At 46.6% G+C, this 71,083-nt stretch overlaps 4 protein-coding genes and 1 pseudogene across 5 annotated transcripts; 3 read left to right on the top strand and 2 right to left on the bottom strand.

Annotated features, from left to right (window-relative positions):
- The first annotated feature begins 16,171 nt into the window (after positions 1 to 16,171).
- On the top strand, positions 16,172 to 20,041 carry LOC123400203 (aspartyl protease family protein 1-like). The gene is made up of 10 exons (XM_045094627.1): positions 16,172 to 16,568; positions 16,792 to 16,924; positions 17,544 to 17,779; positions 17,877 to 18,101; positions 18,190 to 18,325; positions 18,418 to 18,491; positions 18,587 to 18,689; positions 18,776 to 18,833; positions 19,323 to 19,394; positions 19,502 to 20,041. Exons 1-10 carry the CDS (start codon positions 16,285 to 16,287, stop codon positions 19,735 to 19,737), a joined length of 1,557 nt encoding a protein of 518 aa, XP_044950562.1. The 5' UTR covers positions 16,172 to 16,284; the 3' UTR covers positions 19,738 to 20,041.
- Positions 20,042 to 22,766: 2,725 nt separating this feature from the next.
- Positions 22,767 to 25,675, top strand: LOC123400204 (protein argonaute 18-like). Of its 2 annotated transcripts, none has more exons than XM_045094629.1 (9): positions 22,767 to 22,877; positions 22,975 to 23,118; positions 23,815 to 23,895; positions 23,976 to 24,064; positions 24,177 to 24,251; positions 24,534 to 24,595; positions 24,673 to 24,747; positions 24,827 to 25,192; positions 25,282 to 25,675. In XM_045094629.1, the coding sequence occupies exons 2-9, from the start codon at positions 22,996 to 22,998 to the stop codon at positions 25,386 to 25,388; spliced, it is 978 nt and encodes a 325-aa protein (XP_044950564.1). In that variant the 5' UTR covers positions 22,767 to 22,877; positions 22,975 to 22,995; the 3' UTR covers positions 25,389 to 25,675. The 2 variants fall into 2 exon arrangements, with proteins under 2 accessions (XP_044950564.1, XP_044950563.1); XM_045094628.1 differs by having other exon boundaries at positions 22,769 to 22,877; positions 22,972 to 23,118.
- Positions 25,676 to 35,559: 9,884 nt separating this feature from the next.
- Positions 35,560 to 37,442, bottom strand: LOC123397670 (putative UDP-rhamnose:rhamnosyltransferase 1). Its single transcript, XM_045092205.1, has 2 exons — positions 36,803 to 37,442; positions 35,560 to 36,719 (listed from the first exon to the last, which is right to left on the bottom strand). The coding sequence occupies exons 1-2, from the start codon at positions 37,271 to 37,273 to the stop codon at positions 35,715 to 35,717; spliced, it is 1,476 nt and encodes a 491-aa protein (XP_044948140.1). The 5' UTR covers positions 37,274 to 37,442; the 3' UTR covers positions 35,560 to 35,714.
- A 4,047-nt stretch (positions 37,443 to 41,489) lies between these two features.
- On the top strand, positions 41,490 to 44,770 carry LOC123400202 (probable 26S proteasome non-ATPase regulatory subunit 3). Its single transcript, XM_045094626.1, has 8 exons — positions 41,490 to 41,720; positions 41,841 to 42,031; positions 42,709 to 42,846; positions 42,914 to 43,050; positions 43,194 to 43,248; positions 43,337 to 43,447; positions 43,648 to 43,887; positions 43,968 to 44,770. Exons 1-8 carry the CDS (start codon positions 41,615 to 41,617, stop codon positions 44,478 to 44,480), a joined length of 1,491 nt encoding a protein of 496 aa, XP_044950561.1. The 5' UTR covers positions 41,490 to 41,614; the 3' UTR covers positions 44,481 to 44,770.
- Positions 44,614 to 48,656, bottom strand: LOC123400201 (annotated as a pseudogene).
- Between the last annotated feature and the right edge of the window lie 22,427 nt (positions 48,657 to 71,083).

The following is a 71,083-nucleotide window of genomic DNA, read 5'->3' as shown; positions in this document are numbered from 1 at the left end:
CTGATCACCCTCTTGAGAAGAATGAAATACTTGATATCTTCTATAATAGACTAACCGATGTTGGTTGTGTTTTTAGGGAACGAACTGTAGAACAAGCTCAGATCCTATTGAATAATATCTTGTGCAATGAGAATGCTTGGACTATTCCCGAACCACCTCCGAAGCCAACTCCTAAGAAAAGAGGTATTCTATTCCTCAGTCCTGAAGATATGCATGAAGCTAAGAAATCTATGAAAGAGAAAGGCATTAAATCTGAAGATGTCAAAAATCTACCACCTATCGAAGAGATCCATGGTCTTGGTAACCCGATAGAGGTAGTAGAAGTAAATTCTCTTCGTAGATTCAACGAGAGTGATATTACTTTTGATAAACCTGCTAGCTTATGCCTGGATGAATTTGATAACTTTGTTGCCAAACAACAAAGTTTCAATGATTATGTTAGCAGACAATTGGAACAGAATGCTCGTATGCTTAGTCATTTAAGTGCTTGTGTGGACAGAAATGTCAATGATCTTAAGCTTCTGAGTAAACATGCCTCTATGGTTACTACTCAGGTAGAACAAGTACTTAAGGCTCAAAATGACTTGCTCAATGAGTTGAATGACAATTCTGTTAGATTCGTCACTAGAGGCGGTAGAATGACCCACGAACCTTTGTATCCTGAGGGTCATCCCAAGAGAATTGAACAAGATTCTCAAGGGAGTTAGCACTGATGCTCCTAGTCATCCTAGGAAGAAGAAGAAAGATGATAGGAATTTGCACGCTAGCAACCCTGTTGTTGTTACACCTGAGAGTCCAAACGATGTCTTTGTTTTTGATGCTGAAACACAATCTGGTGATGAACATGAGCCTAATGATAATATCGATAGTTATGTTCATGTTGATGCTCAACCTAGCAATGATAAGGATGTGGAGATTGAACCTGTTGATCTTGATAACCCACAACCTAAGACTAAGAGATACGATAAGAATGACTTCTCTGCTAGGAAGCATGGTAAAGAAAGGGAACCATGGGTTCAGAAACCCATGCCCTTTCCTCCCAAACCATCCAAGAAAAAGGATGATGAGGATTTTGAGCGATTTGTTGAAATGATTAGACCTATCTTTCTGCAAATGCGTTTGACAGATATGCTCAAAATGTCTCTGTATGCTAAGTACATGAAGGATATTGTGACTAATAAGAGGAGGATACCTGAAGTTGAGATTTCCACCATGCTTGCCAATTACACCTTCAAGGGTGGAGCTCCTAAGAGACTAGGTGATCCCGGAGTGCCCACTATACCTTGCTCCATTAAAGGAAACTACGTTAGAACTGCTTTATGCGACCTTGGAGCCGGTGTTAGTGTTATGCCTCTCTCTCTCTCTCTCTTTATCGTAGACTTGAATTGGACAAGTTGACACCCACTGAAATCTCTCTGCAAATGGCCGACAAATCAACTGCTTTCCCTATCGGCATTTGCGAGGATGTGCCTGTTGTGGTTGCTAACGTTACTATCTTAACAGACTTTGTTATTCTGGATATTCCCAAGGATGATGCCATGGCGGTCATCCTTGGAATACCCTTTTTAAACACTGCAGGGGCTGTTATTGATTGCAACAAAGGCAATGTCACTTTCCATGTCAACAGTAATGAGCATACGGTGCACTTTCCGAAGAAACAATATCGAGTACATTGCATCAATGCTATTAAAAAAACTTCATCGATTCTTATTGGGAGCTTTGAATGCCCTATACCTACTGATAGGATGAAGTATGATTTGCTTGTTGGGGTTATGCACATCCCCATTGAGGTAACCTAGTGACTATTCGAAAATTCTACGTTCCTTTTTATGCGATTCGAAAAAGTTTGTCAAGGAGACTTGATCAACCTCATTGACGGATTTCTTTCGATGACCATGGGATGGATGAATCGAGGAGTCACAAACCTCTGTTCCAAGCTTTCACCTTCAGTTTCTTAGAAGAAAGATGATAGATTTAGCTTTAGTTTTTCCTGTTTTCTGTTTTTTGCATCCCGTAGAAAAGTACCCCGAAAATAAAAGTTCTCCGAATGCCGTGAAAATCAAGTATGATTTTTTCTGGAATTTTTGAAAAATTCTGAGAGGGAGAGCTAGTCAGGGGGCTGCACCGGTGGGCCACAAGCCCTGGAGGCGTGGGCACCCCCCTGGTCGCGCCTACCAGGCTTGTGGGGCCCACGTGTACCCCCTCCACTTATTCTAGCTCCCATCTGCTTCTCTACCTTCAGAAAAAAATCAATTCGCAGCTCAAACCCGTGTTCTTGCTCTTCTTGCTGCGATTTCTGATCTCCTTGTGCAAAGCCCCATTCACCAAACTGTTTTGGGGAAATTGCTCCTTGGTATGTGACTCCTGCATTAGTCCAATTAGTTTTTGCTCTCGTGCCTTATACATCGCGTATTTTTGCTACCTTGGTGACCTTGTTCTTGAGCTTTGCATGCTAATTTTAGCTGGTCCCAAGTAGTTTTGATGCGTGATATGGCCTCTAGGCACTTGAAGGAGTAGTTGCTATGAGTTTCATTGGGCCTTGTTCACTTTTCCTTAGAATCACTAAAAATTTCAGAAAAGGAAGATGTTCAGGAGAAACTATTATGGTGGTTCCTCAAGCAAGAGGGGTCCCCGTCTCGCGATTCGGGAACCCGATCCTTACCAACCAAGGAACGCACAGGTACAACCATGTGAATGACCTTCTGATGAATTCATGATTGAGACAGGTTTCAAAGACGAGTTTGATACACTTGTTCACAACGTCGGACTCGAAGAATTCATCTCCGATAAATGTGAACAGTATGTAACTCTCACTGCCTCTTTTGTTCGTAGATTCAAATTTTCAGCTGGCCGTGATACATCTGTACTGTTTGGTCTCTATGACAAATCGTATACCATGAATTTAGAGGATTTCAATAGAATTTGCAAGATACATGGTTGGGGTAGTCTCAATGATCCTCCTAAATCTTCGGTTAGAGATTTTTTTTCTCTAGCATAACTGTTGGAGAAACTAGATATATTACACAGGCTACCATGGGGAGCATTCATTTTCCTGCCTTGCATTACTTTGCCCTCTTAATAGGTAGATGCATTAACGGCAAGATTGAGCATTGTCACCTCTGCGCACCCGGCCTTAGTATTCTTAAGAGCGCAGTAACGGGTGATAGAAGTTTCAACATGGGAGCTATAATAGCAAGGAGGTTGAATAATAATGCTAATGAAGGGGATTTCTTTGGCGGGATCTATGCCACTCGCATAGCAAATTTTCTTGGAGTACCCATCCGCAAAGGAGATCCCCCGCTCCATACAGCTTTCCTTGATCGCGCGCTATGACACGCTATCAGTTCCTTGAGAGGGATAATGAATCCCTCCTATACCGGTTGATATTTAACCGACAGCGTGTTTTCCATATTACCCTTCCTGCTCCTGCCTTCTTTGACTTTCAGGTAAAACGGAGATATTACATAACCAGAGGAGAGGCAGAGGAGTATGAGAGGGAGGCAAAGGCTGCTCGCCTCCACGAGGCAGCTATTCAGGCAGTGGTTGTCGCGCTCCCGTACAACCCCCATCATGATTTCGGATATCGCCCGGACCATCCATGGGAGTAAACCAACTTAGGCCAAAGGCCTAAGCTTGGGGGAGTACGTGTTTCTCACCGACTTTATATTCTTGCTTACACTTTCACTTTGTTAGTTGGTGTTCACACTTTGCCACTGTATTATCCATGCTAGTTTATTTCTTTTTCTCGTTTTCTTCTCGTGTGTTTGTCTAGTTTGAGAAAATCCAGAAAGATTTTCCGTTCTTCTTTTGTTTGTTGGGAGCTTTCCCGTGCAAATAGTTTCTTTTTCTTTGGGTCAAGGTAGAAGACCATGGTTACAATGTTTAGTGGCTCTCGTATGCATATATGTTTATCTGTCAAAGAGCCATATTACTTTGTCTTCTCCTTTGTGTTTGCTTGCAGATTCCAGCTTAGTCCAATGCACGAGCACTCTTATTATTGTTCACATCGTTCGGTCGTGCAAGTGAAAGGCAATAATGACGATATATGATGAAGTGACTGAGCCTGGAAAAGCTGGTATGAACTCGATCTATTTTGTTTTTGTAAATATGACTAGCTCATCGTTCCAGATTCAGCTTTGTTGTGAGAGAAACATGTTTGCAATGACAACTTAGAGATCATAGTTTCTGATGCCATGCTTAATTAGCTAGGAGCTTATAATGGTTTGTCTTGGATGCCAACATGAATCTTGAGATGATTATGATGTAGTATGATAGGATGGTATCCTCCTTTGAATGATTCAAGTGGCTTGACTTGGCGCATGTTTACGCATGTAGTTGAAACAAAATCAACATAGCCTCTATGGTATTCACGTTCATGGTGATTTATGTCCTACTCATGCTTGCACTCAATGTTGGTTAATCTCAATGCATTTTGATGACTGTTGTCGCTCTCTAGTTGGTCGCTTTCCATTCTTTTGCTAGCCTTCACTTGTACTAAGCGGGAATACTGCTTGTGCATCCACTTTCATAAACCCAAAGTTGTTCCATATGAGTCCACCATACCTAACTATATGCGGTATCTACCTGCCATTCCAAGTAAATTTGCATGTGCCACTCTCTAAATCTTCAAGAAATAATCTGTTTTGCATGCCCGAACCGCTCATGTGGTGACAAGGGGCGATCAGTATCTTCCATGCTAGGCGTGTTATCCTCGATACGTGTTTATTCACTATCATTCACGAGAAAGGGGCCGGTAATTGGAATGCACAGTTCCATGCTCAAATCGAAAAGATAATTGCTAACAAAACTCCCCCTCGATTGATGTTGGTATGGACGGCACCCGAGTATTCGGCTAGTCGTGGAGTGTGATTGATCGGTGGTGGGGGAGTCAAAACTTTACTTTTCTGTTTGGGAACCATCTATAGCATGTGTAGCGTGGAAGATGGTGAAAACTCTTAGTCATTGCGTTGACAATGAAAGCATGACACCCAAAATTATTATCTCTATTTCAAAGCTTGAGCTCTAGCACCTCTGCAAATCAATGCTTCCCTCTGCGAAGGGCCTGTCTATTTATGTTTCTATTGAGTCATCCTCTTCTTATAAAAGCACCAATTAGAGAGCACCTCTGTCATTTTTATGCTTTGCTTTTAACTGTTATTGAGTATGACTGTGACTGGATCTTCTTTGCCATGAATCACAATGTTTAGTCAGCCCTTGGTCTTTGAAGGTGCTCTGCACTTATGTTTTGCGGTCTCAAAAAGAGCTAGTGAGATACCATCTGTTCACACTGCTTCATGATTGTTTTGATTGAAGTGTTGACGTTTGAAACTTATTATTATTGCTCGCTAGTTGATTATGTCATTGATATGAGTTTACCATGAGACCTAGATGTCATTTTCTTATGTGGTTTGCTTGTGATCTTGCTGAAATTCTGGATATGAGTTAGACATAGTTGCAACAACAAGATCAAACAGAGTTCGTAAAAGTTTTTCTTTTGTCTCTTTCAGTTTGTCAACTGAATTGCTTGAGGACAAGCAAGGTTTTAAGCTTGGGGGAGTTGATACGTCTTCGTCGTATCTACTTTTCCAAACTCTTTTGCCCTTGTTTTGGACTCTAATTTGCATGATTTGAATGGAACTAACCCGGACTAACGCTGTTTTCAGCAGAATTGCCATGGTGTTGTTTTTGCGCAGAAAAAAAGTTCTCGGAATGACCTCGAAATTTATGAGGATTTTTTGTGGAATATATAAAAAATACTGGCGCAAGAATCAACCGAAGAAGTGGAGCATGGAGCCCACAAGCCCACCAGGCGCGGGCCCCCCTGGCCGCGCCTGGCAGGCTTGTGGGGCCCACGTTGCTCCATCGCCTCCAATTCCAGCTCTATTTAGTCCCTTTCGTCCGGAAAAAAATCAAGGAGAAGAGTTCATCGCGTTTTACGATACGGAGGCGCCGCCACCTCCTGTTCTTCCTCTAGAGGGCAGATCTGGAGTCCGTTTTGGGCTCCGGAGAGGGGAGATCATCGCCATCGTCATCACCAACCTTCCTTCATCTCCAATTCCATGATGCTCTTCACCGTTCGTGAGTAATCTCATCGTAGGCTTGCTGGACGGTGATGGGTTGAATGAGATCTATCTTGTAATCGAGTTGGTTTTGACGGGGATTGATCCCTAGTATCCCCTATGTTCTGAGATTAATGTTGATACTACTTTGTCATGCTTAATGCTTGTCACTACGGCCCAAGTGCCATGATTTCATATCTGAACCTATTATGTTGTCGCCAATATATGTGTGTTCTTGATCATATCTTGCAAGTTGTAGTCACCTACTATGTGTTATGACCCGGCAACCCCGGAGTGACAATAGCCGGAACCACTCCCGGAGATGACCATAGTATGAGGAGTTCCTGTATTCACTAAGTGTTAATGCGTTGGTCCGGTTCTTTATTAAAAGGAGAACCTTAATATCCCGTAGTTTCCATTAGGACCCCGCTGCCACGGGAGGGATGGACAATAGATGTCATGCAAGTTCTTTTACCTAAGCACGTATGACTACATACGGAATACATGCCTGCATTACATTGACGAACTGGAGCTAGTTACATATCTCTCCGTGTTATAACTGTTGCATGATGAATAACATCCGGCATAATCATCCATCACCGATCCAATGCCTACGAGTTTTTCCTACTGGTCCTTGCTACGTTACTTTGCCGCTACTGCTGTCACTGCTGCTGTTACTCTATCGCTACTGCTGTCACTTTGTTGCTACTGGTTACTGTTGCTACTGTTGCTATCACACTACTTTGCTACTAATACTTTTCTGCAGATACTAAGTCTTTGAGGTGTGGTTGAATTGATAACTCAATTGCTAATACTTGAGAATATTCTTTGGCTTCCCCTTGCATCGAATCAACAAATTTGGGTTGAATACTCTACCCTCAAAAACTGTTGCGACCCCCTATACTTGTGGGTTATCACAGCTCACTGAAGCCGCCCCCGTCGCTCTCCCTCGCTGCCCACGGGGCCCCGTCGCCGCTCCCGCGGAGACCGAGCGGCCACCGAGTCTCATCGATCATTCTTCTCGTCTCCAACAACATTATAGATTGATTTGATTAAATAGCGACGCCTCGGCCGAGCACCACCAACGCATACAACTATTTTTCCCTTCCTTTCCTTCCCTCGCTCCCCGCAATGAAGGCGCGAGCTTTTCAAGCCTTGGGGGGTGGAGTCTACAGCTTGCCTTCTCTGTTGCCCGCATGGGCGCGACAACGCGGGCTCTGCTTCTCCTGGCCCTCGTGATGGTGGGGCTGGAGGCGCTCAGCCTCGACGTCCACCACCGCTACTCGGCGACGGTGCGGAGGTGGGCAGGGCTACGCCGACCGAGCTTCATTACAAGGTAATTAATGCTAATAAATAGGGAAGTTACTAAAAACGACAACTTAATTCTCGGCGTTACTCGTTACGTGAGTCTTCACTGCACTTCATGTGATGGATTAAGTCCTTAGCCGTTGCAGCCTCTTCGATACCTTCTTCTTGCTGTAGTCCGAGTGCCAAGATGCATCTGACTGGCACAAGGTGATCCAAGTGACTCCAGGCAGGCCGAGTGACAGTTGCTGAACAGAGCGAGGTTGAGGCTACCCGAGTGACTTTAAGGACATTGATGTTCGTAAGGGGTCTTAGGTAGGCCTAGGGAAGTAGGTCCATTGGCTTACCCCTAATGTACAACCCCATCAAGGTCCTTAGTCTTACATACAACCGACCTCGAGCTAGGGAGAGATACGCCGACCTAGCCTAATAAACTTGGATGACACGCCAGTCTTCGGAGCTTTTCTTCCTGAATACGAAGTCGTCATGCAATCCGGTCTTCAATGATACGACCCATATGACCGACCTCTAAAAGATGGACCGGCCGTCCGAGGATCCCTTAATCCAGGACTCCCTCAACTACTTCAAAGGCTGGTCTGAATTCCAGGTATCCCATATATTCATTTCGGGACTCCGCGGCCAAAATCCAAACCAAGGCAAGTCACATTAAGGATAGGCGTGGGGCTTTGTATCATGGTTAACGTGGCTTCACTCTAAGTTCATCATATGACCCCAAAGCCATCGTCAGCTATCGAGGCCGAACGCCAGAGCTAGAACCGCCATCCACTCTCGCCCATCGATGACGTCGTCAGGGACGACAACCATTGGTCGATGACCTAAAGATGCTGACCTGAAGGGTGGATGAAATACAGAGCCCTCGGCTCCTAACCGCAGTCATGAACGCCGTCGAGACGAGACCAAAGTCTAGCCATTATTTTTGGATGTGTTGACCAGCAGGGTCACAGTCAGAGGTCGGGAGCAGAGGCTCGTCTCTATCATGTATCGTGATCTCTAGATCGAGCTAGGGTCATCACTAAGAGACTTGACCTCCCTGCCCGTTGGTTCGCCGTGCTCATAATCATCTACCTGACCTGACCTGAATAAACTAGGAGACGACACACGTCGGCAAAATTGACAAAAATGACCCCTGGGACGAAAGAACTCACGGATTGACCCCTCGGGAGAAATAATTCACCGGCCTGACCCTTTTGTGTGGCGCCCGACACCTCGGCGCCACACTGTACTGTGTGACGCCTAGGGGTTAGGCGCCACACCCCCGACCACGTGGCAGGGAGGGCCCACCCCCCAGGCAGTGTGACGCCTAAGCCTCAGGCGTCACACATTGTAATGTGTGGCGCCTAACACTTAGGCGCCACACACTGACTTACAGGGCCACGGGCCAGCCCCCTCCCCACCCCCCTCCCCACCCCCTCCCTCATTCAAACAGAAACTTCCATTGCGGCGGCTGGCTCTCATCCCCTCCCTAATCCCCTCCCCAATCTCCTTTAGATCTGAGGATTTCTTCCTTGGATTGATCCCCCAAGGTAATGTCCTCCCCCATCCCTTCCCTTTCCCATCCTTCTATCCAATTTTATTATGTTTTGGTTGAGTAGATTGATTTTAGTAGATTGATTTTAGTAGGTTCTTAGGATTTGACTAGTTAGGATTTGGTTGAGTATATGAGTAGTTAGTAGTTAGTAGTAGTAGTAGGTATAGGAATTGCATTAGGTTTTGGTTTTGGTTGAGTATATGAATAGTGAGTAGTAGTAGTAGTTAGTAGTAGAGGTAGGTATATGAATTGTATTAGGTTTTGACTAGTTAGGATATGAGTTAGGATTTGACTAGTTAGTATATGAGTTAGGATTTGCATTAGGTTTTAACTAGTTAGGATATGAGTTAGGTTTTGACTAGTTAGGATATGAGTTAGGATTTGACTAGTTAGGATATGAGTTAGGATTTGCATTAGGTTTTAACTAGTTAGGATATGAGTTAGGTTTTGACTAGTTAGGATATGAGTTAGGATTTGACTAGTTAGTTGAGTATATGACTAGTTAGTAGTTAGTAGTAGTAGTAGTTAGTAGTAGTAGGTATAGGAATTGCATTAGTTAGTAGTTAGTGGTAGTAGTAGTTCATATGAGTATATGAGTCTTATTTGAATATTAGTAAATGAGTAATTTTTTGTGATTTGTAGGATGGTGTGGCTTCTGAATGATGTTTATGACGCTGAACACCGGGCCTATTTCATGTCGGAGAAGAAGATGGTAAGTAGAAAATGATTAGTAGATTAGTAATATTTTGAAAATGTAATAAGCACTTGATATCTTCTTCTCCTATATGTTTGCAGGAGCTTACGCCCCTGAAGATCCGGTCTCATGGGGCATCCTCTGTAATGCATTACGATGAGCGGTACACCCCGTACATCGAGATGACGGGACTCCTTCCATTCGTGCAGCTTGTGAGTCGGTCAACTCCAAATCTGAACGCTGCGGCAGTCACAGCACTCATTGATCGTTGGAGGCCGGAGACACATAGTTTTCACCTCCGGACCGGAGAGATGACGGTTACTCTTCAAGATGTTTCCATGATCACCGCTCTTCCCATCGAGGGGAAGCCACTATGTATGAGCACTGATTCTGAGGGATGGCGGCATCAAATGGAGGCTCTTATTGGTATGTCGCCGCAGGAGCCGGAGGTGGAAGATGGAGGGAAGAAAGATAGAGTCCCTGCCGGCGCCACTTTCACTTGGATTGCCGCCAACTTTGCTCATTGTCCTGAGGACGCAGATGACGAGGTCATCCAGAGGTATGCTCGCGTCTACATGTGGTACGTCATCTCTAGGACTATCTTTGCGGACGGCACAGGCAAGAATGCTCCTTGGATGTGGCTGAAGGCGTTGACTGTTTTGGACAACAAGTTTAGCTGGGGCTCGGCCGCACTGGCTTACTTGTATCGGCAGGTAATAAATTGTTAATATTAAGTACTCTCTGTTATCTTTTCTGCTAAACTGATGCATGTTTGTTGTTACTTGTAGTTGGACGATGCTTGTCGCAGGACGACAAAGGACGGTGGAGTTGGTGGTTGTATGCTCCTACTTTCAGTATGGAGCTGGGAACGCCTACCTGTTGGACGCCCTAAAAGCTCAAAGTGGAATACCTGGGATGACCACGACAACCCTGTACGTCAACCTACATGGGCTTACAAGTGGGACTTGGTATCGGAGGTGGCAAGCGAAGTGAACCTATTGTACAAGCAGTACACCAACGAGATGGATTCGCTTACCCCCGAGCAGGTAAGATGGTTTCAGAGTTGACTTCCAGCTTCTATGTTGTGAGTGAAATGAATTGTGGTATTCATCTTGTGTTGTAGGTTGAATGGGAGCCATATGGTGTCGGGACAAACTTTGGTGATGCACACACGTTCCAGCTGAATCCACTATGCGTGCAGGAAAGACATCTTTGGCTAATGCGTTGTCCCCTAATATGCAATTGGGCGGTTGAGTGGCATCTCCCGCATCGTGTGCTGCGTCAATTTGGTTACTTTCAGCCACACCCGCCGGAGTGGGTGGACACGGACACACAGCTTCACAGGTAACAAAAAATAATTAGTGATTAGTTTTGTTCTTAGTGTTGAGCGAGCTACTGATGTGTTTTGTTCAAAGCAGGTTGGATAGGAGGAGGCAGCGAAAAATCAAGGACTGGCAGAAGCATCATAAGAGCTACGTTCTTATGTTCGAGCAAAGTGTGCAGGCAACTTCGAGCATACAACGAACCCAGTACCGTCAGCATTGTGCTCTTGCGTTCAGCAACTACCTAAGATGGTTTCAGGAGAGTACTCGTGTCGAGATTTGTCCGCCGGTTTACGAGGAGGACATATTGGAAGAACCCACTGAGTACGATGAACTTGCCCAAGGCGGTTACAGCAAGTTGATTCGCGAAGGGTACCAAACTTCCTTCGCCCCTGTCCTGAACTTTGTGGTAAGTGTGCTCCCCTATGTAAATTATGAATTCTAGCGGACCTATTCACTTGCACTTATTTGTTGTCATTGTCTTGTGATCATAGCGCAAAGAGGTCAAGAAACAAGCTGACGAGTCCGAAGATATTCTAGATAACACACCTGGAGGAAAAAAGGGAGAATGTGCACTTCGTCTATTCATAAAGGTGTTGTGTCATTATTATTATTTTGCCCAGAATGCAACATTATAGGTTACCTAATATATGTCATTTATATTTGAATCTAACAGGAACAGGGCAAGAAGTTACGGCGCCTATCCAACATTTTAGGTTGCCGTGACCCTGAATATGTTTCACCTTCGAGATCCGGTTCATCCGAAAGAAATACTCTTGACGATTCGGCTTCTTCGGGCGCTCATATGGATGATGGTGACATTACCCAAAGAAATACTCAGGAGGATGATGCTGACACTCATCAGGTACGACATAGCCATGCAGTTTGCACTTTCAACCTTCAGCCTTGAACCTTCAAATTTGAACTTTCAACCTTCATGCGTATTAGGCTGCGGACGACATGACGTTGAAGGCTTTCCAACGCTCCGCTTACGTGTTGAAGCCCAGGAAGGAATTTAAGCGCTACTCACCGGATGATTATGCGAAAGGGAAGAATCCGGTGGCCGGGAGCTCTCGTTTGTCAAGGATGAGAAGCAGGGAGGATGAGGTTGAGGATGACGATGACGATGAGTCCGATGACCCGGATCAATTTGTGGTTGCGAGAAGGAAGAAGCTAGTATCCAAGAGGGGACGAGGCCCTAAGTGATTTGTAGTTGGTGTTGCACTTGTCGAGCTGAACTATTTCGAGTTGTGAACCATTTAGTTCTAGTTGCAGTTGTTGAGAACCATTTAGTGCTATCAAAAGATCCTTATTGCTGGAAATATATTGCTTTATTGCACTCACAAGATCCTTATTGCTGTCAATATATTGATGTATTGTTGTTCTAAGATCTTTATTGCTGTCAGAAATTGCTTTTCATATTCAGTTCCAGCAGGTTTTCACATGTGTGGCGCCTAAGCCTTAGGCGCCACACATGTGCAGTGTGGCGCCTAACGCTTAGGCGCCACACATGGGCTTATTTATACAGCCTCAACGCAGCCCCTCTCCACCCCCTCCCCAGTATAAGTCCAGGCGCCACACATGGGCTTATACAGCCCCAGGGCAGCCCCTCCCCACCCCCCTCCCCCCAGTATAAGTCCATGTGTGGCGCCTAAGCCTTAGGCGCCACACGACACATGTGTGGCGCCTAAGGCTTAGGCGCCACACACTCTGTCATGCCTAGAACTGCATCTTAATGGAGGAGGAGTTCAAAAATAGTGGTGGAGCTCAGATACATACGTCCAAACATACAACACAAAGCACATAGTAGTGGTGGTGGAGTTCAAACATACATATGGTTATTGAAGTAACTTACGTCCAAAAGTGCATACATAGTGGAGTTTTATTGTCATAAAGCGCGGAACCAAACAAGGTTCAACAACACATAGATTACAAGCATCCGGCTCTATTGGGTCGAGCAAGGCCCCTTACCCTTCTTCTTCTTCCTCTCTTCTTCCTCTTCCTCTTCCCTTTTGCGCAGTTTTGAAGCCTCTTCCTTAACCCTCTCCATGAAGCGCTGATGCTCCCGCTCTCTCTTTGCTGCGGCCTCTGCCAACATCTTCTTAAAGTTAGCTTCATATTCTTTTTTACGTTTCTCTAGCGTCTTCCTGTCATTCTCCTTTATCCTAGCCTCATATCGCTTATGCTCAAGGAACATTTGCCACTCCTCATCCCTCTTTGCCTTATCCTCCTCATCCTGCAAATCATCCTGCAAAGCATTGTACAATCTTGCAAATCGTTTGTCAGAAAATGCTTGACAACAATCCTGAAGATCATCCGCCAACTCCTTGCTACCACATGCCCGGTAGAAGTTTGCACAGAAATGCCTCATGCACCATCGATGATGCAAAGGAGCATGGCCGGGAATGACAATGTCAACCGCGTTAAGTATGCCTTGATGACGATCCGATATGACACATATTTCCCTCTCAAATGGTAATACCTTGGTTCTCAAAATATGCAAGAACCATTCCCAGTTAACATTGTTCTCTGCCTCAACCAAAGCAAAAGCCAAAGGCATCAACTGGTTATTGGCATCACTTGCTATTGCAACCAACAAAGTGCCCTTGAATTGTCCGGTCAAAAATGTGCCATCGATGGAGATGACAGGACGACAGTGCTGGAAAGCGCTCACACATTGCTCAAATGCCCAAAATGCACGGCCAAATACGCGAACCCTATTTCCATTCTTAATCCTTGTTTTCTCCCCATACGGCTCGACCACATGAACCATGCCCGGGTTAGTGTGGGCAATAGCTCCCAACAACCTAGGTATGCGGTTGTATGCTTCCTCCCAATCACCATACAACATCTTGAATGCGGCTTGCTTTGCTTTCCATGCCTTACCATATTTCACCTCGTAGTGAAAGAGGGCTTTCACAAGGTCTTGTACGCTTTTTATGCTCATTGTAGGAAGAGAGGAGATGGAGTTGGAAAGCCTATAAGCGATGAACTCGGAGGTTAGTTGTCTATGGCTTTGCGACGATAGGGCACCATCAACCCTCTTGCCTTGACACATGTGAGGCATACAACTGACAATGTTCCATCCTGGCCCTCCTTTCCATGGTCTTGCACGGACAATCCAAGGACAACCTCTATCCTCACAAGCAACCGTGTAACGTAGCTTCATGTTTGAATGAACAACTTTGTGTGGCCTGTAATGCGTAACAGAATATTCATCCAACCACATCTTCAGTTCAAAGAATGTTTCGAACTTTGACCCCGGCAAAATAATATTCTTCCCATGTGTGTCCCGATGAGAAGGTGGCCTAACTCCAAACAATATGCCTTCGCCTCCGTCAACCACGGCTTCATCCGCAAGGCTAAGATCCTCGAACAATGGTGTCCGGTGATCACGCTTTAATACCTTCGTGAAAGCTTCAGCCTCCTTTGCCGTGAACCCTTCCTCATCAACTTCTTCATCGGGACCCTCATCGTCAGACTCAGAGGCATACCCACGTGAGTACGGAATGGAATGGTCCATTGTCTCTTGCAAATTATATTTGTCCAAATCACCAAGATTGTTGTCATGAAGAACATTACCATCATCATAGTGCTCATAATTAGCCTCTACCAATGGTTCATGTTCAATGTTGACCTCTTCGTTAGCCTCATACACACAAGAAAGAGGTTCAATGCTGGCCTCTTCGTTGATGGTTGCAGGAATAGCTTCAACAATCGAAGAGGAAACCCGGTTCAAATCCAACAAGTTAGGAACATTTGTTTTCATGGCAAATAACTCTAGAGCCTTGTCTAGTGATTCGGCCACCGTATCCTTGTATGCAAGCCAACGTTGCTCGGAGTTGACACGCATGGTCTTCCAACGAATGTGCATTCCGAATCCCACATTATGCCTACCAGCAAACTCAACTACATCACTAGGGTCCATCCAATTCAAATCCTTTCGGACTTGTTCCAACAATTCAGCATAGCTAGGACACAAATCGAACACCATGTCAAGCTCATCCGGGTCCGGATCAATATTGCCTTTTAAAAAGGCATCCTTGTCCACGTGATGAATATAAACACATGTTCTTCCCATACCTAAACAACAAAACATAGAACCTTTTTATGAGCAATCATACAATTACAATAACCATAGCCTAACTTCCAAATAACCCTAACCCCCTCATAACCCTAACACAACCAAACATCCCTAACCCTAGCCTAACCCTAGCCTAACCCTAAAACAACCATAATGCACACATCCAAACAACCCTAATCCTAACCCCATCATACCCCTTATCCTAACATACAAACAAATAAAACAATATGATATACATCCCACATTTCATGAAAAACTAGGGTTTCCTCAAATTTGCAAAAAAAAAAGAACACAAAAGATTTTCCTTTGGATGAGAATGAGGGGAGAGGTGGGGATTACCTTAGGGGAGTGATTGGACAACAAATGCCCGCTCCAAACCTTCAGATTTGGTGATGTAGAGAAGGATTTGAGGGAGGGGGCAGTGGCTGGGAGAGGGGCTGGGGGAGGGGAATGAGGGAGGGGGTGGGGAGGGGGGTGGGGAGGGGGCTGGCCCGTGGCCCTGTAAGTTAGTGTGTGGCGCCTAAGCGTTAGGCGCCACACATTACAATGTGTGACGCCTGAGGCTTAGGCGTCACACTGCCTGGGGGGTGGGCCCTCCCTGCCACGTGGTCGGGGGTGTGGCGCCTAACCCCTAGGCGTCACACAGTACAGTGTGGCGCCGAGGTGTCGGGCGCCACACAAAAGGGTCAGGCCGGTGAATTATTTCTCCCGAGGGGTCAATCCGTGAGTTCTTTCGTCCCAGGGGTCATTTTTGTTAATTTTGCCATGTGTGAACCGAGGACCCAAATCCGGCAACCACCCTTCCATCATCATCAGATCGGCCTCGTCGACGCCCCTTTTCAACCCATACATCACCCCGCCGCACCGCAGGGGTCCCCCAAGACCAACAGAACCCAAACGGAAAACCAAACCCCATCCTTCCCTCCCTCCCAAAGGGGCCACGGCAGCACAGGCGCCGGTCCAGTCCAACGGAGCCGAAGCTTCCAGCACACTGACGCCGCCCCGTCGCTCTCTCCCGCTGCCCACAGGGCCCCGCCTCCGCTCCCGCGGAGCCCGAGCGGCCAGCTCGCCTCACCGATCATTCTCCTCGTCTCTACGGCAACAGAGTGGATAGATTGATTTGATTAAATAGCGACGCCGCGGCCGAGCACCACCAACGCATACAACTATTTTGTTTCCCTTCCTTTCCTTCCCTCGCTCCCCGCAATAAAGGCGCGAGCTTTTCAAGCCGTGTGGGGTGGAGTCTACAGCTTGCCTTCTCTGCTGCCGGCATGGGCGCGGCGGCGCGGGCTCTGCTTCTCCTGGCCCTCGTGGCGGCGGGGGCGGAGGCGCTCAGCCTGGACGTCCACCACCGCTACTCGGCGACGGTGCGGGGGTGGGCGGGGCTGCGCCGTGGGCCGTCGCCCGGCACGGCGGAGTACTACGCCGCGCTGGCGGGCCACGACGACCTCCGCCGCCGCTCGCTCTCTCTCGCCGCCGCCCCCGCACCGGGAGCCGGCGGGCCGTTCGCCTTCGTCGACGGCAACGACACGTACCGCCTCAACCAATTCGGATTGTAAGCCCGCCCCTCTCATTCATCATCATCATCGTCTCCATCGATCAATACTCAAGAGATTGCTAGCGATAATAAAGCGCCGATCGAATGATCGATCGATGTGAAGAGCTAGGAGGTTGCTGTCACCCAACCCAGACGGCCAGACTGTCTGGCCATCTTTTCGCTCTCGCTTTTGTGCTAAAGAAGTTTGCGGTGGTGGTGGTGGTTGGCTTTGGGTGCGCAGTTTGCATTACGCGGTGGTGGCGCTGGGGACGCCGAACGTGACGTTCCTGGTGGCGCTCGACACCGGCAGCGACCTCTTCTGGGTGCCCTGCGACTGCCTCAAGTGCGCGCCCCTCTCCTCGCCGGACTACGGGGTACGTACCACCATCTTCTTCTTCCTGCTTCGACGCCATTGCTCTGCTAATTTGTTAGTACGATCTTCGAGCTCGTGTCCGCTGCTCCAAGCGAGATTTCCGGGGGCTAGTTAGTTAACTACCAGGAGATTACGGTGGGATCTGTTGCATGGTAGAGATGAAAAAAGTTGGTACTGCTGCTAGTCGACATGCTTGCGAGATGGAGTTGTTGCGAGAGCATAATTCGGGAAAGAAAAGTGGAAAAATCACGGAAGCACCGCACGTGCCGTCCTGTTTTCGGGAAACCTCTCCAGGAGCATGACAGCCTCAGCTGGGGCCTCTGATGGAGCTTAGAAAACACCACTACTACTCCTAACCAAGGCCCTTCTTGGCCCTTCTCTTTATGTTCTTGTAATCTTGTCGCAGGTTGAAATTAATGAACCGTTGCTGATTGTTTACGCTTTACAAGCATTGGCTGAATCATGCATGATGCCTTCGACCACTTTTTTAAAAAAGAGAATATATTAATATCGCAAAGATACCAATAATCGACCACTAAAAAATGCTATACATGTCTTCATCTTCTTGCTTAATCTGTGAAATGTAACCGTGTTTCCGCAAACGGCGGAATTTTGAGCAGAACTTAAAGTTCGACGTGTACAGCCCGCGCAAGTCGAGCACGAGCCGGAAGGTCCCCTGCAGCAGCAATATGTGTGATCTACAGACCGAATGCAGTGCTGCAAGCAACAGCTGCCCCTACAAGATCGAGTACCTGTCGGACAACACGTCGTCAAAAGGGGTGCTGGTCGAGGATGTCATGTACCTGGCGACCGAGTCCGGGCACTCTAAGATCACCCAGGCCCCCATAACATTCGGGTATGTCTCTTGTGGTCTATACATGACAATGCGCAATCCTGAGTCACTGTTTACTTTTCTGTTCTGAATTTGAATTTGAATTTGTGTGCATTGTTAGCTGTGGACAGGTCCAGACAGGTTCGTTTCTAGGCAGTGCCGCGCCGAACGGCTTACTCGGGCTCGGCATGGACAGCAAGTCGGTGCCGAGTCTGCTGGCGAGCCAAGGAGTCGCCGCAAATTCCTTCTCCATGTGCTTCGGGGAAGACGGTCATGGCAGAATCAACTTCGGGGACACCGGAAGCGCCGACCAGCTGGAAACTCCGCTGAACATTTACAAACACAAGTATGTCTGTTTTCATTTTCACAATTTCACAACACAAATATTATAGGTCTCTGACCTTTCACGACGTTCATGCGCTCTATTTCTGCAGTCCATACTACAACATTAGCATCGTAGGAGCTATGGCGGGAGGTAAAACGTTCAGCACAAAATTCAGCGCAGTCGTGGACTCGGGTACCTCCTTCACGGCTCTCTCCGACCCAATGTACACCGAGATTACCAGCGCTGTAAGTAGATTTGTCGCATTATACCAGTAGTTTCACCATATCTTACATTTTCACAGTGATCCTCATATATATTCATTGACGTTCTAATTCAGTTCGATAAACAAGTCAAAGAGAAGAGAAACCCGGCCGATTCTTCGTTGCCGTTTGAATATTGCTACACCATAAGGTAAGTTTGTCTAGCAGCAGACCTTGATAAGTGAGGCACATTTTCGCAAACTAGTACTTACCTGCATCTGATGGATATGCTGCTGCTCTCTCCAGTTCCAAGGGAGCTGTAAGTCCTCCCAACATAAGCCTGACGGCCAAAGGTGGCAGTGTATTCCCTGTCAAAGACCCGATAATCACCATAACAGATATTTCTTCAGTAAGCAAACATCGATGCATACAATTTCATCCAGCCATGTAAGCTAGCTAGTGAATTTAATCTTGCTGCTCTTTTATATGGAACAGAGTCCTGTTGGCTATTGCTTGGCTATTATGAAGAGTGAAGGAGTCAACTTGATTGGGGGTGAGCTCATGTACTCTACACTGTCGCACTCTCTAAAGTTGCCTTATGCTCTGATTTTTTATTATTAGATTCAGTCTGAACCGTACTAGTGTTATTTGAGGTGTGCAAAGAACCAAATTAGATTCTCTCTAACCCATCTAGCTTAATATTCTTTGATTTGAGTTCCTGGATGGAGTTGGTAGCATATGTTAGTTGCAAAGAACCAATGATTAATGAATAACTACTACTCCGTACTTTCCAGATGCATTGCTCATTTTCAGACCTGCTTTGGTAGCTTTATTTGTCAGGTTTTATGTCCTCCTCTATGCTATAAAACCTCTGATATTTTAGCATTAATTATCCATGTGCAACCTCTTTGTTATAGCATTGTTGCCTATAAAGGCTGTACTATCTTTTTGCCTTGATGTGTCCTAAACCACTCACTAAACCGCCTCACCGTCAATAATCCACCTCATCGTTCTTACTGCTGTCTGCTCACCTCTGTTGCAGAGAATTTCATGTCCGGACTCAAGGTGGTGTTCGACCGCGAGAGGCTGGTCTTGGGATGGAAATCTTTCAACTGTAAGTACCTCAACATGACATCCCCCGAACCGATTCTTCAGTTTCAGTTTCAGTTACCGAGAAAAATGCCCTTACACACAGTGCCTGTCATCATCATCATGAATCAGGCTACAGCGTGGACCACTCAACCAAGCTCCCGGTGAGCCCGAACTCCTCGGCCATCCCTCCGAAACCCGTCTCCGGACCAGGAAGCTCCAACCCCGAAGCCGCGAAGCGCCCTTCGCCAAACATCACCCAGATCGACGCGGCCAAACCTTCGTCCGGATCATCGACCCTCTTCCATTTCAGCAGCAGGACCTTCTTCTTCACCGCCATCACTCCGCTATTCCTCGCCATTCTTTGATCCCGCCATTGCCTTGTATTGGTTTGAAAAGTTGACATGGATACATTATCACACGCTCTCACACACTCTGTTTTTTTGGGTAGTTGCCGTAGGAGTTGGTACAGTACAGGATAGAACACACAGGATGAGCTGAGTTGCGTAGGTAGACTTAGGCCATTTATACTTTGATTATTTCACGTATGTGTTGATATGTATACAGTCTCAATAACGCGCTCCGCCGAGGGGTTTGTGACGAGGTGGACGCGCATGTATATCTAGTGAAACCACAGAATAATATATACTCCACTGCCGTATACTTCGTGCATGCTGCTGTCTACTGTTTCTTTCAGCTACAAAACTGTATCAGGTAGGTTTGATCTTACGTCCAGTCGAATCAATCAATTATGAAATCTCCCCGCACCGTGGCATCCATGATGTCGACACAGGGAGCGTGTTTATTCATGAAAAAGAAACCGCTATTTAGTTTGTACTAGCAAAAGAGCCCGTGCATTGCAACGGAAGAGAAAATAACACACGCTCTGAACGTAATATATTTTCACATGACATCACATTTGTGTTGCCGACGATGACCTTAGTGCTCGTACAACGAAAACGCGTTTAAATGTACAATCACTCGGAATAAGATAAGAAATAAGTTGTTTCTTCCCATGAGGTTTTCCAAAAGTGTGCATGTGTGGTTAACGATGGTTTTCTTTCCTCTCAATTTGGTTTTAATTTAATGGATGTTTATTGCAATTCGTATCGTCGCCGGAAAGAGAGAAAAAAAGAGGATTGTGCACTACAGATTAAGTTTGCATCAAAAATAATATTTAAGAAGTATTCAACAGCTAAAAATAACATCCTATTTAGATTCTACATATTTTTTTAATCAAATTTCATATATAACATGTTAAAATCGGAGTTACGGTTTAAAAGATATGAATATTTTTGTTTTAGATAAAATGTGGATTGATTAACTGAAAAGTCAGGGTTGACTGACTAAAAACGGAGGGCGAGTTAATTACCTGAAACATCAGGGGATTTTCTGAGAAAAGGAAAAAAACGGTTCGTTTTCTAACTTAAATCCGGACTGCGGGTTGATTACCTAAAACATCAGGAGGGTTTCTGAAACATTCAAAAAAACGATTCGTTTTCCTGACTTAAAACAGGACCGCGGGTTGATTTCAGCAAACATCAGGGGTTTTTCTGCAAAATAGCCACGACGGACGACAAAAGCCTTAGACGCTTTATTATTAGGGAGAGAATAGCCTTATAGGGCTTATATTTCTAAATCGTCTGAGAAAATTTCATTCCCATGTCGAAGTTCATGAACGTTGTTTCATGTCTGATTATAAAGTTGAAAGTTGCACTTGCACTTTCTAAAGACCGTGTGCGGATATAGGTTTAGTAATAATGTGCAACTGAATCTATTAAAGCCCCGTAAAATAAACTGGGCAATTATCTTCTTCTTCACTGATTGATGAGGCAATTCTTTTGTCGTTGTTTCAAAAAATAATGCGCAACTGAACCAAACACTCGCACATTTCATGAACAATTTTCCGGTTCACGGCATACAATTCTAATGACTTAGAGAAAACACTCTCTATGAGACATAGCAAGACCATTTTTTTTAGTGTTGATGCTTACGCATATCGAGCTCAATACATATGTTCTTAACAAGTTTTGTTTTTTGAAACCGTGTTACAAAGTCGGTTTGCAAGGGAAATAAGAACTTGTGGGATGAACAAGACCGAACGTAGATGGCTTCTTCGGATAAGTAATTGTGATGGACAAACAAAATGGCTCTGAGTCTCTCCATGATCACAGTGGGGCCATCATCCTCTCCTCCACGATACACTACCTTTGGAAGTGCTCGCAAGTAGCTCTCTACCTGACTACATGTATGGAAGGGGGTGACAGTTATACTCGAGCCAACAACAATGGCGACGACCCAAGAATTCAATTACTCCGTGGCACCGGACATGCTTCCGCAAAGGCCAAAGATATCCTCTATAACACCGAATTCCCTAGTTTTGAAGAGCCCATATTCAATTGAGGTCACCAATTAAAATTGGATCACCTTATTTTGATGGGGTCAACGATTTCTCAAAATTCTCTCATTCATTTTTTTATAAAATACACCGTGCTCACTAATATTTAAGGCCTCATAATTAATTAAGATATCAATTTAGATATTGGATCATCTTGTTTTCACCGGGTCAACAATTTCTGAAACTCTCCAATATTTTTTTATTCGTTATGTTTCCTAATTTTCGCAAGTTCAAAGTAAAAATATAGACATCCCAATAATAAACAAAAAAATATGGGAATTCATTTCATGATGAATCTAAAAATACCGACTTGATATTATGGATTTTTATATATTTCTTTACAAATTTGATCAAATTTTTATGGTTTACTTTTTTAAAACAGTAATACATCTTATATTTAAAAAAAAGTGTTTTTTTAAGCGCCAAACCCTTCTAGTATAGGAAGAATCTTCAAACCTAATCAAGAAGCAAAATCAACATAGCATCTCTTTAGGAAGAGAAGAGGAGAGGTAGAGCTCACAGAGACCAATCATTGCCAAAATAGGGTTATTCAGGTTAATATTTTGACAGTAATGTTTTTTCCTTGACATAAATAGTTAGTAAAGTTACTCACGAAATGGAATATATCTTTCCCAAAAATGTACTTGTTGGATAAAAAAAATTATTCCGAGAAAAAAAAACTTCAGTTCTTTCTGTTGGATCGAGAGCCCAGCAAAGGCCCATCAGGCCGCGACGTAACCATGGTGTTCGTCGAGTCCTTGGAGGCCCCTTCCTTTGCCCAAGCCCGCGCCGCAGCGGAGGAATCCGAGCCGTAGACGAGTCGCCGCCCGCGAGGATCCGTCCGTCCGGAGCCCGTCCCAGAGCCGCAAAACCCCGCAACGCCGAGGGGCAGTTCCGTAACTTGCGCCCGCCAAAACCCTAGACGCGCGCGCTGGGGGGCGAGAGGGCGAGTCCGACCCGGTCCCGCCTTCCCGGCCCGAACGGAGGCGGCCATATAAAAGCCCTCACTCCCACCCCCTCCCGGCGGTTACCGCATCGTCGCCAGGACAAGCCGCCAGCCAACCGAAACCCAAATCGAACCGCCGGACCGGAGGAGCAGCCGACGACCAGGTACGGTATCTCTCCCTCCGCCGCCGCCGCCGCCGCCGCCGCCCTGTTCGTCCTCCGTGGATCTGAGAGGGGGTTCCCGCGCCATTGTGCATAGCAGCAGAGCCAACGGGAGGGAGCCATGGATCGGTACCAGAGGGTGGAGAAGCCGCGGGAGGAGGTGCCCATCAAGGAGAACGAGATCCGCATCACCACCCAGGGCAGGATGCGCAACTACATCACCTACGCCACCACCCTCTTCCAGGTTACTCAGCCGTTTGAATCGCCGGTTTATTAGCGCCCTGTTCCGTGGGGCTTAGCCGAATGATTGAGCCGTACGGATGTTACTTGCTTACGAGTATTATCCGCTGAGCGTGTGTTTTCAATGCCAAGTAGTACTATTAATTCGAGGCTAGGAGGATTCCCATTGTTTTCCTCTTGCTCTGATGCCTTGTTTGGTACTAGGATTGGTTCTGATTTCGGCAATACCCTGATGAAAAGTTAATGCTCGCATCACTGTAGGCGAAGACTTTTACTGTGTGCTTGCCAAAACGGAAAACGCGGTGTGGCGAATTAGGCATGGTTTTTCGGATAAGACGCGGTCGTACCGATAGATTTTGTACTCTCATGTCTCATGGGGTGTGATTTTGTCACTTTAAAGCATCGAACAATCTGATAATGTGCCTGGTTGCCACTTTTTGTGCGGCCAGCCACCACTTTAGTCGATGATGAGTGTGGTGCACTGCACGCTACTTCACATATTCTCTAATAATTGACAGTGACTGTTTGTCGCATCCATGTTTTGATGATTTGACCGGGTGCGATTTACATGTTTCCTTTTTGGGTGTTCTATAAATCCTCTCAGGGATGTAGACACCCATAAAGCCATCGCAAGCGCGCATAGCGCACACAGTTTTTTTTTATGTACGGTCGCTGATGTTTTGCGATGTATACAATACAGGATAAGGGTTGCGATGAAGTTGTATTCAAGGCCATGGGAAGGGCCATAAACAAAACTGTGATGATTGCAGAATTGATCAAGGTACTTTTGACGGTGGCTGTGCATGTGAACCATGCATTTGACTTTATTCTAAAATTTTTGATTGCTGTTTTGTTGCACAGAGGAGAATTGTGGGTCTCCATCAAAACACTGCCACTGAATCCACTGATATTACTGACACATGGGAGCCTCTGGAGGAAGGCCTACTTCCGTAAGAATCGACTCTAAACATCTTATAGCATATAAAGCTACTAGTAACTAGAGATTTTTTTCCTTGCTTTTAGATGAATTCAGCTGTCTCTAAACATCTTTTTTCTCTGCAGACTTGAGACAACAAGGCATGTGTCTATGATTACTATAACTCTTTCAAAGAAGGAGCTGGACACTTCATCTGTTGGGTATGCTAGCTTTATATCTGATACTGTGAATAGTATTTTAATTTTTATCTAACCAATCATCCCTTTGTTTAATGGGCTATTGGGTAACATTGGAATATTTATTTGCGAGTTTTCAGGCTGCCCTGTTCAGTTGTCTCATGAATTGCTAGTTATTCAATTGTGCAGTTGTTATATTTTGTGGCACAACCATTTTGCTATCTGGAAAAATATGTTGTAAAATTGTGAATGTGCATAGATTATTCTTCTGCATGTAATGGTAGATTGCGTTTATTGTATGTGCAGATATCAATCTCCTCTGCCTGCTGACAAGGTGAAGCCGTTTGTTGAATACGATAATGAAGAAGGTATTGGGCATGTTTCACTTTGTTGTCCTCATTATCTCTGATTCTTTATGCTTTCTTATTTCACGGTATAATTGTAGATGCGCACTCACCTCCTGGACGAGGAAGAGGGCGTGGTCGAGGCCGTGGAAGGGGAAGGGGTAGAGGTGCACGTGGTGAGACTAACTGCTTCTTAGTAAATCATCATCAGAGTATAAAAATGTGCAGCTGTTCATTACATAAATGATTTTTCAGGAAATGGATACATGGAGTATGCTGATGGTGGATGGGAGAATGAGCATGCTCCTGCCTATGCAGGCAATGGGTATGCTGACCATGGTCCTGCTTATGAGGGTAATGGGTATGTGCGTGGTAGAGGCCGTGGCGGTTTCAGGGGCCGTGGCAGGAGAGGTGGCTATGGTGGTCAGCCTGATTATCAGCATGATGGAGGCTATTATGACGAGGCACCACCGCCACCCCGAGGTGGGGGCCGTGGTTTCAGGGGCCGTGGCAGGAGAGGCGGTTACGGTGGTGGCCAGCCTGGTTACGGTGGCGGACAGCCTGATTATCAGCAAGACGGAGGGTATTACGAGGAGGCACCTCTTCCTGCACCAGCTGGAGGTATTGACAGCTTCCTTCTACAGTATCAAATTGCTTGTATGCATCTACATCCCCTGTTTATAATCTGCCGCATCCGTGCTGCGTTGCAGGTCGTGGTCGAGGCCGTGGCCGTGGGAGAGGCGGCCCAGCTCGTGGCAGAGGGCGTGGTGGCAACGCCAATGGCAACATGGTGTACGCCGCCGCTTCGGGCGCATAGGCAGTCCGCAGCTGGCTGCCGTCGTTAGTTGGATGCCTGCTCAAGCATGAAGATGTATCATCTGTGTTGTTTATCGGTTGACATATATACTTTGTATAAGCCTGACATTCGTTGGGAATGCGGCCAGATTTTGATATTTGACTAGATTTGTAGGGGTAGCGCCGTTATGATTGTGCTTTGTTTTTTCCAAAGTAGATGTGTCAAACTAATTGTAGCTGCCAGTTGGTAAAGGTTTAGAGCAGGGCATTCTTTCAATTTTTACATAAACGAAGTCTTGTTCTCTGTTACACCGTGCCAATTTCGTTTGGTGTCTGTGTTTAAAATGTAAGTCTATTTAGTGCTATAGCACAAATGTCCGTGTTGCAAGGGCACTAGAAGTATCCACAAGATTGAAGCTTTTCTTTTTTAGTGAATGACTCGTCATTGGTAAGGCTACTGTGTGTTCTGACTTTTGAGGAGGATGCACCATGTTCCAATTTCAATCACAATGCAGATGCTTCGCTATATTGAAAACGTCATTTGCCACGGACGCAAACAATTAGTACGACTTTGGATAGTAATTTTTATAAAACAATAACATGGATATACAAAATAACATGGATGAATGGATTTATTTTTTTCAAAAAAAGCACCTTTTATTAGTAGGTGTAGACCGCTCTTGAATAAATTTAATACCCTATAAATGTAACATTGTTTGAGACATATGGAATACACCACATATAGAAATACAGTAAAATGTCAATATATAAGTGCTTATGTTTTATGAAACTACCGGTGAACATTAATAACAAAGCATAATTATGCAGTTTGGAGAACATGAAAAGATAACAATAAAAAAAATGTAAAGTCACCTTTCAGATTTTTTTGTAAACACGGTAAGAATATTATAGTATGTTTTTGTTTGTAAGTCATGATCTTTTTTGTAAAAAACTTGGAAGGCGAAGCTCTCTCTCTCTTTAGTATATGGCGTGCTATCCATACAAGGGCAAGAAAAAGGTCAAGTCATAATTATGAAATTATGATGCGTGCTAGATTCATCTTTTATCTTATTGGTGTTATAGAGAGGCATGGCTCTCCGATCATTCATTTGAATCTTATCAAGCTTTCATTCTCTCTTTGGTATATGACGCTATCCATGCATGTGACATATGCATCTCTTTGGTATTATAGCAGCGTGGTTGTCCGACCATTCGTTGGAACCTTATGAAGCGCGCTCTCTCTCTCCCTCTCTCTCTCTTTCTTTCTCTCTCTTCTATCCATGCTAAGGCAAGCCAGTGTGCAAGTTCTTCTTCTTCGGAGCTTGCTCATTCACCGGAAGGCCTTCCTTGTGTTTGCATCCTGTAGATTTGCTTATTTCTAAAGCCACATGTTGATATTTCATGTAACTTTTGAACATATAAAAATTGATGAATATATGTATAAAGAGAGCAAGATGGGACTATTCAACACAAAATCAGATTTGCTTGCCAAGAAATTCCATGAGATGTGTCTCACGGTCCATAAGAGAAGGCCCATAGTGCAGAGCCTGATTTAAGGAAGAACAGACATACGAAGGCTAGGCTAGCGTACAAATTTTACCGTGCATGCGGGACGGACGAAAATTTAGGTATCTATAAAATCGGGAGGAAGAACCAATCCCTCTTTAATTATTTAAAAAAAGTTGGTATAAAGGAAAGAAAAAAGATAAAAAGAACAGGAAAAAGCAAAAAAAAAAAAAAGTGAAAACCAGGGCTCAAACCCAGCTCTTTGTGATAGAGGTTCAAGCTCTAGCCACTGCGACGGCAAGTGCGAGCGTTACAGTAAGATGTCGCTACTTACTAAAGAGGATAAAGTCGCGACTTGTGTAAAAACGAATCGTATTTCCTCACTTAGTGGTGGCATGGTTGGTAATTATTCACAACTTCGAGGGTAAATATTATGACGTACGACATAAGCGATTCGTGATTTATTATCAGGGAGAGACTTAAAAATTTGATTGCTTTTTGACGGGCTTCTCCTTTGCAGGATTCTGAAATCCCTGGAATAGGAAAAACATAGGAATTTGATGTGTTTGTGTTATACTTTCCCTCGTTCCTAAATATAACTCGTTTTAAAATTTTCACCATGCATTATATATGGATGTATATAAACATATTTTAAAATATATATTCATTTGTTTTTCTTCGTATGTAATCCGTAGTGGAATCTAGATTTATACTCTCTCCGAAAACACTTCTCGTAGGAATTAATGTATCTAGATGTATTTTATTTTTAGATATATATTTTTTAATCATTTTTACGACAAGTAATTTTGGATGGAGGAAGTATTTAAGAAAGGATGGAGTAAATGTTTAGTTTTTATATATGTAGCATATATTTCAAGGATTTTCTTTGAAAATAATAGATCATCTCTAACAGATGTAAAAGTAAACTTAAGCATGATTCAATGCACATTCTGAGAATTTAGACTCTGATACAACGTGTTCAACAATAAAAAGGTACCCGTCGAGACGCTTCATCAACCAAGGCACCGATCCTGCGCGGGTAATCCTCGACTTTCCTTCCTCTTGCGGAACGCAAGCTCCACCACCAAGAAGTCCGAATTGGCCCCGAGGAATCAATCTGCGGTTGAATGGTTATGTGGACAATGGTATCCTAGAGTTTGTATTTATTTATGAATTTATTTTGCAATTTTTTATGATGTGTGTTCAATGGGAGTAGGCATTTCCGTCGACTACGAGATGAGTTTGGTGACTTTGTTAATCTTAAGATGATATGCCGGTTCAGTCCATCGAATGTGTTCATAGGGGTAGGATGAGCGTGCGTGTGTTTATAAAAATGAGTATATGTGCGTATTATGAGCGCTTGCGTCTGTACCATGTTACAAAAACACATCCTAGCTTCGATGGTGCACACATCCTAGCTTGGATTGCTTATGTACCGTGTTAAAAAACACATCCTAGCTTCGATGGTGCACAGATCCTAGCTTCGATGGTGCATCCCACATCGACCACAGAGTTTGCCTTCTCTTCGATGCGGGAAACGATCCACATAGGAGGGGCTATGAACCGTGCTTCCTTGGTTGACTCTACCTCAGGACGGGGTGAGGTGTACCTCCATGCTAGTGTTTTGTATGTTGAAATTTGGAGGTGGGCCTTAGGCCCATTAGAGAATTTCAGAAAATCTACAAGGGCCCATGTAGGTGGTGGTATGGCAAGGTGGTGGGAGTTTAGTCCCACCCCGCTAGTGGAGGAGAGTTTGGACCCCTTTATAAGGGTCTCTCTTCCACATGCTATTGGAGAGTGAGAAGAGAAGGTGCCCTCGCGCACTCCTCCTCCGCCGCCGCCTCGCCTCGCCACGACGCGACGCGACGCGGGAATGAGCCGAGCCGAGCTCATACCTACGCGCTTATTTTTGCCGGTCAGGAACGGAGAATACGTAACGTAACGGACAAGGAAACGATCCGAGACGTCGGATCGTGATCGTTACCGACTCGGACTCTCCGCCCAGCCGCCTTTATAAGCACGCGATCGCCTACCCTAGCCGTCACGAAATCAGATCACATCTGCCTCACGCGTTCGTTTCTTGAACTGCTGCTGCCGCCGGCGACTCCGTCCCGTTTACCGCGTACACGGTCGACGGGAGAGCAGGCCTCCGAAACCTCGCCTCTCCGGTTCCTGTACGGGAGAGGGGCGATTAGGTTTTTGGGGAGCGATCACGCGACTGCTCGCCTCCGTCCGTCTGCTTCGTCTACATCCGCGTCGCCCTCGTCATCGCCATGTCTTCACCAAGCGAAGCTGATCGTCTCCGCGAGGAAGCCGAGAAGAAGACGGCAGAGGATACTGCCTCTGCCGCCGCCGCCGCTGCTGCTGCTACGGCCAACTGGCCGATTGGAGGGTATGACTCGTTTATCCTCTTGTTCGTATTTGTTCTAGCAGTACTACTTGATTGCATAGATGTATCCACTATATGCGTAGTACGTGCTAGGTTAGCTCAAGATCAGTATGTCATTAGTCTAGTCAATGCCATGCTAGTTATTATTTTGTGGATTAATCTACTCGGAAAATTGCCTATTTGCTCAACAATCCAAAAACCTAATGTCTGTAGGAATTTTTCGAGTAATGGTTTTGCTGCTGCACTGAAACCGGATAAGTTTACCGGTACTTTTTTCAAGCGTTGGCAAACGAGAACCACCTTATGGCTCACGGCTATGAACGTGTTCTGGGTAGCCGGTGTCACTCCTACGGAAACTATCACTCCTGAACAGGAGAAGATGTTTAAGGAGGCCACCGTCCTATTCCTTGGAGCAGTCATTAGCGTGATCGGAGATAAGCTGGTTGATGCATATTTACATATGCATGTTGCCAAGGACTTGTGGGAGGCGCTCGAATCTAAATTCGGGGCCACCGATGCTGGGAGTGAGATGTATGTTATGGAGCAGTTCCACGATTACAAGATGGTTGACAACCGTTCTGTATTGGAACAAGCTCATGAGATAATATGCATAGCTAAGGAACTTGAGGTTCTTAAGTGCAATTTGCCGGGCAAGTTTGTCGCGGGCTGTATAATTGCTAAGCTCCCTAATTCCTGGAGGAACTTTGCTACTACTCTGAAACATCAGAGGCGTGAGTTCTCAGTAGAGGACATCATCGGCCATCTGAGTGTTGAGCAGAACTCGAGAGCAAAGGACTCCAATGGAAAAGCGGTGGAAAGCTCTTCTGCTGCCAATATGGTACATCAGAGGAACTTCAATTCTCACAAGCCCAAGGGAAAGAACTCTGTCCAACAGAATACCGACTTCAAGAAGAAGGGGAAGAAGCCCTTCAAGAAGAATAAGAAGGGAGATGGCTGCTATACTTGTGGTTCAGAGGAACATTGGGCGAACAAATGCCCAAACAAGTACAAGAAGCCGGCGCAGGACTCCAAGTCTGCAAACATGATTGTGGGCAACAATGAAAGTGGTGCATCTGGGTACGGTAATTTACTTACTGTATTTACAGTTTGTCAGTCCACCGATTGGTGGGTGGACACGGGTGCAAATATTCATGTGTGTGCTGACTTGTCATTGTTCTCTTCTTATCAGGCCACCGGTCGCGGGTCCGTATTGATGGGGAATGGCGCGAGTGCTTCTGTTCTTGGTGTTGGCACGGTCGATCTGAAGTTTACTTCGGGAAGGATCGTGCAGCTGAAGAACGTGCAGCATGTCCCCGCCATCAAGAAGAATCTCGTTAGTGGCTCCCTTCTGTGTAGAGAAGGGTTTAAGTTGGTGTTCGAGTCTAATAAAGTAGTAGTTACGAAATATGGACTTTTCGTTGGAAAAGGTTATGAATGCGGAGGTCTGTTCCGCCTTTCTCTAGCAGATTTTTGTAATAAAGTCGTGAACAATATTCATTCGAGTGTTAATGAATCTGAAGTTTGGCATTCACGTCTTTGTCACATAAGTTTCGGTGTTATGTCGCGGCTAGCAAAACTGAATTTAATCCCAACTTTCACTTTAGCCAAAGGTTCTAAGTGTCACTCGTGTGTGCAAGCAAAGCAACCTCGCAAGCCTCACAAGGCTGCAGAGGAGAGACACTTGGCACCATTAGAACTCATACATTCTGATCTTTGTGAGATGAATGGTGTGTTGACTAAAGGTGGAAAGAAATACTTCATGACATTGATAGATGATTCCACTAGATTTTGCTATGTGTATCTGTTAAATACTAAAGATGAGGCTCTACACTACTTTAAAATCTATAAGGCAGAAGTTGAGAATCAACTTGAGAAGAAAATTAAACGAGTCCGGTCTGATCGTGGTGGAGAGTACTTCTCAAACGAATTTGATTCATTTTGTGCGGAACACGGCATTATTCATGAGAGGACGCCTCCCTATTCACCCCAGTCAAACGGGGTTGCCGAGCGGAAAAACCGTACTCTAACTGATTTGGTTAACGCCATGTTAGATACATCGGGTTTATCCAAGGCATGGTGGGGGGAGGCTATATTGACCGCGTGTCATGTCCTGAATAAAGTTCCTACAAAAGATAATGAGGTCACTCCCTACGAGGAGTGGTCGAAGAGAAGGACGACACTCTCGTACTTACGTACTTGGGGCTGCTTGGCGAAAGTCAATGTACCGATCCCCAAGAAGCGCAAGCTTGGACCAAAGACTGTGGATTGCGTTAATTTGGGATACGCTAAGAATAGCGTAGGCTATAGATTTCTAGTAGTGAAATCTGAGGTACCTGACGTGAAGGTCGGTACAATAATGGAGTCGAGGGATGCTACATTCTTTGAGGATATATTTCCCATGAGAGATATGCAAAGCACTTCTAGACAGGAATCTGAGATAACTCCTGAGCCTGCCATTCCTATGGAATATTATGAACAAACACATGATGAAAATCCTGAGGAGGATGACGAGGAAGCCCGTGGTAGGGGCAAGAGACAAAGGACTGCAAAGACCTTTGGTGATGATTTCTTCGTATACCTCGTGGATGATAATCCCACTTCTATTTCAGAAGCGTATGCTTCTCCAGGTGCTGATTACTGGAAAGCTGCTGTCCGTAGCGAGATGGACTCCATCATGGCTAACGGGACATGGGAAATCACTGATCGTCCCTATGGTTGCAAACCATTGGGATGCAAGTGGGTGTTCAAAAAGAAGCTTAGGCCCGACGGTACGATTGAAAAGTACAAGGCTAGGCTTGTGGCCAAGGGCTATGCCCAGAAAGAAGAGGAAGATTTCTTCGATACTTATTCACCTGTGGCTAGACTGACCACCATTAGAGTACTACTCTCATTGGCGGCCTCTCATGGTCTTCTCGTTCATCAAATGGACGTTAAGACGGCTTTCCTGAATGGAGAGCTAAATGAGGAAATCTATATGCAACAGCCAGATGGCTTTGTGATAGAAGGTCAGGAAGGAAAGGTGTGTAAGTTGCTGAAATCTTTATATGGTCTGAGACAAGCACCTAAGCAATGGCATGAGAAGTTTAATACAACTCTGACATCTGTTGGCTTCGTTGTTAATGAAGCTGACAAATGTGTATACTATCGCCATGGTGGGGGCGAAGGAGTTATATTGTGCTTGTATGTTGATGACATACTGATATTTGGAACCAACCTCAAAGTAATTGAGGAGGTTAAGTCTTTTCTGTCTCAAAACTTTGAGATGAAGGACCTTGGGGTGGCTGATGTTATCTTGAACATCAAGCTGTTGAGAGATGATGAGGGTGGGATTACACTTCTGCAATCCCACTATGTTGACAAGATTTTGAGTCGCTTTGGATATTCAGACTGCAAGATTTGTCAAACACCATATGATCCTAGTGTGCTTATTCGAAAGTTTAAAGGCACAGCTATAGATCAATTGAGATTCTCTCAAATTATCGGTTCACTTATGTACCTAGCTAGCGCAACGAGGCCTGACATCGCGTTTGCTGTGAGCAAACTTAGCCGGTTTGTTGCAAACCCGGGCGATGTTCATTGGCGTGCTGTTGAAAGAATTATGCGCTACTTGAAAGGTACTGTCAACCACGGGCTTCACTATACGGGATTCCCATCAGTACTTGAAGGGTATAGTGATGCGAATTGGATCTCTGATGCTGATGAGATGAAGGCCACTACTGGGTATATGTTTACTCTTGGGGGTGGTGCTGTTTCCTGGAAGTCTTGCAAGCAAACGATCTTAACAAGATCGACAATGGAAGCAGAATTAACAGCATTAGACACATCTGGTGTCGAAGCAGAATTTCTTCGAGATCTTTTGATGGACTTACCTGTGGTTGAGAAGCCGGTTCCGGCTATCCTTATGAACTGCGATAATCAGACGGTTATTGTTAAAGTGAAGAGTTCAAAGGACAATATGAAGTCCAACAAACATATAAGAATGAGATTGAAGTCTGTCAGACGTTTGAGAAACTCCGGAGTGATAGCGTTGGATTATATCCAAACGGCTAAGAATCTGGCAGATCCCTTTACTAAAGGGCTATCACGTGTTGTGATAGATAGTGCATCGAGGGAGATGGGTATGAGACCCACATGAGTTGCCATGGTAGTAACCTAACCTATATGATCGGAGATCCCGTGAAGTAGGACCTGGGAAAACAAGCCAGTGGTGAACTGAGGAGAGTAACTTTACTAACCCACTCCGTTGGAGATGCAATACTCTCGGATACTGTATGGTAGGATGACTACTGTCTTAATGTGTTCTAAAGCTTATATGTAAGCAAGATGCTGTCCTACAGAGCGATCTTTGGAGGAACACACCTATATGAGCTTGACTGCTGGTCACAGTCTATGAGATTTGGGTGATCTCTAGTAAACTCATGAATAGGCCAGGAGTGTGACTAATATGCTCCACCCGAGGGGTCACCTTCGGCAGCCTAGTACTAGTAAGACTTGTGGTGAAGCTCCTTTACGCCAAACTGATAATTCAAGGCATAGTCCATTGTTCAGTTGTGAAGGGGTGTAGCTACTTGTTCTAGGTGAAGCTCAACCTTAACAGGTCTTCACTGAAATGCTGGTATATTAAAACAGTGATTGGAACGAGGGAACACGATGTGCCCTTGAGATCTGGTGGGGGATTGTTGAAATTTGGAGGTGGGCCTTAGGCCCATTAGAGAATTTCAGAAAATCTACAAGGGCCCATGTAGGTGGTGGTATGGCAAGGTGGTGGGAGTTTAGTCCCACCCCGCTAGTGGAGGAGAGTTTGGACCCCTTTATAAGGGTCTCTCTTCCACATGCTATTGGAGAGTGAGAAGAGAAGGTGCCCTCGCGCACTCCTCCTCCGCCGCCCGCCTCGCCACGCCACGCCTCGCCTCGTCACGACGCGACGCGGGAATGAGCCGAGCCGAGCTCATACCTACGCGCTTATTTTTGCCGGTCAGGAACGGAGAATACGTAACGTAACGGACAAGGAAACGATCCGAGACGTCGGATCGTGATCGTTACCGACTCGGACTCTCCACCCAGCCGCCTTTATAAGCACGCGATCGCCTACCCTAGCCGTCACGAAATCAGATCACATCTGCCTCACGCGTTCGTTTCTTGAACTGCTGCTGCCGCCGGCGACTCCGTCCCGTTTACCGCGTACTCGGTCGACGGGAGAGCAAGCCTCCGAAACCTCGCCTCTCCGGTTCCTGTACGGGAGAGGGGCGATTAGGTTTTTGGGGAGCGATCACGCGACTGCTCGCCTCCGTCCGTCTGCTTCGTCTACATCCGCGTCGCCCTCGTCATCGCCATGTCTTCACCAAGCGAAGCTGATCGTCTCCGCGAGGAAGCCGAGAAGAAGACGGCAGAGGATACTGCCTCTGCCGCCGCCGCCGCTCCTGCTGCTACGGCCAACTGGCCGATTGGAGGGTATGACTCGTTTATCCTCTTGTTCGTATTTGTTCTAGCAGTACTACTTGATTGCATAGATGTATCCACTATATGCGTAGTACGTGCTAGGTTAGCTCAAGATCAGTATGTCATTAGTCTAGTCAATGCCATGCTAGTTATTATTTTGTGGATTAATCTATTCGGAAAATTGCCTATTTGCTCAACATTGTATGCGCGCACGCGGCGAGCTTCAACTTCTAAAAAATGTTGAGCCACTTCCGCTCACCCTCACACGTGATCTCGATAGCCGGAGTTGATGGTGGGGTGTGGTGGCATCCTCGATGCAGCAGGGCTCGACGATGACGATGGGTGTATCCCCACGGACCGGATTTGGACATTGACGACTATTGCGGGTGGACGGCGGGGATGCGGCACGAGTGAGATGGAAATCGACTGGGATCACGTTGCTGGGTGGATGTTGTGGCACACAATGTCGTGGGGCGGGGTGGTGGTGGCAGCCAGATTCAACGACGACGCCAACAAGCGGAGGAATCGGCTGCAAGAGGTGAGTATTCAACGGGCAGTTAAGATTATGCACCATTGAGTTTTACGGAAGGGTCTGTCTAAGATATATCTAGAGGTATTGCACATCTGAATCACTTAATCAACATAAAAAGTAAAAGAAGAAATAACCATACAGATCTTTAAAATCAATACATATAATTTATATGTGCAATATCTAAATCACATCATGTTATGCCTTAGCAAACCCGTTTACAGCAGTAGCAGCGTTGATGCAAATATGCTGCGCGAGTGGCTAATATTTTGGGCTGTCCAGAAAAATCGATTTTGGCAATGTAGCGGTTTTTACATCATCTGTTGAAGATACTTTTAATATTCCAAATATTCATGTGTTTATTTAAAAATGATGTCTGAAAAATTGCAACTCCATATTGGTTGCAAATATGTGAAGAACACGAGTGCGAGTACATTGATTCCATGACTGCTTATTTTGACTTAGAGGCTGAACAGGGCTGCGCCCTATGCCAGTCGCCGCAGGTGCTCCACGAGCTCGTCGACGTACTCCTCCTGCTTGGCCCTGTCGCACAGCATCTCCTGGAACTCCCTGGCGTTGCGCGCGAGCGCCTTCCCTTCCTCGTCCTCCCGCGCCATCACCCGCCGCACCGTGCTGGCGAGGTCGGCCCGGCCGAACGAGCCGTCGCGCTCGTCCCTGGCCACCTCCAGCCCGACCGCCCTCGCCGCCATGACCCGCGCCGTGAGGCCCTGGTCGGCGAACAGCGGGAGCATCACCAGCGGGTGCCCGAACAGGAAGCTCTCCATGAGCGAGCTCCACCCGGCGTGCGTCAGGAACCCGCCCACCGCGCCGTGCGCCAGCACCCGCACCTGCGGCACCCATCCGGCGCGCACGACGCCGCGCCCGGCCACGCGCTCTGCGAACCCGTCGTCGGGGAGCAGCGGGGCGCTGGCTTCCCGCAGCGCCCAGAGGAACCGCGCGCCCGACAGCTCCAGCCCGGCCGCCAGCTCGCGGATGTTTTCTGCTGTCAGCGGCGCCTCGCTCCCGAACGCGACGTAGAGCACCGACCTCGCCGGCTGCTCGTCCAGCCAGCGCATGAGGCTCGCGCTCTTCTCGTCGTCGTTCTCGCGGCCGGCTTCTTGGGCGGCGCGCGCGGCGTCGTATGGAGCGAGGAGGCCGGACAGGGCGAGTGGCTTGCCGAAGAGGTCGGCGATGAGGGGGCAGAGCGCTCCGTCGACCTCGCGGCAGCTGCGCAGGATGAAGAGTGTGCATTGCCGCTCCGTCTCCCAGAAGCGGAAGGCGTCGCATAAGCCGGAGGCTTTAGGGCGGAAAACGTAGACCATTTGTTCGGCCTCGTAGAGGCGGTGGGCGATGGGGGTCGGGAACGGGATCCACGGCGGCTGGGCCGTCAGGTCCTCCGCCGTCACCCGCGGGCGCGCCTCGTTCGCCGCCTTCGTGCCGGCGAAGGCGATGAACGACGCCGGGAAGATGGAGAAGAGCGCGCACGGTACCTGCAGGCAGCATGCCAGCATGGAGCGTTGGAGCCACGCCATGACCGCACCTACTGCCTATACTCGCCATGGCAGAGACGTACCTTGTGCTGCTCAGCTATGGGCGGGAGCCAGTGGTGCGCGAAGTCGACGAAGATCCAGTCGGGCTTCTTGCATAACCCTATCGCGCCCTCCCCGACGCCACCGCCGGAGCAGGCCCCCGCGAGAAAGTCGGCGAAAGGAGCGGCGAGGCCGTCGAACACCACCTTGAGGAGGTCGCCCTTCTCGGGCGGGACGTCGGCCGTGGACTCGGCGCCGTCCGGGAGGCCGTCGACGCGCGGCAGGGGCAGGGGGAGGAGGCGGATGCGGGGGCGGAGGTCCTCGGGGACGGGCCGCAGCCTGGCGAGGTTCCTCGGCGTGGACACAAAGGTGACGGCGTGCCCGCGCCGCGCCAGCTGCTCCGAGAGCTGCATGTAGGGGATGATGTGGCCGAACGCGAGCCACGGGAACACCACGATGTGGAGCGGCGAAGAAGACCGCGCGGTCGCGGTGGTGGCGTCTCCGGCTTCTGCCATGGCCTCTGCTCTCGCTTCTTGGAAGCAAGTGTGCTTCCGTTACAAGTGAGCTACATCATCGCAAGCGTGGAGTGAATCCCCATTGAAGGGACGGAAAACAGACCCTATTTGGTATGCGTGTGACTAGTCAGCAAACGTTGGCTGGCTAGCGCTCCAGGGCATACACCCAAATATGGCAGTGGTCCTTCCTCTTGTTGCCAGCTATCATACGAAAAGGGAAAGCAAGTCCTCAATGCGCACATGGCATGGTATCTTTCCTCAGCACACACACATGCCACCCATACTCAGAGCATCTCCAACCGCCGCGCTTCGCGCCGCGCCTAAAAAATGCGTTTGCCGCGCGCGATTCGGCTGGTTTAGCGCGGGGTTAGGCGCAGGCTCCAACAGCCGCGCTATAATGCAGCGCGCGTGTCGCTCCAGCAGTGCCCAAAAATGCAGCGAGCGCAAACCATTTTTTAAATAGATTGCATTCAAATAAAAAGCATACAAAGTTATTTTACATAGATTGCAACTTGATAGGTAGTTCGGAAACATAGATAGATAATTCGGTGTTAGATAGTTCGAAAACATAAAAACTAATCCCAGTCGCTCCAATCATCTGCACCATCATCATCGTCGTTGGTGTCGTCAGAGGTTGACAGCCAGATGTCGAACCAACGCTCGTCTTCTTCAGTGAAGAAGGAGCTCCCGCCTGCATTGACGAGGTCGGCCTGCGCACTCGCCAATGCCTTCCGCCGACGCCTGTCCAACCGCTCCTTGTGGCGCAGGCGCGTGTCCTCCTCGCGGCACCTTGCCCAATAACCCTGCTCGTAGGCGACATCCTCCGGGTGGCGCCGGCGCCACTCCGCCATGACCCGCTCGTCCTCCTGGGCGACGAGGAGGCGGCGCTGCCGCGCAGTGTGCTCAGCACGGTCTTGTGCGGAGTTTAAACGAGGCGGCGGGGCGACGTCTAACGACTGCTGGAGCGTGTAGACGTCCTGGAAGTTCATTTGGCGGCGCGACCTGCCTAGGCGCCACGCCGCCGCGTCGAACGCGCGGGCGGCCTCGTGCGTCGTGTCGTACGTGCCGGGGCTAAGCCGGAGATCGCCGGAGCGTATCTCGGCGTAGAACCCGCCGTTGGGGCGCTCGCGGATGCCGCGGTAGCCGGACGCAGAACGGCGGCGCGGCGGCATGGTGGCGCGGCGGGGGCGGGGCGCTGGAGCGGCGGTGGCGCGAGAGGCAGAGGGAGAGAGAGAGTGGAGCGGTGGCGGCGCGAGGGACCGGCAGAGCTGTGCTTTTATAGGTGCGCGCGAAGCGGCGCGGCAAAAATGGCGCGCGAGCTGCCGCCTTTTCGCGCGCACGCAATCGGTTACCGCGCGCGCTGTTTTCCCGCCGCCGCTGGAGCGCGCCATTCCGTCCCGCTTGCGCCCCTTTTCGCGCGTCTGTTGGAGATGGTCTCATCCATTTACCTTGTTTCCCCCTCGCCATCCAAGATATGAGAAAATCATGGAGTTATGAGGACTCCATTCATCCGCGCCCACCACCCACCTCTCTCCCAATGGCTCCATCATACAAAAGTGAAAGCATCTACGGTCGGACCTTACAAATCCTGTCCATCAAACGCCCGCGGACATGTCTAGCCGGACTTCACATAAAAATTTCTTTCCACATCCAACTCTTTTATATTTCACCCCTCATACTCATAAAAAAGCATGCAAAATACTCCCTCCGTACCTAAATATAAGTCTTTTAAGACATTTCACTAGGTGTCTACATACGGAGCAAAATGAATGAATCTATACTCTAAAATATGTCTATATACATCCGTATGTAGTTCATTAGTTGAACCTCTAGAAAGACTTATACTCCCTCCGTTCCTAAATACTTGTTGTTGGGGAGAACTAGACTAGTTCTCCCCAACAACAAGTATTATGGTACAGAGGGAGTATTTAGGAACGGAGGGAGTATATCCTATGCATTACTCCCTCCGTTCGTAAATATAAGTCTTTTAAGAGATTTCACTAAGTGACTACATACAGACCAAAATGAGTTAATCTATACTCTAAAGTATGTCTATATACATCGTATGTAGTTCCCTACTAAAAACTCTAAAAAGACTTATATTTAGGAACGGAGGGAGTACTATTCATCTTCTTCCTCGTCAGAGATGGCCTGCGCCGGAGCCTGAGCTGTGTGTGCCGTCGCGTGCACCGCCTCCTGCGCCGCCTCATGCACCGCACGCGCTTCCTCCATCCGGCGCCTGGCCACCGCAGCTGACTCAGAGAGGATGGAGTTGGGGATGGCCAGCTGCTCCGGCCATAGATCGACCACCACCGCCAGCTCCTTCTCCGGCTCCCGCGACGCCCCCTCCCCCGGTGTCTGTGGCTCCTCCTCGGTCTCCTCCCCCACCCCCCTCCTCGAAATCCACCTCCGGTTCTAGAGGTAACCCCACTTTCCTTCAGATTCGGACATGCTAAAGGAGGAAGAAACGATGCTGGATCGTGTAATGCCGGTGGCGTGGTGGCATGGCTGACTCACTCGGAGAGGGAAGTGCTCGAGTGGCGGCAGAGAGAGGAAGGACGCGAATGTGCTAGGGCTGGGGGCGCCGGGCCTCGACCGTGGAACAGCGGCACGCGACGTTCACACCGCGTCGACAGTCGAGGCGCCCGTCGGACCGTCGGGTCGCCCGGGCCCGGTGGTCGCACGATGGCTCGCCGGCTTGCGGATGCCGCTCATATAGTGCGACGACTGCCTAGAAATAGTGTTGCGGCTCACATCCAACACACGGCAACACCTCAGATGGGTATTTTTCAAATGCAAAAACGACAGGGTATGATCTTCTTTCTCTATGGCTTTGTCAACTTATTTGATTAAATTATGGTAGCTTATTGAGGTCTTCATCTGTGTAGGAAGGTGGATGCTCATTTTGGTATTGGGAAGAAGAGTACATCGATCTATTGATAGAAAGAAACTTAATAGATGTTCGTGCACTCCTTAGTATAATTGAGTCTAACGATTCAGCCGCATATGCAATTACAAAAGAAATTAAAGGGGAAGCAACGTCTAATTCTGTAGAATCAAAGCCAAAGAGTGAAAATGCAATTTGAAGGACCCCAGATCAACAATGAATGCATGGAGAAGTTGGATATCTTCTAAAATGTCTAATTGTGGTTCTTGTTTTCTATGGTCTTGCTGTTTTAGCAAAGATTTGGTGAATTATGATGTATCCAATGCCTTTGAAGAAAATAAAGAAGCAACTAAAAATGTGTTTTCATGCGTGAAAATGTAACGGAAATAAAACGCTTTTGCGGGTCGGCTTGGGCGACAGTCGAGCGGACCCCGCAAAAGCCCGCAAATGCGTTTTTTCGCGACCTGCAAACGATTTTTGTGGGGCGGCTTTATACGGGGTCTGTTAGAGATGCTCTAAGGCCCCACATGGACATCAATGTCCTTAGAACTATCGGTGCAGTCTCGGTCTTATTTGGGCAAACAAATTCTCACTCGGATGCTCAAGGTCACTCGGACCACCTTCGGTCAATCGGACGTGCCCCTACATTCGGACTAAAGCAAGGTGAAGACGATGAAGAGACTGCAACAACAACATACTTAAACTATCACATAAAGTACAGTGAAGACTGACGTTACTAGTAACGCGAGCCTTAGAGCTGGCGTTACTAGTAACTTCCGTGGTTATTACCATTAACTCATCCTTGTAATGACGCCCGACCGGTCGTGGCGCACTCTATATAAGCCACATTCGAACTTCTGGACGATGGTTGAGCATTCTGTATTCTCACACCCCCCATAAGCCATCACCAGCCTCCGGGCTCGAGACGTAGGGTCTTTACCACTCCCGAATGAGACCCAAACTCGTACATCCGAGTGTAACCACTGCGTCGTAGGTGGGCCTTGCCCCTCGTTTGCACCCCTGTTATTATTGTCAGGTCCATTCCTACGACAGTTGTATTAAGAGTGGATGAAAATAATTGTATAACATCACACGAAATCAAAATAATTGTATCAAAAGACTTGAGGGATGAAAATTGTGTGTTCAAATAGAGTCGGATGAATCCCAAGGAAAAATTCCCAACATTTCAATCCTACGAATCAAATGACCAACATAGGAAAAAAGTACGGAAAATCCAAATCCTCATAAAAAATCTTATGAAATTGGTTTTGAACCAAACGACCCCTCACGATTTGTTTATTTAGACTTGTGGCCCTATTATTTTCTCGTTGGCGTCATCACCAGATTCATAATAAATTTTCTAATTCCACCCCTCTCATCCGGCCTTCCTTTCACTCCCCCCCTCTCTCGCGCCGCACGCACTCCTCCCCCTCGACCTCGTCGCCGACGCCGCGATGCCGGAGGACGTTGAGATGAACGACTCCGCTCAGCCCGCCCCCGCCGCCGCTCCCGCGGCCGCCGACGCGCCCGCGCCCGCGCCCGCTCTCTCCACCCTGCAGCGTGAGTAGCCCGGCCATCTCGCCTCCCAGTCCCCGTCCCCCAAAACCCTAGCCCAGCTTCCGGCGCCGTGGGCGCTCAGCAGGCGGTAGCTCACGTGTCTTTGCATCGCCGTGCCTGCAGATCTGAAGGAGATCGCGTCCGTGGTCGAGGCGGGGTCGCTGACCAAGGAGGTCCGCCGGATCTCCCGCGCCATCCGCCTCACCGTCGCCCTCCGCCGCCGCCTCGCCGCCCCAGACGTCGCGGCCTTCCTCGCCTTCGCGCTGCCCCCTTCCTCCGAGGCCTTCACCCGCCTCTCTCCGCTCCTCCCCAAGGTATTTTTCTGCCTGCAACTTATGTGCTTTGTGATTTGGAATAAACAAGCAATTATGCCTGAATCCGAGACAGCGCGAAGGACTTGTGCATCAAGTGCTATGTTCGTTAATCTGCATGTGTCTTGGCTGCCGAATGACATGGTAGATATTTCTGGATTGGTTGGCCTTTTAGAAGTAAAAAATTAGAACTGGTAATGTAGGCCATTCTACTAGAGTAACTGTTGGTCGGCTACTGTATTGTGATGCAATGAAAGCCTTTAGATATTCCAATTGAGTTTCATTGTGAAGTTCATGACGAAGGAGGTTTCTTCTGTTCTGACGATTAATTGGTAATTGACAGTCTTGGGTATCTCGTGTTATGTCTGACATGTGATCGTTCTGGATGGCTTGGCTTATTAGAAGTAAATCAGAGCTCACAATCTAGATCATTGCTGCAAAGCAACTGTTACTGTTTGAGCAATTGCATATTTTGCAATCCGAGTTGCACTATCGAAGTTCATGTTGAACAAGGTTCCTTCTGTTCTGATGCTTAATTGGTAATAACTGACAATCTAATGCTTGGTGCGTAGGGGGTTTAGAACTTGCTTCGGTTTAATTCTGTACACATCAAATTTTTTAAACTGAAGTATTCTCTTGCTCTGAGGTGTCTGACATGCATATGGTATCACCTCTTTTAGGAAGATGGAAGTGAGATGGATGTTGATGCTGCAGCTCCAGCAGCTCAAGTTTCAATCAAGCATGGACTCCCAGAGATTGAAATATACTGCTACCTGCTTGTGTTGATTTTCCTTATTGATCACAAGAAATATGATGAGGTACGTCCGAGAATTTCCTCCACTTTGTCATCATTTGTGAAACATACTAAGTTGATGTTCTCTTCAGGCTAAAGCATGTGCGAACTCTAGCATTGCTCGTTTGAAGAATCTCAACAGGAGGACTGTTGATGTTTTGGCTTCTAGGCTGTATTCGTATTACTCGTATGTCCATGAACTCACCAACAGCCTTGCTGAAATTCGTGGGTGAGTCATTATATCATGAATTGTTATTCTCAGTACACGGTATCTAAACAAACTTTCCATTGCGTCTCTCTGAGTAACTAGTAAGCTCTTTTTTCTGTTTGGTCCTGCTTTCATTTGCTTCTCATACAATTATCTCTCTGCAGAACTCTCCTTGGGTTGCACAGGATGGCAACTTTGCACCATGATGAGCTTGGGCAGGTTGTTCTGAGACCCTAGTTTTCAGTTTCTTAGACATACAGCTTGAATGCTGTCAAATTATGGGGTTGACTTCTGGTTTCCATGGCAGGAAACTCTTCTTAACCTGCTTCTTCGCAATTACCTGCACTACAACCTATATGACCAGGCAGAAAAACTTAGGTCAAAGGCACCGCGTTTTGAAGCACATTCCAATCAGCAGGTAATCATCATTCATCAAGTATTTTATTTGCTCTCCTGTTTTTATACTGAGTTGTTACAGTTGAAGCAGAAAAATGCCTTTGTCTTTGTACTAAGGTTGGTTATCGATTTAATGCTGAACAACCTACGAAATTGCCATTCTTTCATTTGATCATGTGAAGGTGTGTTGTAGACAAGAACTAATCTCTATTTTCCGCACAGTTCTGCCGCTATCTGTTCTACTTGGGAAAAATTAGAACAATTCAGCTCGAATACACTGATGCTAAAGAGAGCCTCTTGCAAGCTGCACGGAAAGCACCCACTGCAGCTCGTGGATTCCGCATCCAGTGCAACAAATGGGCTATACTAGTAAGGCTACTTTTAGGGGAGATACCAGAGAGAACTGTTTTCATGCAGAAAGGAATGAAGGCGGCTTTGACACCATATTTTGAGCTTACAAATGTAAGTTCATCTTCTTTGGAAAATATACATGTTACTGCTGCATGGTACATTCTTAACTGTTTTTCATGTATGGTCTCCAGGCTGTTCGCGTTGGGGACCTAGAAGTGTTCAGAGTTGTTGCAGATAAATTTGGGAGCACTTTTAGTGCTGACAGGACATCCAATTTGATCGTGAGGCTGCGCCACAACGTCATCCGGACTGGATTGCGCAACATTAGCATTTCCTACTCACGGATCTCCCTTGCCGACATTGCCAAGAAACTGAGGCTAGATACTAAGACCGCTGTTGCTGATGCTGAGAGCATTGTAGCCAAGGCCATTAGAGATGGGGCAGTTGATGCCACCATCGATCATGCCAATGGTTGGGTGGTGTCGAAAGAGACTGGCGACGTGTACTCAACAAACGAGCCACAGGCTGCTTTCAACTCCAGGATTGCATTCTGCCTGAACATGCACAATGAGGCCGTCAAGGCTCTGAGGTTCCCCCCGAATTCTCACAAGGAAAAGGAGAGTGCCGAGAAGAGGCGAGAGAGGCTCCAGCAGGAGGAAGAACTCGCGAAGCACATGGCCGAGGAGGATGACGATGACTTCTAGGTTGGTTATCCTCTCTTGGTGCTTTCAGCTGCTGCATGTTCCATTACGGAGAAGCGAGGACTACAAAGTTGATGTTAGGAGCCACACTCCGATTTCGTTGAGGGACAATTTAAATGATGCTATTACTCTGTGGTTTTCTATGCTCCCAACAATTCTTTTATCACTACAAATTGCGTAGAAACCTTATTTTTCCCTGAGATACTGTAATTGAGGAACCGTGTGCTGCGACGGGACACTGTATTTGGCATCGCATCCTGTATTTGCTTTGCGGGAAGTTGATTTGAGGATAAGTTCAGTGTGTCGTCATTTCTGCTGTGTGTGATTCATCATATTACAGTAGTGTAGCTTGTGTTCATAATCCGTCTCTACGTTAATGTTTTTGGGTGGCTGAAACTCTGTCACTATTAACGTCAGAGAGAATTGTACCTTAGCAATGCCTCGGTCATCTTGCTGAGTTGCAGTCCATTGCTTTTCACTTGGCAAGAGGATGGATGAACATGTTTTTTTACCATTGCTGTTCGTCTTGTACCTTAGCAATGCCTGTACAACTCACAATCCATATATCCTATGATGCACAATAGAAATAACAATTATTTGGTTTGAGGATGCTTGGACAGCCAAGTTTTATTCTGGACTAAACAAGCCTAAGATGGTACATCTGCAAGAATTTACATGTAAGTTCTTCAGACGACAAGATCTCGATAAGCTTTCAGCATAGTTGGCCTTTCTTTGGGTGAAGGAAGTAGGCACTCAAATGCCACAGAGATACACCGTCTCACGTCTAAAGCCTCATCAGTTTCGTCTTGTGGTTGCGGAAGTCGTTTGTCCAAAATTTCTTCAGGGAGAAAGTGGTCCTTGAGTGAAGAATGGAATTCATGCATATACCCAGGATGTTTCCCCATTAACACCTCAAGCGCCACAACACCAAAGCTATATACGTCACATTTTTCCGTAACTTGCGATGTGTAGGAAAATTCTGCATCCAAAGAATATCATGATTAGTAGCATGCATTGCTGTAGAACGTTCCATCTAACATAGTTTACTAGAGAATCGGAATATTGTGCTATATAAACATACCAGGTGCTATGTAGCCATAGGTCCCCGCTAGTGCACTCCAATTCGACGAATCAGGTTTTAACATTCTCGCAATACCGAAGTCCGAGACGAATGCTTTGTAATCAGCATCTAGTAAGATGTTTCTGCTTGTGATGTCTCGATGAATTATGGGCGGGTGAACATCATGATGGAGGTAAGTGAGGGCTTGAGCCACATCTCTTATGAGAGCCGTCCTTCTTTGCCAATGGAACTGGATTGCTAGTTCTTCATTGCTTAGGATAGAAGCTAGATTTCCTTTCTCTATAAACTGACATACAAGGAACCTGTACCGCGGATGAGAACAATATCCATACAACTTGACGATGTTGCGTTGGCGAATTTTTGTTAACATTTCAATCTCATGCTGGAACCTTTCTTCATCATCTGCATCTTCATCAGCTGCATGTAGTTTCTTTACTGCAACCACTTCTTTACTCTGAAGTTCTGCTTTATAAACACTGCCGTATGATCCCTCTCCAATGCAATGTTTCTCATCAAAATTGTCAGTTGCATTGATAATATCCTCAAACGCCATTCTGCCATCAAAGCTCCATACAGAGAATACATCCCTTTTGCTCACATCATCAGTTCTTTGAGATACTTTCTTGCGGCAAATCAAAAAGCCAATTGCACATGCTACTACTACTGAAATAGCAGCAGCAAAGATAGGAAGACCGATTGACAGTATAATCTTCTGACGCTTTCTCCTGTGATCTGCAAGGGGCAAATTACAAGGAGAGATGCCAACAAGGTCTCCACAAAGATCTTTGTTGTGGAGAAACCATTCTGCTGATGCATTGTGAATCCCTTTTGGGATAGACCCTTCTAGGAAGTTGTATGATACATCAAATATTGTTAGGCTTTGCATGCTTGCAACCGAAACAGGGATGGCACCACTGAATTGATTGTGTGAGAAGTTTACAAACATCAATACCTCTAGTTTCCCGAGTTCCTGTGGTATTGGTCCACTGAGACTATTCATACTAAGATCAAGCATTCTTTGCAGGGAAGCTAAATTGCCCAAACTACCAGGAAGACTTCCATTAAGGCTGTTGTTATACATATGCAATGATTGCAGTTTCAAACAATTTCCAATCTCCTCTGGTACTTTACCACTTAACAGGTTGCTTGAGAAATGAAGAATCTCAAGATTACTAAGTCGTCCGATTTGCTTAGGGATCTGGCCAGATAGTTTGTTGTTTCTTAAATCCATCCAGTACAGATTCGTTATGTTGCCAATTTCCGGTGGTATCTCACTGGTGAACCTATTGAAACTCAGTATGAGCCTTCTAAGATTTTTTAGCATCCCCAACTCAGAAGGTATACTACCTTCTATCATGTTGTCTGCGAAATTAATACCTGATAAGTTTTTACATGAGCCCCAGTTTGGCGAGAGCCGGCCTTTAAATCTGTTTGAAGACAAATTAATGTCACTCAGATGTGGATACACCCCAAATGCTTCAGATATGTCTCCCTCAATCTGATTTTTGCTGATTCCGAAATATATTAGCGAATTGCAATCCCTCAAACCTTTTGGGACAGGCCCGTAAAACTTGTTGCGAAAAAGTTGAAAAACCTGAAGCTTTTTACTGTGGCACAAGTCTGGCAAGTGTCCGGTCAGCTGGTTGTCAGACAGTTGAATGACGACCAAATTGGTAAGGTTGGAGAGTCCCGAAGGCAAAGGGCCAGACAACTCATTATTGAATAGTCGTATCTCTATCACGCTCTCCAATTTCCCAAAACTTTGATGGATTGGTCCAGACAATTTGTTTTGGTAGGATATAAGATATTCCAAATTTGCCAAATTTCCAAACTCAGACGGCAATTCACCAGAGAGACTATTGTTATTTATCGCTATTTGTTTTAGTGAAAACATGTTCCCAATGCTTGGTGGCACTGATCCAACAATGAGATTGTCCGAGAGTAGGAGTGCCTCCAGATTCACAAGGTTTCCGAACTCATGAGGATCGATCCAGTTATGTGGTTATCCCAAAGAGCTAAGTAGGTGAGTGAAGTAAGATTTCCGGCAACACCAGAAGGAACTGAGCCGGTTAAACGATTCACCGACAAATCCAACCCAATCAAGTTGGAGAGCATCCCAAACTCTACCGGGACCGGACCAGCGAGCTGGTTCAGATATGCCGTGAGGTATCTGAGTTGTGTGAGGTTTCCAAAGGAGGGGGAAATTATGCCATTGAGGTTGTTTTTTTCCAAGAGTAGTTCTTGCAGAGTCTGGACTTGTCCTAACTCTTTGGGTATGGGTCCTGACAAACGGTTGTCAGAAAGGACCAGAGAGTTGAGGTTGGTCAAGTTTGCAAGGGCAGAAGGTATTTGGCCAGAAAGGATATTCGAGCCCAAATCCATCTCTACCATGTTCCGAAGCCGTCCAAGGTGCCATGGGATGTTACCTGAGAGCCTATTCCCAGGGAGATAAAGAAAGGCAAGTCTTGAGAGATTACCCAAGGCAGGAGGGATTTGGCCGGTGAGATTGTTGCTGGAGAGGTCCATGTGCGTGAGCCTCCGGAGGTTGCTTAACGACGAGGGTATGTACCCCCATAGCTGGTCACCCGAGAAGTTGAGCGTGGAAAGCATGGAAAGGGAGCCGATGCCATGAGGGATGGCACCGGTGAGGCCATTGTTGCCGCTGAGGTCGAGGTTGACGAGGTAAGGGAGCGACTGGAATCTCAAGGCGTCCAGCCGCCCTGCAATGCCGGCGCCGCCAAGGGAAATTCCTCTGATGACCTTCACCGTGGTGGTTGTGTTTCCTCCTCCGTGCAGCCGGGTGTCGCCGCAGGTGATGCCGGTCCAGTTGCACGGGTACATGCCGTCGTCTCTCCATGTATCCAGCTGGTGCTTGGAGTTGGAGGAGTACTTGACGGATGATTTCCAGTGGACAAGTGCCCCAGCTTGGGATCTCGGCCCTCGGCTTGCGTGGCCGTGGAAGCAAGGAGAAGCAGCAGGGCAAACGAGAGAACCGGGTGATGCAGCAGCGGCGGCGGGGACACCATGGAATTCGCCATCATCTCACCAGTCATGGCGTGCCTATGATGATGTGCATACGATGCGCTCACCTAAGTTAGTTATAATAACCCATCAAAATACTCCCACAAGTCTCGGAGCAAGACGTACACTACACATGAGAAAAAGAAGAGAAGAATAGCGCACGGTACGTACCTCTGGTGCCGGGAGCAGAACGCGGCAGCCGTTGGTGCTCTGGTTTTGGTGGACTGGTGCGTGAGCTGAGACGCGTGAGGTTTTGAAAGCACAGCAGCTTCTCAACTGCAGCGAAGACGGACAGACACCCACAAAGCAACAAAACCGCGTGCGTCCAACCGCCCGCCCCCAAGGAAAAGGTGATCAGGAGGCCCCAGCGACGCCGGCCGCCACCGGTGCCTGCCTCCTCACTTGCCCACTCCCGCGACGTGAGGAGTTGGGGACCACGGCGCTGCGACGCCGGTTTGTAGTTAGGGTTGACCTAGTGTTTTCTTGTGACGTCGTTGGGGTGGTGGGAGCGACGTCCGGACAAATAAATTTGTCTTAACTCTATTCCCACATTGGCGGCGACCTTCATGACGGCGTCTCGGAGTTGATGTCAACGTGTGCTGCTCGGTCCTTCAGATCGGCAGCTTGGTCTTGTCGCCGTTCTTCAGATCTGGTGAGATCTGTTTCTCGGTCTGTCGCTGGCGTTCGTGGTTATTCGCGACGGCGCTGGCGGCCGGGGCGAGGTGGTTCTTCTGGAGCGAGGATGCCGGTCCGGAGGTGGTGGATCTGTCGTTCCTCTCCGACTTCGTCGATGGGAGGCGACAAATCTTGGTCCAAGACAGCACGGGGACGTCCCCCGGTCGACGTGCCACAACGACATGTGCCTTGCTGCGTGCAGCGGGCCTGTTCATCGACTCACAAAGCCTCGTTGGCGATGGTGCTTTCTCTGATCTTGGGATGATGGAGGCTCGGCGTCTCTTCTAGCGTTCGCCTCGGCGGCGCTGGAGTTGGGCGACGGCCGTTCGCTATGGTGGTTGCAGGAAACCATATGGATCGTTTGGTATTTCTCGATCTCTTAGGTTTTTATCTACAAATTCAGGATAATCATTTTATTCCGGTTTGTCTTTTAGTTTCCACGTGTGTTGCTTATTGTAACTTGTTTTTCGATTAATAAAACATGTGGTTCTCTCAAAAAAAAGAAAAAAACTGCAGCGAAGACGGAAATCTTCAACTGCAGCGTGGACTGGTGCCTCGGTCTTAAAGTGCGGCTTATATGCATTTCATACGCAACAGGACCGAAATCTTCCGCGTTATTTCCTTCGAGATGTTTCAAGGCTGATGACAAACATCAGACGTGGGGCGAGCTCACTGGTCTAAGATTCTCTGTCATGGTCGTGTTTCCAGTTCGGTCATATAACACTATACCACTATACCGTGCTTGTGCTGTGGACTGTGGAGATGGACTTTCTCACGGTTTTCTTAGAAAATTAAGCGCATAAGTTGAACTTGTATGTGGTCGACATCGACAACATTAATGCTTCTTATGTGTGCAATTGTCGTTCGGGGTTGGACTTTTCCTTGAAAATTTTAGCATGTAGTATAAGTTGAACTTGTATGTATTTGGCGTGCACACCATTAATGGTTAACACAGTCAGTAGGAGTACCGTTCAAATAAAGAGAAATGACAGGACGGGCCCACACATCATCCAACCTATTGTTTTGACATGGTTCAGAGCATATACTTCCTTTATCCTAATTTTTTTGTCTTAAATTTATCTAGATACATAATATATTTAATCATATTTTAGTATTTTGATATATTTATTTTTAAATAAACTTAAGATAATTTTTTTGAAACGAAGGAAGTATATCTTATAGCACGGCGCATTCTGCACCACCCAGTTTGCCGCCAGAGGGCACCTGACGGGGATACATCGATGGAGTCATGCTGTGACATCATATGCACGGACTACCATCATAGAAGTTCGCGCGGCGTGTGCTGTTAAGTAAAGATTTACACTTGTTTAAAAAAGAAGTATACTTGTTAAATAATCTTGTACCAAAAGTACATCATGTGTAATTGGTCCGGCCATGGTTGCCGATGTTGCAAAGTACATGATGCCAGCTAGGTGCCACACGAAAGATATGCGTGCGGAATTAGAAAACCCTCTCGCGACCGCGTCTCCCTGCGGACGACCGGTCGCGTCCCCGACCTTCCTCCTCCAGCTTCCCCCTCCCTCCCCGTCGCTGTCGTCGACGCTCGCCGTCGGGCCTGGTCCAGGTGCTGGAGCCCCCCCGGTCATTCCCCTCTCGGTTTTATCTGGCACGGGATGGAGCGGGTCGGGGGGTGTACCAAGGAGCCAGTGGTCCGACGTGGCGGCGGGGTACTGGCGCTTCGCGGGTGGACGACTAGACGATGATGACGTCGTTGGCGGCGGGGTAGCGTGGCGACGCGGCCTGGCGGTGCCCGCTCGACCCAGATCTAGGCCCTTCGGGCCCCAGCTGGGTCCAGGCGGGCCGGCGGCATGGTGGGTCCGTGATGCGACCTTCAGGAGGCGGGGGTGCGACGTTGAGCGGCTGGGAACTGGCGACGCAGATGCCGAATTGCTGTAGTGTGGCCGGCGGGGCTTAGCGGGCCCGTTCGGGCCTGGCCGGGCCAGGGGTGGCCTGGTGTGTCCCGCTGCCGCGTCCGGACGGCGACCGCGACGATGCGTGGAGTTTGGGCCTCGTGCTCGTTGGCGGGGGAGGTGGTTCCCTCCTGCTCGGTAACGGTGTCGTTGCTTCCGCCGTTTGGCGCCTCTCGTCGGTTCTCTTGGCCTCGCGATGGTGTTCGCAGTGTGGCGGCGTGGGTGGTGGCGCAACCGAGATGGCCCATGGTGGTGGGTGGAGGTTTGGCTGGTTGGCTTCGGTTTGGTTGGGCGGCGGGGTTTGGAGTATGGGAGAAATCCTTACCGGTCTTCGGCTCCGATGCGGTGACGCTTGCGGGTGCCACCATTCCTTTCTGGAGGGTATCGGTGGTATCCATCCCCATACAAGCTCCGCGTGCCGGGGGAAACCTAGGACCCGTCCGAGCAGCAGCGTCGTTGGTGTCGCATTCCTTCTTGGAGGTGCTGCTTGGTACGCGGAGGATCGAAGCCTCGTTTGGTGGTTTGTTTTCGGTGGGCGCAGCGGTGGCGGATCATCCGTGCTTTGTCCTGCTGCCTCTGTTGGCATTTGTTTCTTCTTCTTTTTCTTTTGGGTTTGTTATGCTGCTCGCTCCAGCGATCCATGAATTAATGTTGGTTGCTTTGTAATACAAAGCGGAAAAAAACCTTTTTCGGTAAAGATATACGTGCAACTATTCAAGATGCCACCGCTGCAACTTGCGTGGTGTAGAAAGAGATCAGCGACGTGTACTCAACAAACGAGCCACACGTTGCGTTGAACTCTAGGATTGCATTCTGCGTGAACATGCACACTGAGATAGTCAAGGACCTGCATATGCCCCAGTCAGGTTTGCGCGAAAAGAAAAGGACAGTGATTTATTTGGGTCGGTTGGCCCGCAGCCACCCGATTAGATCGACAGGAACCGTTTGATGCGCGTTGTCTTCGTAAACGCGTTGGTACGGAGGATCCTTTCTGCATATCATCGCTCCCCTTCCATCTCATCGGTCGCGCATGTTCTCCCATCGCCGCCTCGTTCCGTCCGTCCTCGCCGCTGGTCGCAGTCCTTGCCGGACGTCCTCGCCACTGGTCGCCGTCCTCACTGGCCGTCCTAGTCGCCGGTCGGAGCCCTTGCCGGTCATCCTCATCGCCGGCTTTCACCCATGCAACAGATGCATCTTGCAGCTCCTTGTGTAACTCCGGTGTGCGATCGCTGCAACTCACCGCCGTGCTCGCCGCCTCTCATGACTGATGCCCCGACCTAGCTCGCCATCCCTTGTCGCCCATCATAGCAAAACAAAGTGGTCACTAGTTAGTAGCTTTTGCACAACCTGTTGAAGCAAAAAAGCAACACGGTTGTAGCACCGGGTCGACACTGGAGATGCTTGAAGCTAAACGAGGTGTCGTTGCCGTCCCGGCCGATTCGTCGCAAAAAATATGTCTTGAATGGATGTAGCAAAAACTCTCGCCGGTCTTTATAGCTTTCTCTCGTGCTGGTTGAAGCTTTTTTCATTTAGGATTAAAGCTTTTATCATAATGGTTGCAACTTTTTTAACGAACAAATACGTGGTTGAAACTTGTTTATCTCCGGTTGAAGTTGTTTCTATCTAAGGTTGAAGCTTTTCTCATAACGGTTGCAACTTTTTTCAGTTTGACATTTGCCGGTTGAAGCTTTCCCTGTTGACGGTTGAAGCTTTCTTCTATCTAGGCTTGCAACTTTTTCTTCAATGCTTGCAACCCTTCTATGTGGTGGTTCTAATATCGCCTCGTCGGTTGCGTGCCAACGCTCGCTAGTGGTTTCTTCACAAGGGAGCATGTATCCTAGCACGCCGTTCATCGTTTTCCAGCATGCGGGCATGCATCGTTGCATCATTGAAGCTCGATGCCGATGCAACTCGTGTGCGTCGCAGGTGAGATTTCCTTGAGAAATGGAGAGAGGAAGGAGGAGGCACTCGTTGTGGTCATTTATCCACCCATGGCGGCTCGTCCTACAATAGCTGTCGGTGGTTGGCCTACAACGGTAGCACTACCACAATTCATCCCCCGACGGGTTCCAGGGAACAAAAGAGCTCAGCGTCAATGAGAGGTATGGATAAGAACCAAAGGGAGGAGGAAGAAGATAAGCCAGGGAAAAGAAGAAAGGGAAAGAAAAAGGGACCGTACAATTAAGTGGGATCTGACGTCGCTGATGGGATCGGCGCATGCTTCGGCCGGCTTCCCGGATGGAAACGTTTACCAAAAGAAAATGGGCCATTTGGTTACCCGCGTTGACTGATTGGTCTGCATAGGATGAACATTAAAGCACCTTTGGGCCTACATTCAAAGAAACACTCAAATCGACCTTTTTTGTGGACCCAGGCCTGAGCGGTGCGATCCTTGACATGTGGACATGGGTGGTTGCACGCGTGGATATAGTCTCGAGACGTTGCTGTTGGGGAACGTCGCAAGGGAAACAAAAATTTTCCTACGCGCACGAAGACCTATCATGGTGATATCCATCTACGAGAGGGGATGAGTGATCTACGTACCCTTGTAGATCGTACAGCAGAAGCGATTAGAGATCGCGATTGATGTAGTGGAACGTCCTCACGTCCCTCGATCCGCCCCGCGAACAATCCCGCGATCAGTCCCACGATCTAGTACCGAACGGACGGCACCTCCGCGTTCAGCACACGTACAGCTCGACGATGATCTCGGCCTTCTTGATCCAGCAAGAGAGACGGAGAGGTAGAAGAGTTCTCCGGCAGCGTGACGGCGCTCCGGAGGTTGGTGATGACCTTGTCTCAGCAGGGCTCCGCCCGAGCTCCGCAGAAACACGATCTAGAGGAAAAACTATGGAGGTATGTGGTCGGGCAGCCGTGAGAAAGTCGTCTCAAATCTGCCCTAAAAGCCCCATATATATAGGAGGAGGGAGGGGGACCTTGCCTTGGGGTCCAAGGGAACCCCAAGGGGTCGGCCGAGCCAGGGGGGAGGACTCTCCCCCCCCAAACCGAGTCCTACTTGGTTTGGTGGGAGGGAGTCCTTCCCCCTTCCCACTTCTCCTTTTTTTTCTTTCTTCCTTTGATTTTTCTTCCTTGGCGCATAGGACTTGGTGGGCTGTCCCACCAGCCCACTAAGGGCTGGTGTGACCCCCCCAAATGCCTATGGGCTTCCCCGGAGTGGGTTGCCCCCCTCCGGTGAACTCCCGGAACCCATTCGTCATTCCCGGTACATTCCCGGTAACTCCGAAAACCTTCGGTAATCAAATGAGGTCATCCTATATATCAATCTTCGTTCCCGGACCATTCCGGAAACCCTCGTGACGTCCGTGATCTCATCTGGGACTCCGAACAACATTCGGTAACCAACCATATAACTCAAATACGCATAAAACAACGTCGAACCTTAAGTGTGCAGACCCTGCGGGTTCGAGAACTATGTAGACATGACCCGAGAGACTCCTCGGTCAATATCCAATAGCGGGACCTGGATGCCCATATTGGATCCTACATATTCTACGAAGATCTTATCGTTTGAACCTCAGTGCCAAGGATTCGTATAATCCCGTATGTCATTCCCTTTGTCCTTCGGTATGTTACTTGCCCGAGATTCGATCGTCAGTATCCGCATACCTATTTCAATCTCGTTTACCGGCAAGTCTCTTTACTCGTTCCGTAATACAAGATCCCGCAACTTACACTAAGTCACATTGCTTGCAAGGCTTGTGTGTGATGTTGTATTACCGAGTGGGCCCCGAGATACCTCTCCGTCACACGGAGTGACAAATCCCAGTCTTGATCCATACTAACTCAACCAACACCTTCGGAGACACCTGTAGAGCATCTTTATAGTCACCCAGTTACGTTGCGACGTTTGATACACACAAAGCATTCCTCCGGTGTCAGTGAGTTATATGATCTCATGGTCATAGGAATAAATACTTGACACGCAGAAAACAGTAGCAACAAAATGACACGATCAACATGCTACGTCTATTAGTTTGGGTCTAGTCCATCACATGATTCTCCTAATGATGTGATCCCGTTATCAAGTAACAACACTTGCCTATGGCCAGGAAACCTTGGCCATCTTTGATCAACGAGCTAGTCAACTAGAGGCTTACTAGGGACAGTGTTTTGTCTATGTATCCACACAAGTATTGTGTTTCCAATCAATACAATTATAGCATGGATAATAAACGATTATCATGAACAATGAAATATAATAATAACTAATTTATTATTGCCTCTAGGGCATATTTCCAACAGTCTCCCACTTGCACTAGAGTCAATAATCTAGTTCTCATCATCATGTGATTCCAACGAATCCAACACCCATATAGTTATGGGGTCTGATCACGTTTTGCTCGTGAGAGAGGTTTTAGTCAACGGTTCTGAAACTTTCAGATCCGTGCGTTCTTTACAAATCTTTATGTCATCTTATAGATGCTGCTACTACGTGCTATTCGGAAATGCTCCAAATATCTACTCTACTATACGAATCCGTTTCACTACTCATAGTTATTCGAATTAGTGTCAAAGCTTGCATCGACGTAACCCTTTACGACGAACTCTTTAACCACCTCCATGATCGAGAAAAAATTCCTTAGTCCATTAGTCACTAAGGATAAAATTTGACCGCTGCTAGTGATTCAATCATGGATCACTCTCTGTACCTCTCAACATACTTTGAGTCAAGGCACACATCAGGTGCGGTACACAGCATGGCATACTTTAGATTCTACGGCTAAGGCATAGAAGACGACCTTCGTCTATTCTCTTTATTCTGCCGGGATCGGGTTTTGAGTCTTACTCAAATTCACACCTCACAACGCAACCAAGAACTCCTTCTTTGCTGATCTATTTTGAACTCCTTCAAAAACTTGTCAAGGCATGTATTTTGTCGAAACTTCCATTAAGCACTTTCGATCTATCTCCATAGATCTTTGATGCTCAACGTTCAAGTAGCTCAATTCAGGTATTCCTTTGAAAACTCCTTTCAAACAACCTTGTATGCTTTACAGAAATTCTACATTACTTCTGATCCACAATATGTCAACCACATATACTTATCAGAAATTCTATAGTGCTCCCACTCACTTCTTTGGAAATACAAGTTTCTCATAAACCTTGTACAAACCCAAAATCTTTGATCATCTCATCAAAGTGTATATTCCAACTCCGAGATGCTTGCACCAGTCCATTGAAGGATCGCTAGAGCTTGCATACTTGCTAGTATCTTTAGGATCGACAAAACCTTCTGGTTGTATCACATACAATGTTTGCTCAAGGAAACCGTCGAGAAAACAATGTTTTGACATCCTGCGTGCAATATTTCATAAATAATGCATCAACAACTAACATAATTCTAATAGACTTTTAGCATCGCTACGAGTGAGAAAGTCTCATCATAGTCAACTGTTTGATCTTATCGAAAACATCTTTGCGACAAGTCGAGCTTTTCTTAATAGTGACTTATCACCATCATTGTCTGTCTTCTTTTAAAGATCCATCTTTACTCAATAGTCTTCTGACCATCAAGTAGTTCTTACAAAGTCTACACTTTGTTTTCATACATGGATCCTCTCTCGGATTTCATGGCTTCCAGCCATTTGTCGGAATCTGGGCCCACCATCGCTTTCTCCATAACTCGTAGGTTCACTGTTGCTCAACAACATGACCTCCAAGACAGGGTTACCGTACTACTCTGCAGCAGTACGCGACCTTGTCGACCTACGAGGTTTGTAGTAACTTGATTCGATGCTTGATGATCACCATCATCAGCTTCCACTTCAATTGGTGTAGGCGCCACAGGAACAACTTCCTGCGCCCTGCTACACACTGGTTGAAGTGATGGTTCAATAACCTCATCAAGTTCTACTACCCTCCCACTCAATTCTTTCGAGAGAAACCTTTCCTCGAGAAAGGATCCGTTTCTAGAAACAAACACTTTGCTTTCGGATCTGAGATAGGAGATGTATCCAACTGTTTTGGATATCCTATGAAGATGCATTTGTCCGCTTTGGGTTCGAGCTTATCACACTGAAACTTTTTCACATAAGTTTCGAAGCCCCAAACTTTCAAGAAACGACAGTTTAGATTTCTCTAAACCTCAGTCTATACTGTGTCATCTCAACGGAAACACGCGGTGCCCTATTTAAAGTGAATGTGGTTGTCTCTAATGCATAACCCATAAATGATAGTGGTAATTCGATAAGAGACATCACAGCATGCACCATACTAAATAGTGCGTGGCTATGACGTTCAGACACATCATCATACCATGATGTTCCAGGTGGCATGAACTGTGAAACAATTTTCACATTGTCTTAACTGTGTACCAAAAACTCGTAACTCAGATATTCATTTCTATGATCATATCGTAGACAGTTCATCCTCTTGTTACGACGAACTTCACTCTGAAACAGAATTGAACTTTTCAATATTTCAGACTTGTGATTCATTAAGTAAATACTCCTGTATCTACTCAAGTCGTCAGTGAAGTAAGAACATAATGAAATCCACTGCGTGCCTCAGCACTCACTGGACTGCATACATCAAAATGTATCACTTCCAACAAGTTACTATCTTATTTCATCTCAATGAAAACAAGGCCTTGCTCATGTGGTATGATTTGCATGTCACTAGTGATTCGAAATCAGGTGAGTAAAGATCTATCAGCATGGAGCCTTTTCATGCAATTTACACTAACATGACTCAAGCAGCAGTGCCACCAGTAAGTGGTACTATCATCATCATCTCGTATCTTTTGGCACCAATATCATGAACATGTGTAACACTACGATCGAGATTCAACAAACCATTGAAGGTGATTATTCAAGAAAATAGAGTAACCATTATTCTCTTTAAATGAATAATCGTATTGCAATAAACACGATCCAATCATGTTCATGCTTAACGCAAGCACCAAATAACAATTATTTAGGTTTAACACCAATCCCGATGGTAGAGGGAGCGTGCGACGTTTTGATCATATCAATCTTGGAAACACTTCCAACACGTATCGTCACCTCGCTTTTAGCTAGTCTCAGTTTATGCCGTAGCTTTCATTTCGCGTTACTAATTACTTAGCAACCGAACCGGTATCCAATACCCTCATGCTACTAGGAGTACTAGTAAAGTACACATCAACATCATGTATATCAAATACACTTCTTTCGACTTTTGCCAGCCTTCTTTATCTACCAAGTATCTAGAGTTGCTCTGCCTCAGTGACTGTTCCCGTCATTACAGAAGCACTTAGTCTCGGGTTTGGGTTTAATCTTGGGTCTCTTCATTAGTGCAGCAACTGTTTTTCCGTTTCACGAAGTATCCCTTCTAGCCCTTGCCTTTCTTGAAACTTAGTGGTTTTACAAACCATCAACTATTGATGCTCCTTCTTGATTTCTACTTTCGCAGTGTCAAACATCACGAATCGCTCAAGGATCATTGTATCTATCCTTGATATGTTATAGTTCATCACGAAGCTCTCATAGCTTGGTGGCAGTGTCTTTGGAGAACCATCACCATCTCATCTGGAAGATTAACTCCCACTTGATTCAAGTGATTGTCGTACTCAGACAATCTGCGCACACGCTCAACGATTGAGCTTTTCTCCTTTACTTTGTGGACAAAGAATCTTGTTGGAGGTCTCGTACCTCTTAACAAGGGCATAAGCATGAAATCACAATTTCATCTCTTTAGAACATCACTTATGTTCCGTGACGTTTTACAACTTTTTCGGCGCCTTGCTTCTAAGCCATTAACTACTCCAAGCTGAGCACGCTTAACTTGAGAGTTCTGTTTGAATGGGCTCCCGAAAAAGAAGAAATTCCTTATTGATATGAGTAGTCTATCATCCCTAATAAGCCAGGTTATCACATACACCACCACTTAGAGGAACCGACGTCCTCGTCGGGCCACAGGAGCGTTCCCTCTTGGCACAAACGTCTGTGCATCTAGTCCAGTACATGTACCATGTCGTGTGCCACGACGGGTCACAAACGTCATGAACAACATGACCGCACACCTGTCCGCAAACATCCGTGTAACCGTGAGGTTCGACTCTCATACCAAACTTGTAACGCCCCGGACACACCCGCCGGTGGTCGTTACTCTTGGCGGGATCTAGACTGGCCCCACATATCAATACTAGTCTTTTCTGCGCATTTTGTCCTCACTCATGCGCACCCGGGATGAACTTCCCGGTCGGTCACCCATCCTAGAACTACTCCAAGCCGAGCACGCTTAACTTGAGAGTTCTGTTTAAATGGGATCCCGGAAAAGAAGAAATTCCTTATTGATATGAGTAGTCTATCATCCCTAATAAGCCAGGTTATCACAATTGTTTCCCGAAGCGACATCATAAATTACCCTCACCTTCCTTCCTCACCGCTCTCTCCCCTCTTCTTCACTCACACCGGCGGCGGCGACCACTAGAGCGACAACACCAAGATCTACGATGGTGGCGACCACCGGAGCGACAACATCAGGATCTACAACGACAGCGACCACTGCAGCTACTTCAGACCTCCACCGGAGTGCATCGGCTATGACGGTAAGTCTTTTTCCCTCTCTACATCAGCCATGACTCTGGCTAGATTTATTTTGAGCATGGGGATTGAACACATCGAAAGTTCAAACTATGATACAGTTGACAGTAGCAATTCAATTGACAATAGCATATTACTATATTCAGTTAAGATTATCAAATTCATTTAACAATACCACATTCAGTAAACACCACTATATTCAGTTAACACCAATGTATTCAGTAAACACCACTATATTCAGTTAACACCAATGTATTCAGTAAACACCACTATATTCAGTTAACACTATGAAATTCATTTAACAGTACCACATCCAGTAAACACCATTGTATCCAGTTAACACTATCAATTTCATTTAATAGTACCACATTCAGTAAACACCATCGTATTCAGTTAACAATCAAATTCATTTAATAGTACCACATTCAGCAAACACTATCAAATTCGTTTAACAGTGCCACATTTAGTAAACACCATTATATCCAGTTAGCATCACTATATTCAGTTAATAGTACCACATTCATTTAACGAGTAAAGACCACTATATTCAGTTAACACCACTATATTCAGTTAACACCACTATATTCAGTTAACAATACCACATTCAGTTAGCAATACCACATTCAGTTAACACTAATGATTCAGTAATCAATAACCCACCAATTATTACCTACTTAGCACATACATAACTACCTATGTTTATGCCATCGAAAGCAACACATTTCTTTGTTGGGGACGTCGCATGGGAAACAAAAAATTTCCTACGCGCACGAAGACCTATCATGGTGATGTCCATCTACGAGAGGGGATTTCCGATCTACGTACCCTTGTAGATCGCACAGCAGAAGCATTAGTGAACGCGGTTGATGTAGTGGAACGTCCTCACGTCCCTCGATCCGCCCCGCGATCCGTCCCACGATCTAGTGCCGAACGGACGGCACCTCCGCGTTCAGCAAACGTACAGCTCGACGATGATCTCGGCCTTCTTGATCCAGCAAGAGAGACGGAGAGGTAGATGAGTTCTCCGGCAGCGTGACGGCGCTCCGGAGGTTGGTGGTGATCTAATCTCAGCAGGGCTCTGCTCGAGCTCCGCAGAAACGCGATCTAGAGGTAAAACCGTGGAGGTATGTGGTCGGGCTGCCTTGAAAAGTTGTCACAAATCAGCCCTAATTGCTCCATATATATAGGAGGAGGGAGGGGAGGCTTGCCTTGAGGCTCAAGGAGCCCCAAGGGCTGCGCCACCAAGGGAGGAGGAGTCCTCCTCCAATCCTAGTCCAACTAGGATTGGAAGGTGGAGTCCTTCTCTCTTTTCCCACCACTTTTTTTTTCTTTTCTCTTTGATTTTCTATCCTTGGCGCATAGGGCCCTCTTGGGCTGTCCCACCAGCCCACCAAGGGCTGGTGCGCCACCCCCAAGGCCTATGGGCTTCCCCGGGGTGGGTTGCCCCCCCGGTGAACACCCGGAACCCATTCGTCATTCTCGGTACATTCCCGGTAATTCCGAAAACCTTCCTGTAATCAAATGAGGTCATCCTATATATCAATCTTCGTTTCCGGACCATTCCGGAAACCCTCGTGACGTCCGTGATCTCATCCGGGACTCCGAACAACATTCGGTAACCAACCATATAACTCAAATACGCATAAAACAACGTCGAACCTTAAGTGTGCAGACCCTGCGGGTTCGAGAACTATGTAGGCATGACCCGAGTGACTCCTCGGTCAATATCCAATAGCGGGACCTGGATGCCCATATTGGATCCCACATATTCTACGAAGGTCTTATCGTTTTGAACCTCAGTGCCAAGGATTCATATAATCCCGTATGTCATTTCCTTTGTCCTTCGGTATGTTACTTGCCCGAGATTCGATCGTCAGTATCCGCATACCTATTTTCAATCTCGTTTACCGGCAAGTCTCTTTACTCGTTCCGTAATACAAGATCCCGCAACTTACACTAAGTCACATTGCTTGCAAGGCTTATGTGTGATGTTGTATTACTGAGTGGGCCCCGAGATACCTCTCCGTCACACGGAGTGACAAATCCCAGTCTCGATCCATACTAACTCAACGAACACCTTTAGAGATACCTGTAGAGCATCTTTATAGTCACCCAGTTACGTTGCGACGTTTGATACACACAAAGCATTCCTCCGGTGTCAGTGAGTTATATGATCTCATGGTCATAGGAACAAATACTTGACACGCAGAAAACAGTAGCAACAAAATGACACGATCAACATGCTACGTCTATTAGTTTGGGTCTAGTCCATCACATGATTCTCCTAATGATGTGATCCCGTTATCAAGTAACAACACTTGCCTATGGCCACGAAACCTTGACCATCTTTGATCAACGAGCTAGTCAATTAGAGGCTTACTAGGGACAGTGTTTAGTCTATGTATCCACACAAGTATTGTGTTTCCAATCAATACAATTATAGCATGGATAATAAACGATTATCATGAACTAAGAAATATAATAATAACTAATTTATTATTGCCTCTAGGGCATATTTCCAAGAGTCTCCCACTTGCACTAGAGTCAATAATCTAGTTCACATCACCATGTGATTCCAACGAATCCAACACCCATATAGTTATGGGGTCTGATCACGTCTTGCTCGTGAGAGAGGTTTTAGTCAACGGTTCTGAAACTTTCAGATCCGTGTGTTCTTTACAAATCTTTATGTCATCTTATAGGTGCTGCTACTATGTGCTATTCGGAAATACTCCAAATATCTACTCTACTATACGAATCCGTTTTTACTACTCATAGTTATTCGGATTAGTGTCAAAGCTTGCATCGACGTAACCCTTTATGACGAACTCCTCAACCACCTCCATAATCGAGAAAAATTCCTTAGTCCATCAGTTACTAAGGATAAATTTTGACCGCTGCTAGTGATTCAATCATGGATCACTCTCTGTACCTCTCAACAGACTTTGAGTCAAGGCACACATCAGGTGCGGTACCCAGCATGGCATACTTCAGATTCTACGGCTAAGGCATAGAAGACAACCTTCGTCTATTCTCTTTATTCTGCCGGGGTCGGGTTTTGAATCTTACTCAAATTCACACCTCACAACGCAACCAAGAACTCCTTCTTTGCTGATCTATTTTGAACTCCTTCAAAAACTTGTCAAGGCATGGATCTTGTTGAAACTTCCATTAAGCGCTTTCGATCTATCTCCATAGATCTTTGATGCTCAACGTTCAAGTAGCGCAATCCAGGTACTCCTTTGAAAACTCCTTTCAAACAACCTTGTATGCTTTACAGAAATTCTATATTACTTCTGATCCACAATATGTCAACCACATATACTTATCAGAAATTCTATAGTGCTCCCACTCACTTCTTTGGAAATACAAGTTTCTCATAAGCCTTGTACAAACCGAAAATCTTTGATCATCTCATCAAAGTGTATATTCCAACTCCGAGATGCTTGCAACAGTCCATTGAAGGATCGCTGGAGCTTGCATACTTGTTAGTATTTTTAGGATCGACAAAACCTCCTGGTTGTATCACATACAATGTTTGCTCAAGGAAACCGTCGAGGAAACAATGTTTTGACATCCTATGTGCAATATTTCATAAATAATGCATCAACTACTAACATAATTCTAACAGACTTTTAGCATCGCTACGAGTGAGAAAGTCTCATCATAGTCAACTGGTTGATCTTGTCGGAAACATCTTTGCGACAAGTCGAGCTTTTCTTAATAGTGACTTATCACCATCATCGTCTGTCTTCCTTTTAAAGGTCCATCTTTACTCAATAGTCCTATGACCATCAAGTAGTTCTTACAAAGTCTACACTTTGTTTTCATACATGGATCCTCTCTCGGATTTCATGGCCTCCAGCCATTTGTCGCAATCCGAGCCCACCATTTCTTTCTCCATAACTCGTAGGTTCATTGTTGCTCAACAACATGACCTCCAAGACAGGGTTACCGTACCACTCTGTAGTAGTACGCGACCTTGTCAACCTACGAGATTTGTAGTAACTTGATTCGATGCTCGATGATCACCATCATCAGCTTTCACTTCAATTGGTGTAGGCGCCACAGGAACAACTTCCTGCGCCCTGCTACACACTGTTTGAAGTGATGGTTCAATAACCTCATCAAGTTCTACCACCCTCCCACTCAATTCTTTCGAGAGAAACCTTTCCTCGAGAAAGGATCCGTTTCTAGAAACAAACACTTTGCTTTCGGATCTGAGATAGGAGATGTACCCAACTGTTTTGGATATCCTATGAAGATGCATTTATCCGCTTTGGGTTCGAGCTTATTAGACTGAAACTTTTTCACATAAGTGTCGAAGCCCCAAACTTTCAAGAAACGTCAGTTTAGATTTCTCTAAACCTCAGTCTATACTGTGTCATCTCAACGGAAATACGCGGTGCCCTATTTAAAGTGAATGCGGTTGTCTCTAATGCATAACCCATAAACGATAGTGGTAATTCGATAAGAGACATCATAGCATGCACCATACCAAATAGTGCGTGGCTATGACGTTCAGACACATCATCATACTATTATGTTCCAGGAGGCATGAACTGCAAAACAATTTCCACATTGTCTCAATTGCGTACCAAAACTCGTAACTCAGATATTCATTTCTATGATCATATCGTAGACAGTTTATCCTCTTGTTACGACGAACTTCACTCCGAAACAGAATTGAACTTTTCAATATTTCAGACTTGTGATTCATTAAGTAAATACTCTTGTATCTACTCAAATCGTCATTGAAGTAAGAACATAATGACATCCACTGCGTGCCTCAGCACCCATTGGACTGCATACATCAAAATGTATCACTTCCAACAAGTTACTATCTTGTTTCATCTCAATGAAAACAAGGCCTTGCTCATGTGGTGTGATTTGCATGTCACTAGTGATTCAAAATCAAGTGAGTATAAAGATCCATCAGCATGGAGCCTCTTCATGCAATTTATACCAACATGACTCAAGCGGCAGTGCCACAAGTAAGTGGTACTATCATCATTACCTCGTATCTTTTGGCACCAATATTATGAACATGTGTAACACTACAATCGAGATTCAATAAACCATTGAAGGTGATTATTCAAGCAAATAGAGTAACCATTATTCTCTTTAAATGAATAATCGTATTGCAACAAACACGATCCAATCATGTTCATGCTCAACGCAAACACCAAATAACAATTATTTGGGTTTCACCACCAATCCCGATGATGGAGAGAGCGTGCGACGTTTGATCATATCAACCTTGGAAACACTTCCAACACGTATCGTCACCTCGCCTTTAACTAGTCTCCGTTTATGCCGTAGCTTTCATTTCGTGTTACTAATCACTTAGCAACCGAACCGGTATCCAATACCCTCGTGCTACTAGGAGTACTAGTAAAGTACACATCAACATCATGTATATCAAATATACTTCTTTCGACTTTTGCCAGCCTTCTTATCTACCAAGTATCTAGAGTTGCTCCGCCTCAGTGACCGTTCCCCTCATAACAGAAGCACTTAGTCCCGGGCTTGGGTTCAATCTGGGGTCTCTTCATTAGTGCAGCAACTGCTTTGCCGTTTCACGAAGTATCCCTTCTAGCCCTTGCCTTTCTCGAAACTTAGTGGTTTTACTAACCATCAACTATTGATGCTCCTTCTTGATTTCTACTCTCGCAGTGTCAAACATCGCGAATCGCTCAAGGATCATTGTATCTATCCTTGATATGTTATAGTTCATCACGAAGCTCTCACAGCTTGGTGGCAGTGACTTTGGAGAACCATCACTATTTTATCTAGAAGATCAACTCCCACTTGATTCAAGCGATTGTCGTACTCAGATAATCTGAGCACACGCTCAACGATTGAGATTTTCTCCGTTACTTCATGGACAAAGAATCTTGTCGGAGGTCTCATACCTCTTAACAAGGGCACAAGCATGAAATCACAATTTCATCTCTTTAGAACATCTCTTATGTTCCATGACGTTTCAAAACGTTTTCGGCGCCTTGCTTCTAAGCCATTAAGTATTTTGTACTGAACTATCGTGTAGTCATCAGAAACGTGTATGTCGGATGTTCGCAACATCTACAGACGACGCTCGAGGTGCAGCACACCGAGTGGTGCATTAAGGACATAAGCCTTCTGCGCAGCAACGAGGACAATCCTCGGTTTTACATACTCAGTCTGCAAAGTTTGCTACTATCAACTTTCAACTAAATTTTCTCTAGGAACATATAAAAACAGTAGAGGTATAGCGCAAGCTACATCGTAATTCGCAAAGACCATTAGACTATGTTCATGACAATTAGTTCAATTAATCATATTACTTAAGAACTCCCACTCAAAAAGTACATCTCTCTAGTCATTTGAGTGGTACATGATCCAAATCCACTATCTCAAGTCCGATCATCACGTGAGTCGAGAATAGTTTTAGTGGTAAGCATCTCTATGCTAATCATATCAACTATACGATTCATGCTCGACCTTTTGGTCTCATGTGTTCCTAGGCCATGTCTGCACATGCTAGGCTCGTCAAGCTTAACCCGAGTGTTCCGCGTGTGCAACTGTTTTGCACCCGTTGTATGTGAACGTTGAGTCTATCACACCCGATCATCACGTGGTGTCTCGAAACGAAGAACTGTCGCAACAGTGCACAGTCGGGGAGAACACAATTTCATCTTGAAATTTTAGTGAGAGATCACCTCATAATGCTACCGTCGTTCTAAGCAAGATAAGGTGCATAAAGGATTAACATCACATGCAATTCATAAGTGACATGATATGGCCATCATCATGTGCTTCTTGATCTCCATCACCAAAGCACCGGCACGATCTTCTTGTCACCGGCGTCACACCATGATCTCCATCAACGTGTCCCCATCGGGGTTGTCGTGATACTCATGCTATTACTACTAAAGCTACGTCCTAGCAATATAGTAAACGCATCTGCAAGCACAAACGTTAGTTTAAAGACAACCCTATGGCTCCTGCCGGTTGTCGTACCATCGACGTGCAAGTCGATATTAACTATTACAACATGATCATCTCATACAACCAATATATCTCATCACATCGTTGGCCATATCACATCACAAGCATACCCTGCAAAAACAAGTTAGACGTCCTCTAATTGTTGTTGCATGTTTTACGTGGTGACCATGGGTATCTAGTAGGATCGCATCTTACTTACGCAAACACCACAACGGAGATATATGAATTGCTATTTAACCTCATCCAAGGACCTCCTCGGTCAAATCCGATTCAACTAAAGTTGGAGAAACCGACACTCGCCGGTCATCTCTGAGCAACGGAGTTACTCGTAGCGATGAAACCAGTCTCTCGTAAGCGTACGAGAAATGTCGGTCCGAGCCGCTTCGATCCAACAATACCGCGGAATCAAGAAAAGACTAAGGAGGGCAGCAAAACGCACATCACCGCCCACAAAAATTTTTGTGTTCTACTCGAGAAGACATCTACGCATGAACCTAGCTCATGATGCCACTGTTGGGGAACGTCGCATGGGAAACAAAAAATTTCCTACGCGCACGAAGACCTATCATGGTGATGTCCATCTACGAGAGGGGATTTCCGATCTACGTACCCTTGTAGATCGCACAGCAGAAGCGTTAGTGAACGCGGTTGATGTAGTGGAACGTCCTCACGTCCCTCGATCCGCCCCGCGAACCGTCCCACGAACCGTCCCGCGATCCGTCCCACGATCTAGTGCCGAACGGACGGCACCTCCGCGTTCAGCACACGTACAGCTCGACGATGATCTCGGCCTTCTTGATCCAGCAAGAGAGACGGAGAGGTAGATGAGTTCTCCGGCAGCGTGACGGCGCTCCGGAGGTTGGTGGTGATCTAATCTCAGCAGGGCTCCGCCCGAGCTCCGCAGAAACGCGATCTAGAGGTAAAACCGTGGAGGTATGTGGTCGGGCTGCCTTGAAAAGTTGTCACAAATCAGCCCTAATTGCTCCATATATATAGGAGGAGGGAGGGGAGGCTTGCCTTGAGGCTCAAGGAACCCCAAGGGCTGCGCCACCAAGGGAGGAGGAGTCCTCCTCCAATCCTAGTCCAACTAGGATTGGAAGGTGGAGTCCTTCTCTCTTTTCCCACCTCTTTTTTTTTCTTTTCTCTTTGATTTTCTATCCTTGGCGCATAGGGCCCTCTGTTGGAATTATGCCCTAGAGGCAATAATAAATGTATAGTTATTATTATAATTCCTGTATCAAGATAATAGTTTATTATCCATGCTATAATTGTATTGAATGAAGACTCATTTACATGTGTGGATACATAGACGAAACACCGTCCCTAGCATGCCTCTAGTTGGCTAGCCAGTTGATCGATGATAGTCAGTGTCTTCTGATTATGAACAAGGTGTTGTTGCTTGATAACTGGATCACGTCATTAGGAGAATCACGTGATGGACTAGACCCAAACTAATAGACGTAGCATGTTGATCGTGTCATTTTGTTGCTACTGTTTTCTGCGTGTCAAGTATTTATTCCTATGACCATGAGATCATATAACTCACTGACACCGGAGGAATGCTTTGTGTGTATCAAACGTCGCAACGTAACTGGGTGACTATAAAGATGCTCTACAGGTATCTCCGAAGGTGTTAGTTGAGTTAGTATGGATCAAGACTGGGATTTGTCACTCCGTGTGACGGAGAGGTATCTCGGGGCCCACTCGGTAATACAACATCACACACAAGCCTTGCAAGCAATGTAACTTAGTGTAAGTTGCGGGATCTTGTATTACGGAACGAGTAAAGAGACTTGCCGGTAAACGAGATTGAAATAGGTATGCGGATACTGACGATCGAATCTCGGGCAAGTAACATACCGAAGGACAAAGGGAATGACATACGGGATTATACGAATCCTTGGCACTGAGGTTCAAACGATAAGATCTTCGTAGAATATGTAGGATCCAATATGGGCATCCAGGTCCCGCTGTTGGATATTGACCGAGGAGTCTCTCGGGTCATGTCTACATAGTTCTCGAACCCGCAGGGTCTGCACACTTAAGGTTCGACGTTGTTTTATGCGTATTTGAGTTATATGGTTGGTTACCGAATGTTGTTCGGAGTCCCGGATGAGATCACGGACGTCACGAGGGTTTCCGGAATAGTCCGGAAACGAAGATTGATATATAGGATGGCTTCATTTGATTACCGGAAGGTTTTCGGAGTTACCGGGAATGTACCGGGAATGACGAATGGGTTCCGGGAGTTCACCGGAGGGGGGCAACCCACTCCGGGGAAGCCCATAGGCATTTGAGGGGGTCACACCAGCCCTTAGTGGGCTGGTGGGACAGCCCACCAATCCCCTATGCGCCAAGGAAGAAAAAATCAAAGGAAAGAAAAAAAAAGGAAGAAGTGGGAAGGGGGAAGGACTCCCTCCCACCAAACCAAGTAGGACTCGGTTTGGGGGGGGAGAGTCCTCCCCCCTGGCTCGGCCGACCCCTTGGGGATCCCTTGGACCCCAAGGCAAGGTCCCCCTCCCTCCTCCTATATATATGGGGCTTTTAGGGCAGATTTGAGACGACTTTCTCACGGCTGCCCGACCACATACCTCCATAGTTTTTCCTCTAGATCGTGTTTCTGCGGAGCTCGGGCGGAGCCCTGCTGAGACAAGATCATCACCAACCTCCGGAGCGCCGTCACGCTGCCGGAGAACTCTTCTACCTCTCCGTCTCTCTTGCTGGATCAAGAAGGCCGAGATCATCGTCGAGCTATACGTGTGCTGAACGCGGAGGTGCCGTCCGTTCGGTACTAGATCGTGGGACTGATCGCGGGATTGTTCGCGGGGCGGATCGAGGGACGTGAGGACGTTCCACTACATCAATCGCGTTCTCTAACGCTTCTGCTGTACAATCTACAAGGGTACGTAGATCACTCATCCCCTCTCGTAGATGGACATCACCATGATAGGTCTTCGTGCGCGTAGGAAATTTTTTGTTTCCCATGCGACGTTCCCCAACAGTGGTATCAGAGCTAGGTTCATGCGTAGATGTCTTCTCGAGTAGAACACAAAAGGTTTTGTGGGCGGTGATGTGCGTTTTGCTGCCCTCCTTAGTCTTTTCTTGATTCCGCGGTATTGTTGGATTGAAGCGGCTTGGACCGACATTACTCGTACGCTTACGAGAGACTGGTTTCATCGTTACGAGTAACCCCCTTTGCTCAAAGATGACTGGCAAGTGACGGTTTCTCCAACTTTAGTTGAATCGGACTTGACGAGGAGGTCCTTGGATGAGGTTAAATAGCAACTCATATATCTCCGTTGTGGTGTTTGCGTAAGTAAGATGCGATCCTACTAGATACCCTTGGTCACCACGTAAAACATGCAACAACAAAATTAGAGGACGTCTAACTTGTTTTTGCAGGGTATGATTGTGATGTGATATGGCCAACGATGTGATGTGATATATTGGATGTATGAGATGATCATGTTGTAATAGAAATATCGACTTGCATGTCGATGGTACGGCAACCGGCAGGAGCCATAGGGTTGTCTTTATACTAACATATGTGCTTGCAGATGCGTTTACTATTTTGCTAGGATGTAGCTTTAGTAGTGATAGCATGAGTAGCACGACAACCCCGATGGCAACACGTTGATGGATGATCATGGTGTGGCGCCTGTGGCAAGAAGATCGTGCCGGTGCTTTGGTGATGGAGATCAAGAAGCACGTGATGATGGCCATATCATGTCACTTATGAATTGCATGTGATGTTAATCCTTTTATGCACCTTATTTTGCTTAGAACGACGGTAGCATTATGAGGTGATCTCTCACTAAAATTTCAAGACGAAATTGTGTTCTCCCCGACTGTGCACCGTTGCTACAGTTCGTCGTTTCGAGACACCACGTGATGATCGGGTGTGATAGACTCAACGCTCACATACAACGGGTGCAAAACAGTTGCGCACGCGGAACACTCGGGTTAAGCTTGACGAGCCTAGCATGTGCAGACATGGCCTCGGAACACATGAGACCGAAAGGTCGATCATGAATCATATAGCTGATATGATTAGCATAGAGGATGCTTACCACTGAAACTACTCTCGACTCACGTGATGATCGGACTTGGGATAGTGTAAGTGGATCATGAACCACTCAAATGACTAGAGAGATGTACTTTTTGAGTGGGAGTTTGGCATATAATTTGATTAAGTTGAACTCTAATTATCTTGAACATAGTCTAAGTCCACTTTGAATGTATTTGTGTTGTAGATCATGGCTCACGCAAGTGTCATCCTGAATTTTAATACGTTCCTAGAGAAAGCTAAGTTGAAAGATGATGGAAGCAACTTTGTAGACTGGGCTCGTAATCTTAAGCTAA

The sequence above is a fragment of the Hordeum vulgare genome, chromosome 5H, assembly GCF_904849725.1.
Source record: "Hordeum vulgare subsp. vulgare chromosome 5H, MorexV3_pseudomolecules_assembly, whole genome shotgun sequence".
In the NCBI taxonomy this organism is placed as follows: Eukaryota; Viridiplantae; Streptophyta; class Magnoliopsida; order Poales; family Poaceae; genus Hordeum; species Hordeum vulgare.
Note: the sequence above shows the minus strand (reverse complement) of the source record. Positions and strands in the feature narration are given on the sequence as shown.

Coding starts and splice junctions, on each gene's coding strand:
- LOC123400203 (XM_045094627.1), top strand. CDS start 16,285: ATGGGCGCGGCGGCGCGGGCTCTGCTTCTCCTGGCCCTCGTGGCGGCG. Junction 18,492..18,586: donor GAATATTGCTACACCATAAG/GTAAGTTTGTCT, acceptor TGCTCTCTCCAG/TTCCAAGGGAGCTGTAAGTC. Junction 18,690..18,775: donor CCATAACAGATATTTCTTCA/GTAAGCAAACAT, acceptor TATATGGAACAG/AGTCCTGTTGGCTATTGCTT.
- LOC123400204 (XM_045094629.1), top strand. CDS start 22,996: ATGGATCGGTACCAGAGGGTGGAGAAGCCGCGGGAGGAGGTGCCCATC. Junction 23,119..23,814: donor ACGCCACCACCCTCTTCCAG/GTTACTCAGCCG, acceptor TATACAATACAG/GATAAGGGTTGCGATGAAGT. Junction 24,748..24,826: donor AAGGGGTAGAGGTGCACGTG/GTGAGACTAACT, acceptor ATGATTTTTCAG/GAAATGGATACATGGAGTAT.
- LOC123397670 (XM_045092205.1), bottom strand. CDS start 37,273: ATGGCAGAAGCCGGAGACGCCACCACCGCGACCGCGCGGTCTTCTTCG. Junction 36,720..36,802: donor CCATAGCTGAGCAGCACAAG/GTACGTCTCTGC, acceptor TGCTGCCTGCAG/GTACCGTGCGCGCTCTTCTC.
- LOC123400202 (XM_045094626.1), top strand. CDS start 41,615: ATGCCGGAGGACGTTGAGATGAACGACTCCGCTCAGCCCGCCCCCGCC. Junction 41,721..41,840: donor CGCTCTCTCCACCCTGCAGC/GTGAGTAGCCCG, acceptor CCGTGCCTGCAG/ATCTGAAGGAGATCGCGTCC. Junction 43,051..43,193: donor AGCCTTGCTGAAATTCGTGG/GTGAGTCATTAT, acceptor ATCTCTCTGCAG/AACTCTCCTTGGGTTGCACA.